The sequence below is a fragment of the Pinus tabuliformis genome, chromosome Q, assembly GCF_031772625.1.
Source record: "Pinus tabuliformis cultivar Carrire ecotype Pingquan chromosome Q, CPIR1, whole genome shotgun sequence".
NCBI classification, from domain to species: Eukaryota; Viridiplantae; Streptophyta; class Pinopsida; order Pinales; family Pinaceae; genus Pinus; species Pinus tabuliformis.
The window spans coordinates 863294660-863366748 of NC_142296.1; positions in this window are offsets into that span (position 1 = coordinate 863294660).

A 72089-nucleotide genomic window follows, 5' to 3' on the forward strand; every position below is an offset into this window, starting at 1 on the left:
GTTATAGACATTTTTGTGCCTTACAGCATGAAGCATGAAATGTCAATAATCTAAGGGATCCAAAGTCCCTAAACATGTTGTTCCTACCCCTAGAGGAACAAGGTCAGCAAACCACAGCACTGAATATCAGTTCTCCACCTGAAAACACTCAAAAACAAGCTAATTCTGGATCATGTCAGCTGCTCCACTGAGCATCTGCGCTGAATGTCAACTGCTCCACTCTGTACCTGCGCTGAATGTCAACTGTAAAGAAGGCTACCTGCGCTGGGCGAGTTTGGCCAAGTGGCACAGTCATTCCTCAAGGTGTCAATGCCCAGGAAGCTTCCAAAATGACACTTGGATCAGGGAATTCGCCTAGTGATGAGTAAGAGGGTCTAGATCTCCAAGTGGAAGCAAGAACCTCCAAGTGGACTCAAGAACTGAAGAATAACTGAAGTGGGAGAGGACACTAGTCAGCTCCATGCCAAGCTCAAGCTGACTCATCCTCTCTCCAAATATCCTATATATAGATCTCTCTCATGAGGTCTAAGGGGGCTGGAATCTTGTGAATGTAAGGAAGTGCTGTTGGTTTGAGTATAGAACTATTGGGTGATTTGCTTGAAGGAGGTGAAGAGGAGATTTCTTTCTGCTGGGAGGTGATGCTGGATTAGGCCTTTTATGGTTGTATCGCTTCCTGAACTTTACTTCTTCCATTAATAAATCATTTGAGGTTCTTCTATATGCATGTGTCTCAATGGCGTATTGATGCTTGTATATTTGATTTATTCTAATCCTTGAATCAATTATGAATGTATGCTTCTTGTAGTTTCCCCTTCTTGTTATTTTGCAGGATCTTGGTGTAGCTGGGCCAGTGAAAGAGCAAGGAGCTGGGAGCAAGCAGCAAAGAGAGAATATTGGATCAATCATTAGCGTAAGACATCGGTTAGTGGATCTCTTCCTCCTCTCTCTTACATCTCATAAAGAAGTAATCTCGAATAGCTTTGCTTTGATTGTTGCTGAGGTAATATCACCCTTAGAGTGGGATAGGGTCATTCCGTATTGGATACTATTCCCAACAACAAATTGGCGACTCCACTGGGGAACGTATCTTGTTGGTTGTTTGTGTTTTTGCTATTCATTTCATAAACACAGGGAGTACCGAATCGAACTGCATTTGGATCTTTCAAATGCAAAGTAGAGGGCAGCTACTCTAGCTCAGTTTCTGGGCATGTTTATGATTTGAAGAGCTGATTCACAAGGACTCTACATAGCTCTTAGTGATAGCTTTTCATCCTCCTTTTCATCCCTTAGTGTGTACTTGACTGATAGCTTCTGATTTGGCCAAAAACTGTGAATTTTTTAGCAATCCGTGACCCGGAAACTGAGAAAAACGAAAGTTTGAATCTTCAGTGCAGGCACTGTGAAGGTAGTCTGCATTTCAGCGCAGTTCCCGAAGGGGCTACCTGCGCTGAAGGTCAAACTGCCAGTGTACTACCTGTGCTGAACCAGTTTTGCCTAGTGCTACTGGGGTTCCCTCCTGTTTATTACCCTGTTTTCACCCTTGTTTTTGCAGCCTGTTACCAGTCAATGTACCTATCTGAAACCAACTTTCCTTGCCACTATTCCGCCTCGGTTGTATAAAGAAACTGTGTTTGTTCTTTGTGTATTTCTTGTATCATTTACAGTTTCCCATAACGAAAGTGAACTAGTCTTGTTGTGGCCTCTTAGATCTAGACCTGTGATAAAGTGTCGTTTTGATCTTAAGAGTTAGTTTGTTTGTTGTTCATAGCTGATTGAGCTTTTGCTTTCGTCATATGGTTTGAATTTATATATTTCTAGTGTCGAAACAAGTAAATCTTAAGGTGTCTTTTGATTTTTGACAAGCTTGTTTGCTTTCACTTGAAATTGAATTCAAAGTTATACAACAGCTTTCTTTTTGTATTGCACCAACATTAAGAAAGAGAAAAGAAATACTTGCATTGTGCATGTGCATTATGACAGTTTGCATGTTGATTTAGGAAAAAGTGCATTAGTGTGTGCTCTATGATCTGTGTGAAAAGATGATGTCTTTCTTTTCCCTCAGTAGTTAAGATTTTCAAAGTTGAAAGATTGAAAAGCTTGCTTATCATCTTAGACTGCATTTAGGAGTGTTACTATACATCTCGTGGTGATCCATAAAGGCAAACTGCTAAACAAGATCAACCTTAAAATAAATTGAATTTACATAACAACGCATTGAAACATAACGCAAACACATAGAGGTCTAAGCTAGAGACGTGTTCCGGCGTCGTTAAACGTGATATCTTAGCGTTGAGTGGTTGGGTGATTCCTCCACAGTGAAGCGATAAGTATCAATACGGACTTGTGCTCCCACGTACCGTCGCGTATATATTGGGAGACCCCTATAGGAACAAAGCCTTTATCCATAGGAAGCCGTGTCGGCCGCCCTACTGATCGCAATGCAGTGAACACAGCATTCACGAAGATCGACCACTCGTACCGTAAAACGTATTCTGTGGTTTTGCGAAAAGTTTGGCACACCCTCTGCCTAGAACTCCAGAGCAGTTTCTTTTGGCCTTTTTCAAACTCTATAACTGAAAAAGTCCATCCGAGCATTTGTCACTTCGGGCTCGTTAAAACATCGAAGGAGACTAGAGTCATCTTTAGCTTTTTCTCGACTCTTAAAAAGTGAAAAAGCAAGTTGTGTCTAAAGCGTCGTTATAAAATTTATTTTAAACGGAACATAATCACCTCCTATTCCTGCGTTGATCTGTAGGTTGAGAACATGGAACGCCCCAACCAAGGAATTCCACATGATGGAAATCCTAGTCCTTTCTCCTCTTGGGGAGAAGTTGGTGCGCCCCACATGGCCACATTGTCGCTTCCAGGACTGACAATTGGCCTACCAATTTGGTTATTCTCAACCAATGTAGTTCAGAACACCATGGTTCCTGAACAGTCGAGTCAACAGTTAGATCAGTCTAGAGCTGCCCACCAGCCTTCTACTTCCTATAACTCTTCCTCCAATCCTTCATCTTCACAAGGTAGAGCCGGCAAAAGCCAAGCTCCCATGGAGAAGAAGGAGAAGAAGAAGAGAGAGAAGAAGAAGAAGGAGCCTAAGGCGATTAGGGGCAAGCAAAAGACATCTGACAAAAATCCACACACAGCACAGACCGGGCCTAAATCGCCATGTGTCATATGTAAAGGAGACCACTTCCATAGAGATTGTCCCTGTATTCCCCGAATACTAAGGGAATGGTCCCCTCGTTTGCACAATTCGGGAGCATCAACCTCTGATAGCCATGTTGAATGCTTACCGTCAACCAGCGAAAGTGAAGGTTCAAGACAAAGGGGGGGAGCAAGATCCCCCTGCAGACTGTGTGAAGGCGATCACGCCATCCACCGTTGTCCCTTCTTAGACGAAGCGAAGAGAGTTTTGGAAGATCGCCCGGTTTCACCGTTGAGACTTCCTTCTGGATACAAAAAACTCGTGCCAAGTCCTTCGTTGGTTGAAAATACAGCTGGCCTGCTCAAGTGGTCAGCTGAAGCGTCAGTCATTGAAAATGAACCTACTGAATCCAGACTAGACGAAAGTCTAAAGGTCGATACAGCAGTTGACCCGGTTCTTCCTTCAGAGGTTTCATCCTCAAATGACACCGTCACTGAAGATTCATCTTCAAATGACACCCTCACTGAAGAGAATAAGGATGACACCATCCAGATTCTTTTCATCAACACAGATTCTGATGAGCATCAGGGCAATGCGCCCATTCCTTTATCGCAGGAAGGAACATCGTCAGGGTCATATCCGGCCGTGTATTCGGTCCCACCACCAAGCAACCTGGTTGTGTCCTTTGATTGGAACCAACTAGGCAGACCCCGGTTGCCAGCCAGTATACCATTCAGAATCATAGTCCAAATTTATAGAATGGTGATGGCTGGAACTATCATTGATGAAGGGGCATCTGTGAGTATCCTTTCCTCTATTGCTTGGAAAGCACTGGGTTCCCTGGCGCTTTTGCCTGAGATAAGAAATCTCTCAGGTTTTGATAAAGGAACCAGTCGACCATTAGGGATCCTCCCCAATGTGCCAGTTACATTGAAAGGGAAGACCGTTCAAATGAACGTGATGGTCGTTCAAGGACCCTTGGATTATAACCTACTCCTTGGACGAGACTATATATATTGCATGGGAGCTATAGTCTCCTCACTCTTTAGAGTAATGTGTTTTCCACACGAAGGAAGAATGGTCAAGCTCGTAGACCAACTTTCATTTCCGGGATCACGCATCGCAAATAGTCATATACCAACCCTCAATGGTCTATTCACTCAAGAAATGTCTCCACCCCCAGTCCTCCTTCCCGATGAGTGCGAGTGATTCGGAAAGATGGGACTGGAACCCAGGGGGCATGCATCCTGGTCTGCTTTGGGCAGAGGAAACCTTGGGTATAAGGTAGAATTTCCGCGAAAGAATATGACTAGTCCGTACCCCGTCCGTGGATGGAAGAGGGGTTGTTCTAGAACAGGATTCTTTTGTTAAGGTTACTTGTTTGACAAAGGTCATTCACCATTGTCTACTTCGGTAGACAGTGCCGAGGAAATGTTTTCGTTTGATGGTGTTAACAAAACAATCTTTGGGTAACCAGAAAGAGGCAAGCCTCACCCTTTAAAACAAATGTTTTATCGGATAAGTAGGGGCAGCCTTGAAATTGTACTTTATACCTGGGGGCATGCAACCTTTTGGAGTGCAAGCAAGGGGCGACTATTTATTTTTTAAATTTTTAGGTCCTCCCTTTAAACCTGTAGGTCTAACCCTTTAAACTCGTAGGATTGGCCATTTCCGAACTTGCATAAAGAAAGGATGAGAGGGAGCAAAGCTTAGTGAAGATGAAGCTCTATAAAAAATAGAGATCTCACAGGAGACATTCTTATCTTATGACTGGTATATCGAGCAGTTTTACCACGGAATTTATGCTCGTTAAAAAATAGAAAAGCGAGATCCGAGCAGTTTTAGCACATAGTTCATGCTCGTTAAAAAATAAACATAAGATCGAGCAGTTTTACCACGGAATTTATGCTCGTTAAAAAATAGAAAAGCATGAGCAAGAGTTTCCTCCAGAGTTTAAGCTCATTAAAAAATGAACCTATTCCGGTAAATAACCATTGTGATCGTAAATTTATTAGCCATAAAAAGCCTTGGTCGTGTTTGCACCTGCCACCTCCATTCCATTTGGCCGATCGTTCACCCCCATATGATTGTTTACCCATTTTGAGGAACAGCTGCGAAGAGTGATTTCACCTAGTCATCCTTGTGACACTGCCGTGATTAGAAAATTCCAACCTGTACCTGGAATCTGCTGCTATCCCTGTTTATCACTCGTTCCTCAAAAGACGAGTCTTCTTTGAGCTCTTTTCAACTGACTCGTAAAATATGAAAAGTTTGCCGAGTTTTGGCCTTCCAGCTCCTTAAAGTGACCGGAAGAGCTATCCCTCCTCTAGATTTTAATCTTTTTGGACCTGAGCGATTATTACACAAAAAGGTCGAGCGCTTGTTTTATTCGGCTCGTTAAAATTATCGAAAACTCATCCCTTCTGTATTGTTTTATACTTTTTCGGACTTAAGGGATTAGATGACGAAAAAGGAATTTTGGAGTTAACTTTCTGTACCTTTTCAGACTCTCTAAAAATGAAAAGGATCGAGTTTTCCTTGTCGTTAGACTCGTTAAAATGATTAAATAGCGACAAACTTGTCTTTAGACGAGAATGAGTTTCCCTATCGCTAGGCTCGTTAAAACATAGCGATGGGCTTGCCCGAAGGGCAGGTTATAGAACAAGCATATGTTATCCTCCTCAAGCTTGACAAAAATAAAGAGGTACTAGTCAGAAATGACTGGGGAAAAATTGGGAGAACCTCAAAGCTTTAATGGTAGCAAGTCGCTCTTGAACATGACACTTTTCCTCCGTATCACATCGGGTTGGGTTGTTTCATTCACCGGTCTCATCACCATGGTCTTCGCCAAACCATCCACATTTGGGGTAATGCTACCGATCCATCGCATCAGTGTCGTTATATGTTCAAGAGATGTTGTTCAGAAAGAGTCAACCGTGTCCCATCCACTGCCATACATTATCCTTCATCCACCCATGATCGCCACCCTGAATCATATTTCACAGATTGTTTTCACCTCCACTAAAATCATTAGCTCCGTTCCGTGTCACTGATGTGGGATTCATTAAGGCCCTCCTTTGACGGATCGCTTCTTGTCGACTTCAGCTCATTATCCAAGAAGTTGATCTAGGAACACCCCCCTCAGTACTTTGAAGCTTGCATGCCTCAATGGCAAGTTTCTCACTTCCGGCGACAGGTATACATCAATGACCTTCGACCAGAAGATTTTGCGTGGTGTTCGACGCCAAGTCCTATATTCACACCACGTGAATTGTACTGCAGTACCTTGAGGGTCATTATCATTATCGGTGATTCCTCTCGCGCTTGTTAACGGTTTACATCATTGACCGGTAATCAAGCGATGTATTTCCATGTTCGACTTCAGCGCAATTCTCACATGGATCGACTTGTACTTAGAGTGAAGATCGAACGAGTTTGAAGACCCCGGATCTAGTTTCATCCATCCGGGCTGCGATATATATTCAGGAAACATAAAGACATTTGACATGTACATCATTGCAGCAGATGATCATCCTACTCAAAGGATGATAATTTCAGCAGAGAATTATCAGTCTACCATCAGACGATCGTCTGTTCTATGTACTAAAATGAATTTATAAAGCTGAGCATGGGAATGCCCGCCTCAGCTAGACCATGAAAGCAGAATGAAAAATAATGTATTGTATTGTATTTTATTACAGGTCACCTCTCAGCGATTGAATGAACTTCGGATCCTCCTGATAAAGCATTTCACCCAATAAACGACCTCATACTTTAGGGGGCAACTGTTATAGACATTTTTGTGCCTTACAGCATGAAGCATGAAATGTCAATAATCTAAGGGATCCAAAGTCCCTAAACATATTGTTCCTACCCCTAGAGGAACAAGGTCAGCAAACCACAGCACTGAATATTAGTTCTCCACCTGAAAACACTCAAAAACAAGCTAATTCTGGATCATGTCAGCTGCTCCACTGAGCATCTACGCTGAATGTCAACTGCTCCACTCTGTACCTGCGCTGAATGTCAACTGTAAAGAAGGCTACCTGCGCTGGGCGAGTTTGGCCAAGTGGCACAGTCATTCCTCAAGGTGTCAATGCCCAGGAAGCTTCCAAAATGACACTTGGATCAGGGAATTCGCCTAGTGCTGAGTAAGAGGGTCTAGATCTCCAAGTGGAAGCAAGAACCTCCAAGTGGACTCAAGAACTGAAGAATAACTGAAGTGGGAGAGGACACTAGTCAGCTCCATGCCAAGCTCAAGCTGACTCATCCTCTCTCCAAATATCCTATATATAGATCTCTCTCATGAGGTCTAAGGGGGTTGGAATCTTGTGAATGTAAGGAAGTGTTGTTGGTTTGAGTATAGAACTATTGGGTGATTTGCTTGAAGGAGGTGAAGAGGAGATTTCTTTCTGCTGGGAGGTGATGCTGGATTGGGCCTTTTATGGTTGTATCGCTTCCTGAACTTTACTTCTTCCATTAATAAAGCATTTGAGGTTCTTCTATATGCATGTGTCTCAATGGCGTATTGATGCTTGTATATTTGATTTATTCTAATCCTTGAATCAATTATGAATGTATGCTTCTTGTAGTTTCCCCTTCTTGTTATTTTGCAGGATCTTGGTGTAGCTGGGCCAGTGAAAGAGCAAGGAGCTGGGAGCAAGCAGCAAAGAGAGAAGATTGGATCAATCATTAGCGAAAGACATCGGTTAGTGGATCTCTTCCTCCTCTCTCTTACATCTCATAAAGAAGTAATCTCGAATAGCTTTGCTTTGATTGTTGCTAAGGTACTATCACCCTTAGAGTGGGATAGGGTCATTCCGTATTGGATACTTTTCCCAACAACACCTCGGCGGGGGGTGGGGTTAGACTTTGGTTTAGTGGGTTTTTTGTGGGTTTTTCATGGTTTGAGGGTTGGGGTCATAATTTAATCAAATATTTTTAAACTAAGCCCGAACCTGTGAGCGCGAGAGGTTAAAAATGATGAAATTTTAAGGGTAAAGGGGTGAGAAAAATATTATTAACTTAACCAGATGTCAAGTTAATCCTAGGGTTAGGACGCGGAAGGCTAATGCTGAGTCCCAGATGAACTCTGCATTTCCCAAACTGATATTTATAGGGCTAAATTGTCAGGGGATGGGAATATGTACATAGGGAAGTTATTAACATAGTTTTAGTAGGGGAAGGGGAGAGAGATAGGGAGCTACATAGTAAACTTAGCAGTTAATATGAGGTGATAAGAAAGCGCTAAGTATGTAAATTCTTAGGCTATAAGGGGGGAAAATGATTCATAGAGTAAGTATGAACATTTCTTGAGTAAAGCAGATCTTTACCAAGGCAAATGAAATGAAAAAAATGATGAAACTAAGAGGTATCAAGCAAATCTTGACCTCTTCAGGAAATTAGTGAGTGATTTGGGGAATGAGAAGAAAGGGGAGTTAGCCATGCCTCGCTTGAGCTCCTCCAAATGAAAACTGCCTTGTACTTGTGATCTGAAGTACAATATCACTTTGAAACACAAAATTGATCACAAATCAACATTCTGCAACCTCAAAAACTACCTACCCAGCCTACTTACCTAGCATTTTTTCTCCTTTTTGGTTTGGGTGCACTTAGGCTTGCAGACCCTGCTTATCCTTTTTTCTTTTGACTGCCCTCCTATCTAAATCTACACTTATTTCTTCCAAGGGCCCAGATTAAGAAATTGGGCTCCTTTGATTCTTTACCTATCTACAAATCTGCCAAGATTAAACTGTTTGGACAGATATTCATTCTCTATATTCTAAAACGAGAAATTGAAACCTAGGGAAACCAAGATTAGGCTGTTTGGACTTCCCTTTAACAAAAGATTCTTCAAAAATGGTTAACTCATCAAAATTTGGAATACAGCAGTGGAATTTAGACTGGCACACTTTCATGGTCTCTTTTTTTGACCTCTTTCTCGAAATATGGAGCATTGCAGCATGCAAAGTATGACATATTTGGCATGTAAAAAGGTCGATCATGAAATATGAACACTTGTTGCAACAGGAGGCTAACAGGTAGATATTTTTTTAAAACACCTAAGGGAAACATCTTTCCTCCATTTGACTTCCTGAATAGTTGGTGGGTATAGGTCGATTGGCCTTTGGAGACCTTATTTCAGCTAGTAGCATTGGTTTTATTCCCTTGATCACTCTTCCTCAATCACTTAAATATTTCTTGGGGTGATTGGCTACAAGAAAGATTACAGTGCTAGCCAATCTAAGGTTGGGTGGAGACTTAGAGTCCCATTCTCAGTTGTCAAGTCCCTCATTATAGGATAATTGCTTATTTTCTCTATGTGCAAGTGAATTTTATATGTATTCCTATTGTGTTATTTAAATTCCATTATGAATTTGTGGAATGTGATTTCATATAGGAATACATAATTTTGATGTCATGTGTATTCTTGAGTAATGCATGGGTTAATGCTGAGGAATGTAAATTCCTATAATTTTGATCTCTAGTGCAATCCCTGAGGAATGGTTTAATTCTTGTATCTAAAATGTTTTGAGTAATAGGCCTGAGCATGTAATGTTAAAGCTCAAGAGAAATTAGATATATATATATATATATATATATATATATATATATATATATATATATATATATATATATATATACACACACACACACACAGAGAGGGAATAATGTCTCTCCTGAGCTTGCATTCGATACAAGTTGTTTCCCCGGAGATTTACCATACTCAGTTTGGCTTGTTTGAATATATATATATATATATATATATATATATACACACACACACACATAGAGAGGGAAGAATGTCTCTCCTGAGCTTGCATTCGATACAAGTTGTTTCCCCGGAGATTTACCATACTCAGTTTGGCTTGCTTGAATACCTATCTCTCTATGTGTGTGTGTGTGTGTGTTTATATATCCTTGCACATGTTGGGTTGAGTGTAAGTAAAATCTCAAGAGAGATAGGTCACGATGGCCGAGTCGAGGAGGCCTGACTCATGTATTTCTATACCTATATTCAAAGCTCAAGAAGTAGTAGGCCTGGGATACATGTCAAAACCCTCGGTGAAGTCCCCTTTTTAACTATATATATATATATATATATATATATATATATATATATATATATATATATATATATATATATATATATATATATATATATATCCTTGTTGAGTTGAAAGACTGAGAGATGAAATTCCTTACGTTATGAAATGATAATATTCCCGTCAGTGGCATTGTCCTGGGGAGGGGAAGCATGTTGACGAGGTATCCCCCCCCCGCCTCCCCTTCTCCATGCCTCATAGGGGTTACCCCTCTTCATTCCATCATTCTAATCCAAATGATTCTCCATCATTGATCTGAGGGTGCTTAACCAAGGTATTGAACCATGATTGAGGACCCCGTACCTCATGATGTCATGGGGGGAGGGGGGGTCCTCATTGGATATTCACTGCCAATTTCCCTATCGTATGAGGGTCATTGATCAGTCAAGGGGGTCTATGTTTTAATCTGGGTTGTTGATGCCTTCAGCCATAGGATTCATTGAATGGAGGCTCAAAGCCCTGGGGGGAACTTGATAGTAGGTAGGCATTGGCATTGGTGAAGAGGATTCATGTGATTAGGGGTTGTGTCCATCACATTAAAATCTCAGTCCCCGATGTTTTAAAATGGAGACTTCTTGCACCCAAAAAAAACCCCCGAGGAATTTACATCTCAGGGTAATTACGTCACAGGACGAGAAAGGTGGCCACAGTTGACTGAAATGCATTTGGGTGCAAAGGAAAGAGTCAGGTGGGATCCAACCTATGTGGCCTTTGCCGTAGACCGAGGTTAGTGTGGTGCCACGATGACATGCCACGTGGTAGTTTGATTTAGTCTTTTGTAGGGGCAAAGTGGGCTAAAAATAGGTGACACATGGCACACTCGAAGGTGGCCATGTGGATAGGATGACATCATCCTGATGCTAACATCATCCTAGTGGTTTCAAGAGGGGAATAGTGATAAAGGGTCATAGAATTTATGTCTTGGGGAACATAAAATTTCTCAGAAACTAATGAATAAGGGGGTTCTATCCCAGGAGATTTGGAAGAGTGTTTTCATAATGATGCCAAATTGGGATGACGTCACCCCAGCATTTTTTGAAGGAGCACAAAAATAAAACCCCAAAGATTTTACATCCCAGGGAACAGCGAATTTTTTTTTATGATTAACAGAAAAATTTATGTTCCGCCTTAACATGTTTATAACGGGTTTCGCATTTGGAAAGGGGTGGGGTTAGGTGGCATTCCAAAGGGCATGATATGATGTCACCATTTAGGTCAGGTTATGACATGGACCGACCAAAGAAATGACATGTCAGTGAAAGGAATGTCACATGGGGACCACACGAGTGCCACATGGCATGGCATGGTGATGTGGCAAGAGGTCATTGGAAAGACCTTTGAATGGACATATCTCTCAATACATAAGTTAGATTGAGGAAAAAAATTGTATCATAGGAAAACTCTCAATAGGATGAATGCAATGGCAATTCTTGTTTTGGGTTTCAAAGAGTTTGAAAATTGACAAATTTTTTAGACCCCATTTCCATGACAAGGCTATGGAGGTTGGTTCAATGATAGTAATTCCTCTTTGTACCCTTAGTATGGGCTATGGGTGGATGGGGGTATGTTACACAGTGGTATCAAAAAAAAGTTTAAATGCTAGGCATTTCGGAATAAATATTGGGGCTTTGTTGTGGAGTAATGTTAGTGCAAACTGTTCAATGCCTAGACCTCTAGAAATGAAGTGGAGCTCTAGTTCTTAGTATAATATCTTAATGTGAATATCATTGTGTTCTACTTACAAAATTTAATTGTGGATGACATGTTAATGGAAATGATGTTGTAATTATTTGATAAATTTAATGGAATTTCATGTGTTTTCTATTAGGCATCTTGAAGGTCTGGACAACCTATTGTTGTGACCTAGGATGTGTGCCATTCCTTTAATGGTTGCAAGACTTCCTACATGAATTTGTTTATGGTTTTTTGTAATGTACCAACATTATTAATTAAATGGTGTGCCTTCACATACTCGAAATGTGCATGTAAATTTTCATATGATAAGAGGGATTTGGGGAAATCTCAGTGTTACATGTATCTACATAGTATTGCTTGATTATGTGGAATGTTATGTGCACGCATATATATATATATATATATATATATATATATATATATATATATATATATATATATATATATATATATATATATATATATATATATATATATATATATATATATATATATAGATAGATAGATAGATATCTGACCAGGATGGGGAATGTCATGGTTTGTGTGTTATATGGAAAGAAGCCTAAGTGGATTGGAGGCATGATAATTTTTTAGTCTATTAGACAGTGATGTGTTTTGATGGTTTCTTGCTTGTGCAAGTGGGTGTTGGGTGTAGCACCACGTTTGATGGTTGTATGTTGATTGCAAACTGTATTGCATACATGTACCTGGTGATTTCAAAATTGTGGAAATACAAAAATGATAGATATTGAAGTGTTAGAGTGTTTGCTAACTAGCCTTTTGAGATTGTAGATGTCATGATGGCTTGCCTTGGAAAAGAGGTTGAATGTGATGACTGTGTTTATCCTTGGTAAAGAGGTCGATCTTAATATAATGAACAAAGTTCGTATATGCAGTGGAGTAATATTCAAAACACTTGGAAGACATAAACATCCATAGTAAGACAAGTAATTGTATATTGAATACTATAAAAAGTTGAAGAGATTACAATTGAGTACCTATATATATACCTAGGCAAGTACCCTTTCATGGGTGGTCACGTCCTTAGAGACATGCCTCTTAATTATTAACTACTAGTTAATTGATTATTATTTATGTTTATTATTACTTACATTTTATTATTTTTAATATTCATAACATTGCCTTCCTCTTCAAAAACCTTTGTCCTCAAAGCTTACTGATAAAAGGGCTCGATCTCTTTTCCTATTTCAAATATCTTCTTGTCTCAATACTTTCATCTTCATTGATACAAGACGATATGATCCTATGTGTGATAAAAATAATTCCCAAATTGAGAATGGATCTAACCATCCTAGATTAAACTTTTGTGGAATCTTACGATCACTAGAAATTGTAATGAATTATTATCATAGGAATGGATTCTGCAAACTTCAATATTCCTTGGAACACAAATATGTTGTTTCCATTCTGAATGGTTCAAATATGTCGATTGACTTAGTTGTCTTCTCTTGTGATTTGGATGTCGATAAAGAGTTATTCTAGTTAGACTTCCCCTTATCTTATGTGTGGTAGTTTCCTTATTTACTTCAGGTATTGTTGTTGTTGAGTTGGCTATTTAATCAACACTTAGAATTTCCAGTGTTTTAACTGTAATTTCTGAATATGTTTTAACTTATATTAGTTTCTCATCTTCTTCAGTTGTGATATTGACTAGATCGGTATTTGTTCCTTTATCTTCAACTTGGGTTGTTACGACTGGAGACTTCAATACTTCTTCTTAAGTTTTTCTAACTTGTTATTTAGTGATTTCTTGTCATTTTTAAGCTTCTTTATTTGCATAATAAGGTTTTGTTTATGATTCCTTAAACATAAAATATCTTCACCTTCTGGATTGTTGACTTTATTCTTAGTATCCTTCTTATCTTTTAAACTTTGGATTTGTTCTAATAATGTTTGATTAAAGTTTTCAAAATATAATTTTTCCTCTTCTTATTCTGGTAAGTGCTTATTGCATTCCTTCTTTATGGCCTTAGATTTCTTGACTTTGTTCGAGTAGTTTTTCATTATGATATTTGAAGTGTGAAATTTATTTTTCTTTACTGGAGATGATTTCTTCAAGCTCTTTCTGCTTCCTTGGTATAGTTTTTTTATTATCTTAAAACATCAATTCTGAAATATCCTTGAAGTCTTCTGATGAAGGCTTTATCGGTTTTGATTTCATTGTCATGTCCTGGAAGGTGATCATCTTGTTTTTATAACAAAACATCAAAATATTTTTTTCTAACATGAACGTACCCAATTCGTATAACCAAGGTTGACCAAAAACTATGTCAATCTTTGGGTTAAACATAATTACGACACGAAATTGAGAGATGCATTCATAACGGTCAATTATTACTTGAAAATCATTAATTTCATATTGTTTGTTTCCAAAAATATCTTTTATTTCTCATATGCTTGAGTCTAGAATTAATAGTGGATTCACCAAATTAACATTGATGTAATTTTTCTCATCACTTATGTTGATAATTATAGTAATTTCCTTCCCTTGGGTATTCCCTTTTAATGTAATTATTCTAAAATCTGCAATTAGAAGACTTTTATAGGAAAATTTTCCTCCCTTTATTTTTGTATTATAATCGAATCTTTTTTTTTTCAATAATTGATTCCATATTGCCTTTTTTGAGATGATATTAAGGTTTTTAAAGTAACCATTTTCAAATCTCTATGATAAATTATTATCATTTTCTTGACTTCTTTCTTTTCGTCTTTTATGATATTTTGAAAATATAAGAATATATTCTCTTTTTGATTCCTTTCTTTCTTTTATTTTCAACTGTTGATACTTAAATTAACTCAATTTTAAAAATAAAATAGAAAATACTCTAGTGGTAATGTAATTTTTTTCCTCTTACTTTAAACAATTAATTTTTAGAGTATATATTATATTTCCTTGTCTGGAATTGGAACTTGCATTTTAATAGGAGAATTGTATTTTGTTTCCTTTTTCTTTTTTTGAATCTCGACATATATCATCTTATATAATATAATAGTTTATGTTATATGTTAAAATTGTTTTTAATATAATCTTATGGCTAACCAAACTAAGCCAACCATATGGAATGGTCACGAATCTCTACTACACCTTGTATTAACTCCACAAATATTTCTTTTTAATTGTCAACCATTCAGAACCTAGTGACATCAATAGCAGTTTTACAATTTTGTATGAAATAGACTGTATGAGTGGACAACAAATTTTGTATCGAAAATTGGATGTCTGCAGATTTTTTTTGTGATACAAGGTAGTGGCGGAACACAGGTGTTGCAAGGGCGTGGACAATGATAGTCGTTGGATGGAAACAGAGGCGTTGACATGTTATAGTCAGTGTGGATGATCATAGCTGCCGCAACTGTTTGACGGCAGGTAAGGCAACGCAGGGGTAGGAATGGTGTTGGGAGTTTGGTTGGGAGAACACAAGCAACAGATGGTTGGGGGAGGGTGCACAAACACAGGGCGATGATGACTATAGAGACGGTTGTAGGGTGGGCATGACAGAGGTAATAGAGTCTGACAAAGACGTCGCAGGGTCGGTCGGGTAAGCCTGTGTCCACGATTTTACGCGGGACAAGTAATATATTTTATATATGATTTTATTTTTTTAAATATTTTTTTTGTTAAAGTGTTTTTTAGAATCTTTTATTTTTTTAATTTTATTATTTTTGGAAAAACAATTAAATAAGTTTTTCCTTTATTTTTTTTAATTCTCTCCTTTTTTGACTATTGTTTTTAATATATATATATATATATATATTCTTTTTTCCAAAAAAAAAATTAAACATCTTTTTTTTCTTTTTCTAATTTTTTTTTCCCTTTTTTAGCTAAGGGCCAATTAGCAAAAATGGAGAAAAACAACTTGTGTAGTGAAACACTTCAGTTGCGATGAAAACAAGGTTAGCGAAGGATTGATAGCCAAAGGCCGGATCAGAATAGTTCTCGTGCAGTGATCAAACAGCCAGAGGATCGAACAAATCTGATACCAATGTAACAAACAATGTTCGTACATGCAACAGAGTAATATTCAAAACACTTAGAAGATGTAAATATCCATAGTAGGACAAGTAATTGTATATTGAATATTATAAAGAATTAATGAGATTACAACTAAGGGTCATGTATATATACCTAGGAAGGTACCCTTTCATGAGCGGTATGTCCTTAGAGACACGTCTCTTCATTATTAACTACTTGTTAATTAATTATTATTTATGTTTATTATTATTTACATTTTTTTAATATAAATTATGTTCATAACACTTAATGGTTATTGTTAGGCTTATAAATAAGGCTAATATTAAAAAAATGATAATGATAGCTCATAAAGGAGGCGAAATTTTAAAATTTTAAAAGGGTTGATTTTTCTTTAAATTTTGTAATGGTGGTCTCAATAAAGAGCCTAGTTTTAATTAATGTTGATGGTTTTATTAAAAAGACTAATTTCAAAAAAAATGTGGTGGCATGATGGTAAACATGTTTCTATATACATATATGTATTTCTGATTTTTGAAACCATGTTGGTGTATATGTTTAAATTGTAATCTCATCTGAGAAATGTGATTGATAAGAACTTTGAGATGTGTATAAATGTAAATCCACCTGCTTCGCATAACATGGCATGGTACCAGCTGGTATTTATTTTTCATTGATGATGCTAAAAATGAAATATCTATGGCAGAGCATGGAAAGACCAGTACAACAAGAGAAACGTAGCTTGTGAGAGCTCTCAGGCACTTAACCAGTAGTGTATAATGTTGGAAGAGAAAGGAGGAGGAGGGGGCATTACATCAAGGGCCTCTGATAAGCATTAAATGATCCCTCCTTAGAGAAACTAGAGGGTCATTACAACTTCAAAAGGCTGTCATGAAACTTTAGAGAGGGTTCGAGCTGCTTTTTTACACATGGCACACATAAAACACTGGAAATCATGGGAATTGGTTAATATGGAAGCATTGGATATTTATTATGTTTTGTGCCTTGTTGTTGGATTCTTATATTTATTTTTATTTTTTATTATTTTGATTGTTGACTAAATGCATGGCCATGATACCTTTTAGTTGATTTATGTTGTTGCCATGGTTTTCATTGTTTCCTTCATTCCATTTTCATCTTTCCTTTTGTATTTCATGCTTTGGAGACTTGGAAAATTTTGTTGGATGTGGTAGGAAGCCACAGAGTTCTGGAAGAGGGTTGAGGGAAACCAATAGAGTTATGTGACTAGGGTAAGGCCCTATGTATAAACAAAGAATAGTGAAAGGTGAGAAGGATTGGAGTTGGGAAGATGGGCCAGAAAAAGGCCATTATTGTTGTATGTTGGAACATCACTCTTTAATGTGATAGTAAGGTATAAAGGTAAAAGAGAGGAATTGGATAAATAATTCCTTTGACAATTATTGTTGAAATTATATACATGCTTTGTATGAATAAATGGAATTCTCTAAACCATGATTCTATTTGACATATGTGTTGGCTCACTACGATGTCTTTTTACAGGCAATCTTAACCCCTACATTAGTTATCAACCCGAGGTAAGTCTTTCTATTTCAAGAGTGTCAACACAGTATGTGCAGTGAAGTTAGAGGTTATCTAATGATGAATTGTTGCAATCATTAAAGTCCAATTCTTCAATCCAATTCACACAACTTTGCAAAGAAACTATCTATGAAAGGAATGCTCACAACACCCTATGTAATTTTATACAACTTGTTCCGAAACCAATTGGAACTTGAATGCAAATGAGAATTACATGGAGAATTACTCAAATAAGCTTGAGACTAATCACACTTTAACCAAGTAAAGCAACTATGATTATCAAATGACACTAACAACTCAAATCATTTCCATTATTAAATAGCAATAACAATCGGCAATTGAACAAAAATCAGTAGGTGAACAGCAACAACTATAAAATATTCCTAAATGATAAGCATTCTATCTTGAAATCCATAGAAGTTACTCAGTCTTGCCTCTCAAGATATATGATAAAATTTATTCAATCTGAACAGCAATCAACCACGCATTCACTCATTCTAATCAAAATGCTTACTTAAGTCTATCTCGCAGTTTCAGTATAAAGCTAAGTGAACAGCGGTGTAAATCAATATCACTAATCTTCAAGATAAACAAAAGAAATCAAATACAAAGACTGAATGTAAACTATAACACAAAGGAGCAGTGCATCTTCTTGTGACTGGGCCCACAGTCACTAGAATCATTTTCTTAATAAAAACTCAGAATACAGAGATGTATCAAGCGCAACCTTCTTTCATTAACTTCAAAGTAATAGCTGACAGAATCACTGAATTAATAGCGTTTTTACTCCAAAGAGAATAATTACATATTAAAAGTCTGAACTCTCATCTAGCTGCCTTTCGGCCTAATATAACATAAAAGGGAAACTTGGACAACAGTGGATCCTCATGATCAAGAGATCTTGAAGATTTCGCAATATAAAATCTGATTGTATGATCAAACAGTAGTACTCAAACTGATCTTCGCTTCCTTGTCTGCCCTAGACGTTGTGGCTTTTCCCCTTTATGGCCTTGTGCTATCCTGCGAACTGAACAACTTTTTCCCAATCGCATCTCTGCATACAAAGATAGCAAAGAAGCATTTTTTCGTACTAAATTCACTTATTTTATCACCAACTAGTTTCTTCCAACTTTGACTGATATTTTCCTCATTTTATTCTATAAACAGAAATAATATATAAGGATGAACAATAAATGAAGAATTAAGTGAAGAGAAATCATACCTTTTTCTTGTCCCAACATACTCCCCAGCTTACCTTGCTGCACGTCCTCATGCAAAAGTATAGTTTAGATGCAACTGGGTGAGCGAATAAGTAGAGTATACTTATTCCCTGTAATTCCTAAAACCATTCTTTTGCTCGAGGACAACAAAATCCTGGGTTGCCTTATGATATTTTAAGTTATAATCACTACGGTATTGATCCGAAGGGTACCATATGATTGGGGTTCTATAGCATCATCCTATCCAGTATGGTCCCAATGTTAAAATCATATTACTATATTTGAAAAAACAGGAAGAGGTAGCTTGGAAGTTACGGTATCCGAATGGCTCCTGGCCCCTCATTGTGTTACTATAAACTTCCCATCTTTGCTTGGATGCAACCAAGGCTTCTTCGTTAATATCCTGGAAGCATTCCTTTCTGGCCTGAACTATATCAGTATGGATTGGCCCCAAATTTCCTACAACACTATTTTTATTCATAAACTACTTATGCCATACAGATAGGAGCAGTGGTTGTGTAGGTTCTCCTTTGACCCATAGGTCAATGCCTTATTCACGCATTTTGAATGTGTTGTAAGCCTTGGCCCATTTTATCTAATTATCAGCGAAGGAAAAGAATGCCTGAAATTGAATGTCTCTATGAAAGGAGCAAGGTGGCTATCCCTGCCATCCTATAGAACAAAATTATGCATATAGAGCTCATAAAGGAGGCATTGAATCTTCTCATTGTGTTCTCTGAAACACTTCATAAATTCAGGAGTGGTTTTAATTTCTATTGATTTACCCACCTTAACGGCCTTAAATTTTAACAAGAGATATCTTCCCATAAGAAATAAAGCATCATTAGTAGAGGTAGCTCGACAAGATAGAGTGTTTGAATAGAGAGAACAGACAGTCTCCATTTGTTCTCTAGCTTTCTGCAATTGAACCTTTAAATTTTCAACCTTCTTTTACTCAACCTGGTATTTAGCAAAAGTCTCATCCTCTGTCCTCGTAAGTGTGTCAAATTTCTTCTTTAGCCCTTGGTGTTCGTGAAAATGGATCACTTTCTCCTTGTGCAGAGCTAGCTCTTGATGAACTGTTAAAAGCTCATTCTCTAATTTTTTAATAACAACTTCTCTAACCAAGGGGGTATAAAGAGGTGTTTCATCTATTAGGACTTCTGCATCTTGGGTCTCCTCAGGGTCACTCTGCATAGCAACTTCAACTGTTTCTGGAATTATATCTTGAATATTTTCTTCAATCTCATTCTGGACAGTAGTGTCCGTAGTGGGGTAGGCCATTTGAGTTCCCTCTGAAAAGATACATGGTTCCTCTATTTGTATTACAGTGTCTTCTCTAGTAGCAGTCTCAGTCTGGATTTCTCTTTGGAAACCCTTAAGAAACTTTGTCTGAGTCTATGCATCCTTCGCAAAGAATCGTTCTCTTTGTGTCCTTACATTCTCCATTTCTGCTTTCAATTTCCTTGTCCTAGTTGCTTCTTTTAACCAGCATTTCAACTGCATAATTACTTGCTTTTATTTTCTGTATTTTCTTAGCACCTTTTTAAGTTTAACTTTGTAGGGCTCTTCTACTCTAGGGCTCCCATGCGAGGCTACATTACCTTCTGCGACTTGCACAGGCTGCATTATGTTAACATCAGGAATGTTTTCAATTGGAGTTGTGTCTGCTGGTGGGATTTCTCCTTCCAACTCATAATTATTATTCATTTCGTGTTCAGGAGATCCCAATGCAATGGTATCTCCTGAACAACCATCATTCTCGTGGTCTTCTTCTTGGCAGGCCTCATCCATGGGGGACTTTGGAAAGGGAATATCACTTGGTTGAATTGCATCCTCCAAGTTTTCACCTTCAGGGTTTCTTTCTACTGGGGTTTCTTCATGCTTCTCGGCTTCGAGGGGTGTTTCCATATCAGGAATTAACTCTCTCTACTCCTCCATGGGATCAATGCATGGCTAGGTTTGTTCATGACCGGAATTTTCAGTAGGGACTGACCGATCAGGAGTACAGTTTTGTCTTTCAGTGTTCCCTGGTTGTTCCCTGCCCTCGGTAAACATTTCCATGCTTCCCAAAACCCTTGCCACTTCCTCCTCATAGTCTTGCAAAGGAGGGTCTTGAGGACTAAGAGGAGGTGTGCGGGATGGTCCATCTTCTTCTGCTTAGATTGGAATGCATCATTGGGATTTTACTCTCACCAAGCATCTACTGTTAGCTAATTCTAGGGGTGTAGTGGGGCTCTTTCATTTTAATATTTTCTTTGGGCCTAGGGTTCTTGGCCCTTGCTGCTTTGTTTCCTCATTTTCCGAGGGTGGAGCCAAGGTAGGATTTATGATACTATCCCATGTTAATTGTTGTTGTGCCAATCTATTTGTGATGATTAACTTAATTAACCCATGATGGTTGACTACACTATGTGGGTCCTTGGTTGTCCTTACCCGTCGAGCAACATCGTGTAACAGGGAATTTAAATAAAATGGTAAATTAACTGAAATTCTTTGCTTTAAAATGGCTAGGAGTTTCAGTTTTTGAGGCTTTACCATGTCATGCCAGCCATCGCAAGTGATATATCTTTGGATGATGACCGCCAGCTCTTGCCATGGTTGTTGCAACACTGAAGGATGAATTCCTTTCCCCGTTCGTACCAGCAGCTCGCTGGAGTCCTGGAAGGCTTCAATTTCACTGTATAAAAGGATGCATTTTTCTGCCCATTTCTCCCCTTCCGACGGAAGTTGAGTAACTTCGGTCATGACTTATTCTGAAACTGTGATGCTTATGCCTTTGACCATTGTACTACCGTTCTGTAGATTTTGCAGAAACTCCAGCGTTAGCTCTTCATCGAATCCCTGCAATCTGTTTAAGTACTATAACCAGCCAGCGCATTTAAGGATTTCACAAGCTTGATCCGACACCATCAGTACTGAAGGCTCACTCCAAATTTCTCTTCCGCCCATAGTTGTTGCAATTGGGTCTGGTTCTTCTGAAGACAATTGTGGTTTACCCTTGTAATGCAACACAGCAGGATGTATATCATAGCAATTATAAAGAAAATGACTCTACTTGGATAAGAATTATCATTTTTAGTTAAGTCGTCCATCCTGTCAGCCATACTTAACGCAAAATCATATGTTCGCATGCCCGCCATAATGGTTTCCATTCTTCGACCAATCAAAATTTTCTGCTAATTATTACATATCCCTGCACATCATGCAAATCGTACTCTAGGTGTAATCCGAATGATTATCACACATTTATTTATAACTGGAATATGTGTTATCCATACATAGACCATCCCCCCCTCTGATGAGAGAAGGGCGTCCACATCCTTTTATCACGCAGAAAATAGGCAAATAACCAATGCGAAATAAATGCCAACAACCAATATAAAAAGAACAACACACAAATCAATAAAGCATTTAAGCGACATGTGTCGTCAGACATGAATTGACCAAAAATAAAAACGACAATATCAAGTCATTATGTCAAATATTTTACCGTAAGCGGAATTAATCATATCAGCATAATCAGCGGTTTATATTTAATGGTTGTACTTTAATAAGCGGACATATGGAATATGATAAATATAAATAAAAATCACCATGCTATGCGGCTTGTAAAAGTGCTCCCAAATGGAATTTTTCATTCATAAATAGGGTCATGGGTGATAAGAGGTTGATGTCATATGGAAATATAAGATAATACTTCAATACCACAACAGAGCCACTACTGCCAGCAAGCATTCATAGCCTCAACAGTGTTTCTTTTTAACCCTCCCAAATGCGCTAGAGTCCTTTTTAGATTTTGATTTTTTTCTTCTGTCACAAAGAGACCACTATGATGGCTTGGTGACCAGAAAACCATAGTGCCACTCACCAGGGTGAAAGAGAGATGATTAGGCTGGCTCATGATGAGACCCCCTATTCTTCTGACAAATTATTTATCAAGAAGATCATTACCTTGGTGTGGTAGCCAAATTGGAATGTCACCTATTACATTCTTATGACCGTGGTAGGTTGGCTCATGATGAAACCCCCTATCCTCTTTGGACAATGTTGTAAGAATTTTTCTATTTTTTTTTTTTTTTGCAATTTTTCTTGTAAAAAGGGAGGCTCATTTGCTCCTTAAGAGTTAGGGATGGTGTAACAAGTAAGAAGATTCCAATGGAAGTATTATACTCTTATCCCTTAACATTATATCGATGAGTTTTATCCTTTTGAAAGTAGAAACATAAGCCAACATGGATTAAAGGTAATGAATCATTTCCTGATGTGTCCCAAGAGAAAATATGTTCAGACAGCCATTCTAAAGATACGCCATATTATCTTGATAAATAAAGATAACCAAAAAAATGATTTTAGAAGTTATAATGACATTGTTATTACCATATGTCTTTAGAAGAGGCACGAATGCACATGGCGCTTATTTGCAATATAAAAGAAGAAAATCATGGTATAATGATTAATAAAAAAATTTATAAAAAAATGAACATTTAGCTTGCGATTCATCTAAAAAAGATAAAAATAAATGAAAATAAATAAGGAGAAATGTGTTGTTCAATTAATTGAATGATAGTCATTCAATAGTTTGAACAACAAAAACAAATAAGAAGAACAATGATGTTCAATCAAGTGAATGACAATTGTTTAATAACTTGAATAGTGAAAACTAATGAACGGAAAATGTGTTGTTCAATAAATTGAACGGCAGTCGTGAGAATACAAAGAAAAACGTGTTGTTCAATCAATTGAATGGCAGTCGTCCAATTGTTTGAACAGTGAAAACAAAATAAGAAAAATAGTTTTGTTCAACCAAGTGAACCACAAGCATCCGCTTGTTTGAACAATGAGAACAACAAAAAATCGTGTTGTTCAATCAATTGAACAGAAAACATCCAATTGTTTAAACAATGAAAATAATAAAAAAATGTGATGTTCAATCAATTGAACAGAAAACGTCCAATTGTTTGAACAAAAAAAAAATCAAAAATGTGTTGTTCAATCAATTGAACGGAAAACGTTCAATTGTTTGAACAATGAAAGCAATCAAAAATGTGTTGTTCAATCAATTGAATGGCAAACAACCAATTGTTTGAACAACAAAAAAAATAAAAAATGTGTTGCTCAATCAATTAAACGAAAAACGTTCAATTGTTTGAACAACAAAAACAATAAAAAATGTGATGTTCAATCAATTGAACGACAGACATTCAATTATTTGAACAACAAAATACATCAAAGAAAAATTGCATTGTTCGATCAATTGAACGGCGAGTTATAGAAAAAATAAATATTTTGTTTAATCAATTGATCAATAGGCGTTCAATTGTTTGAACATCAAAAACAAAAAAAAAAATCCATATTTACATGGTAATGCCTACAAAGGTATGTACATTATTTACAATTTTTCAAGCAATTTCAATTTTTTAAAGAAAAAGTTGTTGGGTTATCATTCCTTGCAGCTAGAATTTGCATGGAGGGGTCCTCGCATACCTGCTTGCAGAAATATTCTTTGGTAAGTGATTGATGATAGAAGTGCAGTCGATGCCCCTTTAACTTAAAGGAATGGCCGAATCCATCTATGGTAGTCAAGTTAAGAGTACCATCGTTATGCACTTCTTGAATCGCATAAGGGTTGAGACATCTTATTTGCAACTTGCCTGGGAAGTCCTGGAACCTGGAATCGTACAGAAGTGCCCAAGGCCCTTTTTGAAACGGTTTCTTCTTGATAAAGTTGTCATGCCATTTTTCCTTTTCCTATTGCATTATTGCATTTCGTTGCAAAGCAAGTAATTGAGCTTCATCTAGTTCGTTAATCTGCTAAAGACGCTTGGTTTGAGCTTTTGTTAAATCCAGGCCCACTTTTTGGGTTGTCCTTAGAGTCTTTATTTCAAATTCGATTGGAAAAATTGGTTCTTTACCAAACACAAGCTGGTAGGGAGAGTATCCACTAGTATTCCTCCAATTCGTATGATAGGCCCACAAGGCCTCTGACAGTCTAGTAGTCCAATCTCGTCGATGCATTGAGACTGTTTTGGTCAGAATTGCTTCTATAACCTTGTTGGTGCTTTCTACCTGTACGTTCGCTTGTGGGTCATACGGAGAAGTGATCATGTGCGTGAGATGATGGTTTATTAGGGTGGCAGCAATCTTATTACCTGTGAATTGATTTCCCCCATCTATGACCACTTATCGTGGTAATCCATACCACACAAATAGCCCAAAAAGGAAGTTTATCATTGCTTCCTCTGTGGCTCTTGGTAAATCCACTGTTTCCACCCATTTTGTCACATAATCTATGGCTACCAGTATGTAGGCCTTCTGATTGGAAAGCGAATGGAATGGACCTATGAAGTCGAATGCCCAATGCTTGAAAGGTTCTATGATGAATCGTGGCTACAGAGGCATTTCATCAGATTGACCAGGTCAGACTATCCTTTGGCAACGGTCGTAGGCCTGGGCATATTTTTTAGCATCCTTAAAAATAGTGGGCCAGTAATAGCCCATTTGTAATACCTTATGTACTGTCCTTCGGTCTACAAAATTTCCCCTACAAGGTTCGTCATGGCAAGCCTTCAGGATTTCATGGATCTCTTCCTCATGGATACATCTGCATATACACATGTCTGCCCCTGTATGAAAAGGATATCCACCTATCCAAGAGAACTAGGGGCTACGCTGAACAATCAATTTTCTTTCCCATGTTGTTAAATGTTTAGGTGGCTTCCCTACTGCCAAATAATTTTCCACATCTACGTACCATGGTGTCTTAACCGCCACAGCAAATAGGTGCTCATCCGGGAATTGGTCATCTACCACTAGTGGATCATTAACCTTCGGAATTTGAGATAGAAAATTAGCAACGGGATTCTCCTTTCCTGGATGATCTTTAATGGTAATGTTGAACTCTTGCAAAAGAAATAACCATCATGTTACTCGACCATTTGTGATAGGTTTATTAGCTAGATATCTAATGGCAGAGTGATCAGTGTACACAAAGACTTGGTAGCTAGTTATATAGTGTCTATATTTGTTTATTGCATAAATAACTGCTAAGAATTATTTTTCTATCACTGTGTAATTGAGTTCTGCAGGGGTGATATTTTTGCTAATGTAATATATAGCATAAGGTTTCTTGTCCTCCTCTTGGCCGAGGACAGCGCCTATGGCTACATCTGATGCATCCATGGAAATATGAAAAGGAAACTCCCAACTTGGTCCATGTAAAAATGGTGCTATTGAGACTAGTTTCTTTAGTCCTACAAAAGCTATGTCAAACTTGTCAAACCAACTAAAATCAATGTTTCCAGTTAGAGCGTATAAGGGTGTCGTAATCTGTGAAAAAATATTGATAATTTTGTGATAATAACCTGCATATCCCAGGAAACTATGTACCTCTGTTTGGGTGCAGGGGGTAGGAGTAAAAGAATTACCTATATTTTTGTTGGGTCTACCTGTATTCCTACTGTAGAGATGTAATGCCCTAGGATCACACCCTTGGTCATCATCATGTGACACTTGACATTTCTTAAACATAACTTGGTAGCGATGCATCATTCTAAGACTTTTTCTAGCGTTCGCAATGACTGATCAAAATCATTCCCATGTGGAGTAAAATCGTCCATATATACCTCTAGTCCTTCATTTATTAGATCAGCAAAGATGCTTAGTATAGCTCTCTAAAACGTGGCCGGGGCATTACACAAGCCAAATGGTAATACTTTGTCTGTGAATGTGCCCCAAGGACAGGTGAAGGTCATTTTTTCCTGGTATTCAAGGGAAATTTGAATTTATTGTACCCACTGAATTTTTCCAAAAAGGAGAAGAATTGCTTCCCTTCCAACGTATCGAGAACCTGATCAATGAATGGGAGGGAAAAATGGTCTTTTGTGTTGCCTTATTTAGCTCTTGATAGTCTACACAAATATGCCATTTCCCATTTTTCTTGGGGACAACCACCAAAGGGGAGACCCATTTATTGTGTGAGATAGGATAAATAAAGTTTACATCCAGTAGCTTCTGTAATTCCTCTTTCCGATATCCTTGAGGTGAGGGTTCAACCTCCATTGAGGCTGTCGAATGGGTCGTGCATCCTTCTGATGCAGGAGCATCTGGACTTAGCCAGCGATGTGAAGCTTTGTTCACATGTTGTGGCTAAATGAGTGAATTTCACTGACCTGAGTGGTCAAAATTCAGTTTTAGCCGAGAGGGTTGGATCTCTCGAAAATGTTCTGTAATTCATTATTGTAATAGTTAGGAAATTGTCTTATTTTAGACTAAGGGATAAGTTGTTAGCATAAGTGTGTAATAGAGCTTGACAATAGAGATTTGATTGTTAGAATGATTAAAATAGATATTGAGTTGTTAGTACAATTGGAATAGGATTCGACTCATAAAGAGAAGAAAATGTAATGGAGAGGGATTAGCTGAGATGATTGAGGATTGAGTGAGAGGAGAGAGTTGAGTGATAGATAGGTTTTGAGGTTGGAACAGAGGTTTGTAAAATTGTTGTAATTGGGCGAGAGGGCCAAGACTCTTTAATTATCATTATATTGAATAAATTGATTCAGTGTGTGATTGTGTGTCAATTCTGGTGAAGACTCTCATTTAATTCCGTGAATCTCCATTCTAAAACTCATCCAAATATTTTCTCTGTTTTTCGTATTTTAATTATAATCTCAATGTTTATGTGTTAATCGCGGTCATTATTATTAATAATGGGGGTAGAAGAGGTCAGAAAGGATTGATCGTGGTTGAAGTCCTGTACCCCATTCTAGCCATCGATCTAAGTTTCAACTGCTTATGTCATAGTCAACGGCAGGGTTAGGCTTGTTTGTAACCTATGCGTTAGTTGAAGAACCACTAGCCGAAGGATTTGATGGGCTATGTTATCCAATGGATATCGGGGTTTAAAATGATCGGAGTTTAAGTCTAAATCCGGACCCAAATCTTTATAGATCAAGGTTTATAAACCATATCGGATCCGTGAGGTGGGTAGGTGTCGCGCAAGTTCCCTGTGCGATATCGATGTCAACCGTTGGATGACTACTGATTGTTGACCATTGGATTATATCGTATCGCATTATTCAAGAGTGAATGAACCTTGGCCAGGAGAAATTGTGATTTGCAATGTCACTATCGACTGTTAGATCTAGAGAGAGAAGATCAATGACACAGAGTGAAGCGTCTGTCTTCTAAACGGAAATTCAATGTGGGACCAACTATTGTTCAATTAATGTTCATTGGTTGTTCAATTGATATTTAGTTTTTGTTCAATTGATCTCCTACATCATTTTTGGTATCAGAGCACAGAGATTGAGTTTGACTACAGTAAACATGCTGCCAAGGAGAGGAGCTGGCATAGGTCGAGGAAGACCTGAAGCAAATGAAGTTCCGCTAGAGGATATTCGTAGTCTGCGTACAAGGGTGGACACAATGGAGATTGCATAGAGGAGAACACCTGATGAAGGAGTTGACAGTGCTGCAGAAGAATCTTCTAAGGAAGAAGAAGAGGAGGAAAATGAAACTACTAAAGTTATCAAGATGTTGGCTAAAGTAGGTGGAAATTCCAATGTATGAAGGGAGTCCCAATTCAGAAGAGTTAATGGATTGGATTAGTTCACTAGACAAATATTTTGACTATGAAGAGGTTGATGATAGAAATAAGGTGAAATTTGTAGTTACCAGATTGAAGGGTCTTGTAGCTATTTGGTGGGATGAACTACAAACATCCAGAACAAGAAAAGGAAAGTCCAAGATTGAGCAATGGAACAAATGGTGAGTAAAATAAAAGATAAATTTATGCCAAAAGATTATCAGTTAAATCTTTTCAAACAGTTACAGAACGTCTGTCAAAGAATACACAGAAGAGTTTTATAGATTGAGTATTAGATCAGGACATGCAGAGGATGATATGGAGAAGGTAGCCAGATATATCAATGGCTTAAGATATGAAATACAGGATGAGATCAGCTTGTTGATTCTGAAGACCATTGAAAATGCCTATCAAGCAGTTTGAAGGCAGAAGAGAGGATGTTGAGAAAAAAAATCAGAGGAATAGAGGGAAAAGTTCAGTAAGAGGTAGAGGAACTACCAAACCAAGGTTTCAGCAACATCAACATGAAGGAGGAAGTTCAAGTAGTAGAACACCATAGAGGGGATATTATTATAGAGGAATATTTGCACCCAAAGGAAGAGGTCGAGGAAGAGATATTCAGTGTTACACATGTGGAGAATGGGGAAATGTATCGTGGGATTGTCCTCATAATAGAACAACAAGTCAAAGGAATGTGAATGTGGCTGAGGCAAAGCAAGAAACACCTTGAATTATAGAAAAGGAAGAATCCCCTAAAGTAGGAGAATCCCTGTTGTTGAAAAGGGCATTGCTTAAGGCAGAGAAAGAGACTAAATAACCAGCGCAGAGGAAGAGTTTATTGAGAACTACATGCAAATCCAAAGGTAAATGTTGTAAAGTGATAATTAACAGTGGAAGTACTGATAACCTTGTTTCTACAGAGATGGTGAACAAGCTAGGATTAGTGAAGACAGTACACCCTACTCCTTATAGAGTGTTATGGTTGTAGAAAGGACATCAAATTATTGTGACAGAACAACGCAAGGTAGAGATACACATTGGTACATATAAGGATGTGATATTGTGTGATCTAATGTCAATGGATGTATGCCATGTATTGCTGGGAAGACCATGGCAATTTGATCAGAAATCCATCCATGATGGGAGGAAAAATACTTCTACTCTGGAGAAGAATGGAAATAAACATACACTGCTACCATTGAAGGATGACGCTGACAAAGGAGAACCTAGAAGTAGTGTTATGCTAATGGGTGGAAAGGAGTTGTTACAAGAGATTGGGAAAGGTGAAGAAATGCATTTTGTTGTCGTAGGGAGACCTAAGGTAAAAAAAAAATTTATCAAGTAAGAGTATGACCTTCTATTAAACTAGCTAATAATACATAATTTACGTGAATCTTCACCCGCTCTATGAGAGCTCAACAGACAGCCAGCAGGGCACATAGAAACTGAACCATGCACCCAAAACCAAGACAAGCCTAAACAAGAAAACCTGAGGAGATTCAGCCAAAAAATTAGGGCAAAAAGCAAGCAATAGACCATCTGGTAGTATTAACGTGCATGAAATGAAACCTTGAACTTCTTGGAAGATGAGTCCACAGAACTGAGGCCCACAAAAAAGCCACAAATGACCCGCCGAGGGTCCACAAGAAATCCCACAACAAACCATACTTAAAACTTTCTTACAGACTCGACAAAAACTTTAGGCATAGCACTCTAAACATTTTCAGGTCTGAAACACCAAACCAACTAACATGAACAAATCACCACCATTGATCACCCGACTTAGATCTGACGGTCTTTGTAGATATCGGGTGGATGAGAAGTGCGAGGGTTAACCACCTGATGAGGGAGGTTTTCTCTCACCTCTCACCGCAACGTGTCACATGAAGAGTGGAATCGGGGGCCAACCTCAAAAAGCCAGAAACCACTCGGATCCTGCCCGATATACCAGTTGTGGTTTTAAATTGATTGTCTTGTGGAAAAGCATGCATGCTCTTTCGCCAAGCGATAACCGTTAATCCAATATAGCAGGTAGTTCTTGAGCCTTCCTCCTAGATTCTCTATCAAACACCATCTAAGCAATATGAAAATGGATGACCAAACCTATGGGACTTCCCGAGTCAGTCCTTTCACCATCCAACCGACAGATATCAGAGCTTTGGAATGCAGCCAAAACCAAAAAAGGAATACGGTTTAGGGTTCTCCAACCTCCCACCTGTCTCCTAAATCCCTTTGATCCATCCTGTTAATCCATAGTTCCATATATTTGTTCGCCTAACAGAGACAGTCCTCCCAGAGTTTACCTATAGGTAACAAATCCAAGGAATACCGAGAATCCCTGTCCTTGTTGGTGACTCCTTCGTTCGCCAAATGATCCGCTAACATGTTAGCTTTCCTTTTCACATGGACAAATCTGACAGTTTTTAGGGTTTGCAGGTGGGAGTGGATACGGGGAAAGACCTGCAAAAGCTTCCAATGCTTTGACACTTTATCTGGATAAGTTCCATTGCATATTTTCTTGGCCTATCTAATAATCAATTCCGAATCTACTTCAATTATAACATTATGTGAATTTGAATCCACCAAGATTTCCAAGCATTGCTCTAATGCCATGAGCTTAGTCATGTTATTAGTGGCCTTCCCCAAATGGCCATGGAAGATTTTCTTTATTTTCCCGTGATCATCTCTTATGGCACCCCCAAATCCATTTAATCCTGGGTTGCCCTTAGATGCTCCATCTATATTAACTTTTAAGAAACCATAAGGAGGAGGCTTCCAAATGTTAACATCTATATTTATTTGGCTCACTCCCTTTATTATTCCCTGAGGGCTTATGGACTAGACACCCAAATGAAGTATAATACTCTCCTCTTGGGGCAAAGGAGGATCCTTAGGAAGTGTCCTCAACAAGCTTCTTATTGTGTCTTTGAGCTGCCTTAGAATTTGATCAATTATGTGTTGGGGTTTGATTGTTTTGTTTTTGAAGATCTGATTGTTGCGCCCTTTCCAAACATTCCATATGACAAATCCTGGAACCAGAATCTGGGCTTTATTAATAATATCATTCCCTGAGAAGTTCTTCCACTAGTTCTTCAAAGTGTTGGATATGCTAAGACTATCCCTATCAGTTTGTCTAAAGATTGAGGCCAACCAGTCCCACACCTTGGATTTGAAAGGACAGAGGTTAAGAAGGTGTTCCATCATCTCCTCATGTGAGCCACAGAGGTAAAATTTGGAAGGACCAATTAAGCTTTTCTTTAGGAGATTCTCCCAAGTTAAGATCTTCCTTTGATGTACTAGCTAGATGAATAACTTTATTTTCATCCAGTGGGGGCTTTGCCATAGTTTCTTCCAGACTTGATCTGGATTCAAATAGTTAAATCTTGTAACTTTTTGTTTAGCCTCTTTGAGGTTAAATTTACCTTTGGTGTTCTTTCCCCATCTTAATTGGTCAAGTGAGGAGGAAACCAGAATCCTTCTATGCTCTAGATCCTGGATGAGAACGTTTTCCTGGGCCTTCAGAGGACTCTCATCACTGTGTCCTAGATCCTTCCAATTCCTCCATTTTCCATTATACCTTCCCTAGTCCCAGAAGTCCTTTACCAAAAAAATACATTTGCTATCTATGTCACTCTCGAGAGTTGCTAATTCATCCCTATTAAGGTTTGGTTCCTGTTGCCAGTTGTCCTCCCAAAATCAAGCAAGGTCCCCTGCTCGAATTTCCCAGAAATAGTGTTGTTGAACAATATTTTTATTTTCCCAGGCAAGGTTCTGTTAGAGTCGGTATTTTCATCCCTCCGTCAGAGATAAAATCCTCTTGTTGCATTTCATATTAGGTGTCCCACCCAGTCATTTGCATTCCGTTAGGCGCATAGATCATCTGATGGTAGTGGCATTCCTACAGTTTCCCTCATGTTATCTACCTGCTGGCTCATGTTTTCTCATTAAAAAAAAGCATATACAGTCTTCTTTTTATCTTGAAAATTGCAAAGGTTGTCTTTAGGGTTTCATGGTCAATTAGGTCTAGGGTTTCGTTAGGGTTTCATCAAAAAAGTGTCAAAATGTCCAATAATTACCAGCAGGCCATGAGGAGGTTTCAACATCAATAAATTTCATCACCAAGTGTTCGAAAATGTGTTTTTCCTCAAAACTCTGTTTTGACGAAAAAACAAAGTATTTAGCTTTTATTGACAAAAATCATGAAAATTTTGTTTTCCTTATTGCAAATTCCTTCATCTGCACCCTGGTATCTTTCCTTAGCCCCAAAAGCTTCAACACTTGCAAGACAAGCAAAGCTCAGGTCATTTAGTTCATTACAAAACTCAAATGAAGTGAAAAATGTGCAAAAACAGAGTTTGAAGATAAAGTCATTTGCAAAACATTATGAAAGTGGGTTTTGGAAAAATAAATTTAAAAGCTCCATGTGTAAATCATTCCTCCAAGTGTTTGAAGTTCATTTGTACTCCAAGAGCAAAGAGAAGCAAGAAAAAACGATTTTGGTGAGTGAGTAAAAAGTTTGGGTGAAAATCGACCGGCACGGCGCACTAGGCAGGAGGCGTGGCACACTCACCGAGCGCGGTGCATTGGACCTCAGGATCCTGTGTAATTTTGCAAGGGTGCAGCACATACGGAGGGTGCGGCGCATTGGGCTGGATGTATGGCGCATACAGCCAGGGGGCCCGAAAATCACCAGAACGACCTACAATTACCAAAAACACATGAATTTACCTTGTTCCAAGTAGGTAGAGCTCCACCTTTGTTGATTATCTGAGTTTGATGTTTATGTTATGGTGTGTGTTACAAGGTGAGTGTTTAAAAAACAATCAAACCCTACCATTTGAAATTCCTCAAACAAAGTTGTTGCCTAGGGTTTTGATGACTGTTTTGCCACCAAGTTCACTGCCTTATCCCATTTTTTCCATTGATTCCCTTATTCCCTAAGTTCCCCTAACCCATAAATTCACTACTCCCTTATTCCAAGTTCCCTTTCCCAAATTTCCAAATGTAAAACCCCAAACCCTAATCCTATACAAAAACTCCCATAACATCCCATATTTCCATAACTAAATCTATCCCAACAGTCCCAAAATTCCCACCATTTTTCCCTCCCCTTATACTCCCTCATTTCACTATTTTCCCTTGGTGGAAAAGGTCAAACACATCACCAAAAAACAATCCAAGACAGTTTGACATATCAACACCTATTTCTCCAGGACAATTATCTACCAGTAGCTATGGCACCTGATCCTTCATATAATTATGAAGAGGAGACCCAAAGTGACTCGCCCACAGGGGGGCATGCACCCAGGAGGCCTCATATAGGTGGAAAACATATCAGAGAAGAACCAACCACTCTTTCTGAATTACAGGCCTACCCACTTGCCGTCTTTTGTTTCCAGCATCAATCATGTTATGAATCTTGTGAGAAGGTTGCTAATATTCAGTTTCATCATGAGTTGGCTCGTTTATTTGTGCTACATTTACATGGTGATCAAGCCACTCTTGCTTGTGTCACTTTCACATTAACACCAGAATCCATTTCACTAGCAACCGGCATACCAACATTGGAGAGAAATGGAACAAGAGGCAGAAAATTGACGGGCAACATTATAAACCATACATCAAACCCAATTTTTTGAGACAACTCAAGAGAGTGTTTCCTGTACGATACCTCAAGGATGAATATGCTCCTTTAATGAAACTCATCATGAAGTATTTCAGCTGTGAGGGTCGGTTCTCCCGCTTGTATGCTTATCACATTAGGCTGCTGATGCATTTTACCCAGGTATGGATGATGAACATTGCTTACTTCATATGCCGAAACATAGAGAATATGACCACTGTTGTGAAGCACAAGACCCCTCAGCAGCAGTTCAACAGTATTTATCATTTTGCTCTCATCAAAATTGTGGTCGTTCATCAGATTGGATTACAGGGAATCACTTGGGATGACTTCATATCTCATGAGTTTTTCAGAGCTCAACAGGGGCCTTTAGAGGTTGGCCATGAGATAGGTGGACCTTCTTATCAGCATGAGGGCCATGAGACCGCTAGTGTATCGGTGTTCATCACCTATCAAAGGGGCACTAGACGGTTGTTTGCAGCAAGAAAGCGAGTGTTATCTCCACCCGGGGTGGAAGGGGCCTCGTTTCCATCATCAGCACAACAGGTTCAGGACTGAGGCAAGAGGCCACTATAGGAGGAAGGACCATCAGGTGAGTGGGAGACTGATTTCATCCTCATTGAGGGTGATGATACCGATATGGGCTCGCAAAGTGCAAATCTTAGAGAGATCATTAAGGAGCAGCAGGCGAACATTGATGCCTTGTCTACCAACTTGGATAGAGCCCAATGGACTATACAGTACTTGGAGCAAAGGAATAAGTAGCTTGAGGATCAGCAGGTGGTTATGGAGTTGCAAAGCATTCGGCAAAACCACCAAACTGCCCGAAGGAGGAGGGTGGAGTTTACTTCACTGGAGCAAGAGATCAATGCCGATAGGGAGTCATGGCTCGAAAGAGTCAATATCGACTTGGAGAGGAAGCTGGAGAAGGCAATCAATGAGAAGAATATGCTTAGAAACTTGTCATATCATTACTTGTCCCGGAACTTGGTGTGCGAAGCGAGAATCAGGAATTTGAAAGCAAAGTTGAAGAGAGCATCAAGGAGGCAAAAGGAGCATGATCGACTTTAGATATTGGCTGAGGCTTACTTGGCCCAACATAGCTCTTGATAGAGAAGACTCAGCCCAAATTTCAAAAAAATTGGAGCAATTTTTGCATTTTGGAAATTTTTTGGCACAAAAACAAGATTTTCTACCCTATGCGTCGCGCCACGTGGCGCTCCCTTTCTCTAGGAGCCTCCAAATCACAAAAACTCAAAATTTTTGGACTTGGCATGAAAAATTACATTTGCCTACCTATGGCCAAGAAATTTGGGCAGGTTTTGAGCCCTCAAAAAGGTCAAAAACACTCAAAAAATGACTTCACTGCCCTTATTTTGACACACAGGAAGCAGTGTTGGGAGAATGGACTTTTGGAGGGGAAAATGGAGGCCAAATTGAAAAATTCCACTTGGGTTGGGAAGTAGACAGGTAGACTGTTCCAACAAGCACACTTGGAGCTCATTTGGACACTGGGAAGGCCTCCAAACATTGGTCCAAATAGGCGTGATGCATAGAGAATTAGGCGTGGCGCATAGAGGAAAAATTGCCAGTTTGACCAAGTTTTGCTCTGTTTTTTGCCCAGTTTTGCCTAGTTTGACTTTATTACTTTCCTAATAGAAAATTTGTGATGTAATTTGATGGATCATGATGTAAATATGTCAAATTTTCAATTATGGAGGTATATTCATCCATGAAAAGGTAGTTTGCAACTGAATGAATCAGTTCCCTAGTTTATAGAGGCAAGTTGTTCCACTGCCTAATTTGTAGTTCTTAGTTTAGAATTAGTTGGAACAGCTCCTAAAATCATGAGCTCGACCCCTAGAGGCTAGGATGAGTTTTTTTTTTCCTATATCTTATGTTTTTTCAATCATTAGCATGGTTGGACTCTTGAGAAAGCATTGAGCTTCATTGTACACTCATATTTTCATTTTGGCTAAGGAATTGAGACCAGGATTTGTAGCATTCTTTGGGATTCATGTGGCAATTTGGCTTGGTACAATGATTTTCTTTGTATTTGTGAATTTTCTTATGTGTTATGTATGCAATTCTCTATCTTATTTCTTCTGAACTAAACAAACAAGAGTGCAAGTAGAATTCATTGAAAGTGTAGTGCTCTACTTGAAGTTTGCTTTAGTTATTTGATGTTTTCAGCTGTTTGGAGAGGATTCATGATTGCTATTGCCATATTCAACACCTCACCTATCTATTCCTTCCATCTCATTCAATTTTAAGTGCCAAAAACAATTTCCTACCTTACCCCATTGAGATATTTGCAAGACTGAGCCTCAATCCCTGCACCCAAAATCTACCTTTCCATCTGAGCCAACAAAAACATCATTTTATTCAATCAAACTTTTTCACATATATACCTAGCCTAAGATCAGTATTTCTATCAGTCATCTCAAGCCCTCATCGATCATAATTTGCTGAGATTGACCCAGAGAGAGCCCTCTCTTGACCTGGTAGGGCTAGCTACCAGGCTGAGCGTGGTTTGATGTTAGCCCTGGATCCTACCTTTTCAGCCTGAGGTAAATCTAGGCACTAACATAGTGGCGACTCCATTGGGGAAGAAATTGTTTGTTTGTTAGTGTTCTTAATTTCATGAACTACAGACGGAGCCTAAAGTTATGCCAGGTAGCCTTCGAAACGCTTTTGCTTTGCATTAGCGAAAGTAGATAACCACTGCTTCAGTCAATCTCCGATCTAGTCTTATAAATGGAAACATCTAACTTGCAAATTTCCTCAGTAAAATGTAATCAATTTCAGATCTAATTGTTGATGGTGGACAACGACCAGACACCGCAAGGCTGAAATCATTCACCCGGCCACTCCAGTGTCGAAGAATCCCAAGGTTTCGAATTTTTATGGCAGCTCTACTCTTCAAGAATCAGTAGCCTGAAGAATTTCTTGGTCAATTCATTTTTATCTAAATGGATTTGCTTGCTCGAAGGTATGCTCTCATGAGCCGAGATCACATTCCAGGTTTTCCAAATAAAATTCCTAAAGTATATTGGCAAAGGAATTTTCCTATGTTTAAAGATGATAATAGGAATGATGTTGCTTTACATCTGGTTAGATTTCACATACATATTCACAAGTTGAAGGTTGATTTTCGTGAAGATTTCTTGATGAAGATATTCATGGCCACTCTAGAAGGTGAAGCCCGATCTTGGTATGAAATTTTGCCGCCTACTTGTATTTATTGTTTGAAATATTTTCATACCATGTTCTTTGAAAGATATAAAGAATCTTATCCATCATTAAATTTAGTTCAGAACTGTTGCAAACATGTTTATAGTTTTATTGAACATCTTGAGAAAGTTTATGAAGATGATGACTTCATGGATGATGAGATCATGGAAGCCTTGTATGAAAATCCATTTCAGCAACATAAAGAGAGTGATATTAATCAAGATGATCAGGAAGATTTGCAGCAGGATCAAGATCTTAGTACAGTGGAAATTGTTGAAAGAGAAGGTTTTATTTCAGACCTGTCCATAGAAGAAGACAATATGCAGGGAAGTCAAGTTTCAATTTCAGAATGTGATAAAGTCAAGTGAGCTATTTCAGATCTAGATTCAGATCGTGATGATCAATAGTACCTTGGTCTGAATTCCATTAAGGAGAGATCTGCAGTTGAGATTATCTGGAAAGAAGAAGATAGAGTTATTGACCCAAGTGTTCTCATTTTGTTAGAACAAAGCCTTCATGAGGAGGTAATCCAGTCAGTTCATGAAAAACAAGATGAGATATTCATTAAAGTAAGCGAAAATCCTCTTTTGATAACTCAGTGGTAAATGATAAGTTGATTGTCGTGTCATATGAAGATGATCAACAATGTTTTCAAATTTTAGGAGATCAGGGAAATGAGGACTGCCAATCAGGTTTTTCATGTTTTGAAATGTTATTTCAAGAAGACAATAATTGCTTCAGAAAAAGAAAACAAAAAGTATTATCTCCTTTGTCTGAAGGTGAGATAGATCTACTCCTAAAAGGTCAGTTTCCATCCTAAGCTAATGCAGATCTACAGTGTGCACATGGTCAAGAAGGTGATGGTGGAACTTCTTCCTCTTTTGAAAATGATGACAGTCTTGTAATTAGCCTTATAGATCAGCAAACAGATAATATTTTCTTTCATGAAGATGATAAGGCTGTCATGTTTGATAATCTTGAAGATTGTTTTCTGTTTAAGAATGACCTAGACCATGAAGTTGAGGAATATGAGCTTGAGAGAGACAATATGCCAGAATTTCTCATGGTCAAGGAATTTACAGCTAACACTCAGATGGCAGAAGCTTATACCTCTCTGTGCCTTCCTATCACTCAACAACCAGTTGTTCTTTCAGATCAGAATGAAGGGAGTACTTGTATTTTTGTTGCTGGATCTCAAGACAAGCTAGTGCTTTAGGATTTTGAAGATCCCTTCAGCATTCTTTTGCAAGAATTAGAGAAGATAAATGTTGCCTGGTTCGTTATCATAAACCTTGGTTTCAATGGTTATTGTGATTTTCCTACATGTACATCATTCTGCATGCTCGGGAAAAGTGAGAGCAGAATTTCAGTATGTAGCCATCTGCTGGATTGGTTACATTGGAAGGCTCACTTCACATGATTGTAAATATTTCATTAGTAGGCAGGTGGTTGTCATCATGATTTGAAGCCCTCAAATCTCGATGGTCTACTGCCATTTGAAAACTTTGTAAATACTTGTTTCAGTTAAGTCATTCTTGAGTCATTTTTTGTTTTCGTCAGTTTTGAGTGTCTAGTTTCAGTTGCTGAATGTCTAGTTTCAGTTGCTGAATGTCTAGTTTCAACTTTTGAGTGTCTTGTTTCAGTTTGAGTTAGTCTTACTCATTTCAGTTATGAGTCTTGAGTCTTGTGTTTTGTTGTCAAGATATTAATTTTATTTTGCTGAAATTATTGACTCCATAGCCCAATGGACAAAGGCACTGCCTACTTTCCCAGAGATCTATAGTTCTTGGCACCTCCAAGGAGCTACCATCCCCATTGGAGCCAATGTTAGAGTCGGTATTTTCATCCCTCCATCAAAGATCAAATCCTCTTGTTGCATTTCATAGTAGGTGTCCCGGCCAATCATTTGCATTCCATTAGGCGCATAGATCATCAGACTATAGTGGCATTCCTACAGTTTCCCTCATGTTATCTACGTACTGGCTCATGTTTGCTCATTAAAAAAAAAGCATATACAGTCTTCTTTTTATCTTGAAAATTGAAAAGGTTGTCTTTAGGGTTTCATGGTCAATTAGGTCTAGGGTTTCATTAGGGTTTTGTCAAAAAATGTGTCAAAATGTCCAATAATTACCAGCAGGCCATGAGGAGGTTTCAACATCAATAAATTTCATCAACAAGTGTTTGAAAATGTGTTTTTCCTCAAAACTCTGTTTTGAGGAAAAAACATAGTATTTAGCTTTTATTTTACAAAAATCATGAAAATTTTGTTTTCCTTATTGCAAATTCCTTCATCTGCACTCTGGTTTCTTTCCTTAGCCCCAGAAGCTTCAACACCTACAAGACAAGCAAAGCTCAGGTCATTTAGTTCATTACAAAACTCAAATGAAGTGAAAAAAAGTGCAAAAAAATGAGTTTGAAGACAAAGTCATTTGCAAAACATTATGAAAGTGGGTTTTCGAAAAATAATTTAAAATATCCATGAATAAATCATTCCTCCAAGTGTTTGAAGTTCATTTGTATTCCAAGAGTAAAGAGAAGCAAGAAAAAACGATTTTGGTGAGTGAGTGACAAGTTTGGGTGAAAATCAACCAGCGCGGCGCACTGGGCAGGAGGCGCGGTGCATTGGGCCTCAGGATCCTATGTAATTTTGCAAGGGCGTGGCGTGTTGTAGGGAAAAGTATCCGACTCGGATGACCCTATCCCACTCTAAGGGTGATAGTTCCTTAGCAACAACTGTAAAACAAACTACTTAAGGTTTACTTCTTTATGAAAGCAAAAGAGAATGGAGAAAGCACTAACCGTTGCCTTGCGCTTAATGTCGAATCCAAACTCTTCTCTTTGACCGCTTGCTCCTAGCTCTTTGTCCTTCTGCTCACCCAGCTACGATGAGATCCTGCAAAATAACAAAGAAGGAAACTACAAGAGGCATGCAATCATAACTGGTTCATGGATTAGTGTAAACCAAACATGCAATCATCACAATATATAATTGAAACAAGAGCACATAGAAGAACCTCAATAGCTTTTATTAATGAAGAAATAAAGGTTCTGAGAGTATTACAACCATTGAAGGCTCCAACCCAGCAACACCTCCCAGCAGAAAGAATTGCTCTTCTTCACCTCTCTCAAACAATCACCCAATAACTCAATAGTGAAACCAACAGCATATCATTACTTTGCACAAAATTCCAGCCTCCTGAGCTCATAGGAGAGAGCTCAATATATAGATGAATTGAGAAAGGATGAGTCAGCTTGCAACTGATGTGTAGCTGCCTTGTGTCCTCTCTCTCTTCAGTTAATCTTTAGTTGATCTTCAGTTCTTGAGTCCACTTGGAGAACTTTGCTTCCACTTGGAGAAACAGAGCCTCTGACTCATCACAAGGCGAAATACCTGATCCAAGTGTCATTTTTGGAAGATTCCAAAGCAATGACTCACTGTGCCACTTGTCCCTTTTTGCTCAGCGCAGGTGGCCTTTGTCCCACTTGCTTTGCAACGCAGGTACACCATGGAGTAACTGAGTTTCAGCGCAGAAACCTAGTGGAGCACCTTCTTTGATTTCAGGATTGCTTGTTTTTTAGTGTTTTCAGGTGGAGAACTGATCTGAGAGCTGTTGGTTTGCTGACCTTGTTCCTCTAGGGGTAGGAACATCATGTTTAGGGAACTTTGGATCCCTTGGATTATTGACAATTCATGCTTGTTGCTGTAAGGCACAAAATTGTCTATAACAGATGCCCCCTAAAGTATGAGGTCATTTATCGGGTGAAATGCTTTATTGAGAGGATCCGAAGTTCATTCAATCTGCTGAGAAGTGTCCTGTAATAAGATACAATACAATGCATTATTTTTCATGCATTTTTCATGATCTAGCTGAGGCAGGCATTCCCATGCTCAGCTTTATAAATACATTTTGGTACATAGAACAGGCGATCGTCTGATTGTAGACTGATAATTCTCTGCTGAAATTATCATCCTTTGAGAAGGATGATCATCTGCTGTAATGGTGTACATATCAAATGTCTTTATGTCCTGAATATATATCGCAGCCCGGATGGATGAAACTAGATCCGGGGTCTTCAATCTCTTCCGATCTTCACTCGATGTACAAGTCGATCCATGTGAGAATTTCTTGAAGTCGAACATGGAAAGACATCGCTTGATTACCGGTCAATGATGTAAACCGTTAACAAGCGCGAGAGGAGTCGCCGATAAGGATGATGACCCTCAAGGTACGGCAGTACAATCCACATGGTGGGAATAAAAGACTTGGCGTCGACCACCATGCAAAATCTTCTGGTCGAAGGTCATTGATGTATACCTGTCGCCGGAAGTGAGAAACTTGCCATTGAGGCATGCAAGCTTCAAAGTACTGAGGGGGGTGTTCCTAGATCAACTCCTTGGATAATGAGCTGATGTCGACAAGGAGCGATCCGTCAAAGGAGGGCCTTAATGAATCCCACATCAGTGACACGGAACGGAGCTAGTGATTGTGATGAGGTGAAAACAAACTGTGATGTATGATTCAGGGTGGCGGTCATGAAGTGGATGAAGGATAATGTATGGCAGTGGGTGGAACACGGTTGACTCTTTACAGAACCACATCTCTTGAACATATAACGACACTGATGTGATGGATTGGTAGCATTACCCCAATTGTGGATGGTGTGGCGAAGACCATGGTTATGAGACCGGTGAATGAAACAACCCAACCCGATGTGATACGGAGGACAAAGTGTCATGTTCAAGAGCGACTTGCTACCATTAATGCTGTGAGGTTCTCCCAATTTTTCCCCAGTCATTGCTGACCAGTACCTCTTTATTTTTGTCAAGCTTGAGGAGGATAACATATGCTTGTTCTATAACCTGCCCTTCGGGCAAGCCCATCGCTATGTTTTAACGAGCCTAGCGATAGGGAAACTCGTTCTCATCTAAAGACAAGTTTGTCGCTATTTAATGAATTTAACGAGTCTAACGACAAGGATAACTCGGTCCTTTTCATTTTTAGAGAGTCTGAAAAGGTACGAAAAGTTAACTCCAAAATTCCTTTTTCGTCTTCTAATCCCTTAAGTCCAAAAAAGTATAAAACAATACAGAAGGGATGAATTTTCGATTTCTTTAACGAGCCGAACAAAACAAGCGCTCGATCTTTTTGTGTAATAATCCCTCAGGTCCAAAAAGATTAAAATCTAGAGGAGGGATAGCTCTTCTTGTCCTTTAACGAGCTGGAAGGCCAAAACTCGGCAAACTTTTCATATTTTACGAGTCAGTGAAAAGAGCTCAAAGAAGACTCATCTTTTGAGGAACGAGTGATGAACAGGGATAGCAGCAGATTCCAGGTACAGGTTGGAATTCTCCAATCACGGCAGTGTCACAAGGATGGCTAAGTGAAATCACTCTTCGCAGTTGTTCCTCAAAATGGGTAAACAAACATATGGAGGTGAACGATTGGCCAAAATGAACGGATGGAGGTGATGGCATATAAACACGACCAAGGGCTTTTAATATGGCTTTCAAAGGTTACATTTCTCGAGGTTGTTTACCGGTTCATTTTTTCTGGATGAGCTTGAACTATAGGGAAAGATTGCTCACAACTTGTGTTTATTTTTTAACGAGCATGAACTTTGTACAAAACTGCTCGATTCTTGCGTTTATTTTTTAACGAGCATGAACATTGCTAAAACTGCTCAATCTTGATGCCCCCAGCATAAAAATGCGGACGAGGCATATGTCCTCTAATTCTTAAGGGGACATTTCATTTTTTAATGAGGTTGACATCGTAAAGAACTATCCTCTTTACTCTTTATTTCATTTTTTAAACGAGGTTGACTTGAGATAGGAACTATCCTCGAAACTTTTAGATCCATTAAAAATAGAAGGCTTCATATCCCGTTGCACCCATCTCCGCAAGATTACTCGGCGGTGGTGGGGCAAAAGTGCCCATTAAAGAAGGGCCTTTTAGGAAAATTACTCCGATATATTGGAGAGGATGATTGCCTCCATGGATCGGTGGAATGCTTCTTGTGTTGGATGGCGGCCCAACTGTCAAAGTTGTTGTCGAACTGCTTGGTCGACCTTTTCTTTCGCTATTCAACGGCTGTGGATTCCCATGGCTTTTGTTTAATGTTGAAATTAAAGCATCATCTTGGCGCTTAAAACTTGACAACATCATAACTTGTGATGGGGAAGCATTTCCACTGTCAACCAGATTCTGGCTTGGGTCGGGAAATGGATCAGTCAATACGGCTGGAGTGTGCGGATTCTTTACGAATCTCTTAAACTCAGCTTTGTATGGGCAATCTGCCGTCCGATGATCGTCGTCACATATGTGACACGGAAACCGTTTCCTATTCCCAGGAGGGTTCGAAGAATTTTTCTTAGGGGATGACCCACCTTGTTTATTCTTCCTCCCTTTGTTTTGCTTCTTCTTGCTTCCTGGTTGATTGGTTTCTTTGCCTTTATCTGTCGATACGGCATTTACTTCCGAAGCAAGAACTTCTCCATGCGCATTTTGATTCGAATCCTTACGGGCCTTCTTTTGATTGGTCCTTTTCGGATTCGTGTTTGCCGTGCCAATCACGCCATCACCGGCATGAGAGTCACTGTTTGATTTAGGAGGAGGAGGGATTGAAAACTCTGGTCTAGGGGCGTCTGGTATTTTGTCATAGAGCGTGCCGGACTGAGTATATACTAAATCCAAGTATTGTGCTCGAGCGATAACTTGCTCTTCTGTTACGACTCCTCCCTTTGCTACATCTTCCGTTATAGCCGGAAGTAATGACTTTATAAACCACTCAGCTAAAAGCTGATCAGGAACGTATGTTTTAACCATTCTTCGTCGACGTCGCCACTCATGTATATGATCTGATATATGAGTTGCGGTTGTCTGTTTGAAGTTAGTCAATATCTCTGTTCCCGTTTCATACCTTATTGGTAATTGAAAGTGGGTCAAGAATGTCGTGGCAAGGGAGCCAAAATTGTCGAACGAAGCTCTAGGCAATTCTATATACCATTTTGCCGCTGGACCTATCAATGTCCTCTGAAAGAGGCGAAGCCTTATCGAATCATCATTCAAAGTGTTCGACGAACACCATAGATGAAATGTCATCACATGATTCGACGGGTCTTCACCTGGATTTCCATTGAATTTAGGAATGTCGGATGGAAGTTTGTGCGGAATCACTGGCCACCATGGGGCGTAAGCAATTGGATCATTGGTCAACCGATGTAAATCAGGCAACTCTAAATTCGCCACGAATGGTAACTGTTGATTCAAGTTAGGTGAAGCGTAACCAGGATACGATGGAATCGCCTGAACAGTTGGTCTTTGCATACCAGCATAATGGAGTTGATGTTGGTATGATTGATACGGTTGATGGACTTGACCACTATAAAGTGGTTGATTTTGACCATTTTGATTATATGGTTGTCCCGTATTCGCAAAGATTTGTTGTTCAGAACCCTGGTACACTTGTTGGAATTGCGGCTGTTGGTATTGCACTATCCACGGTTGTGACACCATGGGTTGTTGTGCTATACTAACCATTGGACCAAGATGTGGGGTAGTTGTACCCGACTGTACTTGTGTTGCCCCACCAGTAGGCGATTGTGGTTGGGTTGCAGGGTCAAGGGGCTGTTGCATGAGAACCTGAGAAATCTGAGGTTGACACACAACAGGTATTGTTTGAACTTGCGACACGGTCACAATAGCCGGTGTAGTTGGGATGTTTGTCACAGGTACACACTGTTGCATAGAATATACAACTCTTGGTGGCTGGGATAGCATAGGTACCCAACTACTTGTTGCAATTCCACCATAACTTGAATAAGGTTGAGAACTCCCGTATGGGTACCCTCCCGGAGGGGGTAATGAAAGGGTATACTGCCCCCCATACGGTAGCAACCCAGAACTCAAGGCAATTGATTGTCCTGGAGGACTGGATGGCCTAATTAGATTCCCAAAAGGGTCAATTTGATGAGTCTCACCATGAGAGTTACCAGACATTACTCCGGAACAAACAAGAACAAACCATACTGTCGAGATAGTCTCTTGGTGGACTCCTTCTAGCGATTGAGAGCTAGTTGGGACAGATGGTATGCCGGCGAACATTGTTGGATTTGCAGCAGGTAATTCTGCCATCGCCGTGTCATTTGACACAGTCCTAGATGTCGACGGTTGTTCAGACATTTTGAGTCTATCCAATTGATTGCCTAGTGATTCTACAGGAACTTCCACTGGTGATGGACAAACTTCTGTTGTAGCAGGAAATAGAGTGACCCCTACTCCAAAATGAGTTGGAGTGGATACTTGCAGTTCCTCTATAATTTCCTCTATCGCAATCAGACCAGGTGGAAGAGGAAGACCGTCAGGTCCGTAAAAGATTTTCGGTGCCGAAGAAGGGGTTGTATCGACAGCGACAGATGTTTGAGGAACAAAACTCTCTGGACCGGTTACAGATGGAACTGGTTCAGTTATACAAGTATTTGCCCCCAGACTAGGATCAGTATTACTGTCCTTCTGCGGCGGTTGAACTTCTTCTATAGAGGCAGGGTTTCCGGAAATGTTTGGAGTAACCAGAATCTCAGATGTTGTTGGAACACTTGTTCTAACTTTTAAAGGAGATTTTGAACTGGTTTGACGAGCTCGCTTTGTCCGGATTGTTTTCGATTCCGGAGACAAAGACGATTGACTCGCAAGCCTCCGAGAACGACGGATATTCAATTGACTTTCTTCCACGATTGCGGATTACTCGATCAACTAAAATGTAAAGGGGAAAATTTGTGTTTCCGATTTGAATGAATTTTATTAGACTCTTTTAAACATAACTTTGCTTTTTCATGTTTTAAGAGTCGAGAAAAAGCTAAAGATGACTCTAGTCTCCTTCGACGTATTAACGAGCCCGAAGTGACAAATGCTCGGTTGGACTTTTTCAGTTATAGAGTTTGAAAAAGGCCAAAAGAAACTGCTTTGGAGATCTAGGCAGAGGGTGTGCCAAACCTTTCGCGAAACCACAGAATACGTTTTACGGTACGGGTGGTCGATCTTCGTGAATGTTGTGTTCACTGCATCGCGATCAGTAGGGCGGCCGACACGACTTCCTATGGATAAAGGATAATTGCCTATAGGGGTCTCCCAATATATACGCGACGGTACGTGGGAGCACAAGTCCGTATTAGTGCCACCGACTCTCAGGAGGAATCACCCACCTTCGTAGAGATCGACAGTCACTATGTTTAACGACGCCGGAACACGTCTCTACCTAGACCTCTAGATGTTTGCGTTATGTTTCAAATGCGTTGTTAGGTTCATTCAGTATATTTTAAGTTGATCTTTTTAAAGTTTGCCTTTCAAGGTTCACCACGAGATGTATATGACAAATTCCTAAATGCAGCCTAAGATGAGAAGCAAGCTTTTTCAAATCTTTTTGACTGATGAAAATCTTAACTACTGAGGGAGAAGAAAGGCAAATTCTTTTCACACAGTTCATACAGCACAAACTAATGCACTTTCTCCTAAATCATCATGCAAACGTTTTCAAATGCAAAATGCACAATGCATGTATTTTCTTTTCCCTTTCTTAATGTGGATGGATTACAAAAAGAAAGTGGTCATATAACTTTGATTTCGATTTAAAGCGACAGTAAACAAGTTTGTCCAAAATCAAAAGACACCTTAAGATTCACTTGCTTAATCACTGGAAATACATGAAATCAAACCATACTAACGAAAGTAAAATGACTAATCAGCTATGGACAGCAAACAAGCTAACTCTTTAGACCAGCAAAATGCCTAACACAGGTTCAGATCTAAAAGGCCAAAAGCATGACTAGTTTACTTTTCGTTATGGGAAATTGTAAATGAGTAAGAAATACAAAGAACAAGTACAATTTCATTATATAACAGAGGCAGAATGATGGCAAGTAATATTGGTTTCAAAACAGGTACAAGACTGACACCTAGCAGCAAAACTAAGTGAAAACAGGCAAGAGAAAGGAGGAAACCCCAAATGCACTAGGCAAATTTGGGCCAACGCAGGCTCTGCACAGCCAAACTGGCTCTCAGCGCAGGTAGCCCCTTCGGGACCTGCGTTGCAAAGCAGGTAGCCTGTGTACTACCTGCTTTGGAAAACGAGAATTGCGTTTTCACAGTTTCCGGGTCATAATTTTCTCAAAAATGCACGGTTTTTGCTCAAATCAGAAGCAATCAGTCAAGCACACTCAAAGGGATGATTAATAAGGTGCAAGGCTATCACTAAGAGCTTACAAGGATCCTTGTAGATCAGCTCTTCAAATCATGAATTTGCTCAGAAAATGAGCAAGAGTAGCTGCCCTCTACTTCACTTTTGATATAGTCAAAAGCTTTTCGATTTGGTACTCTTTTGTTCAGGAAATGAATAGCAAAATACTACAAACACAATCAAACGGATACGATCCCCAGTGGAGTCGCCAGTTTGTTGTAGGGAAAAGTATCCGACTCGGATGACCCTATCCCACTCTAAGGGTGATAGTTCCTTAGCAACAACTGTAAAACAAACTACTTAAGGTTTACTTCTTTATGAAAGCAAAAGAGAATGGAGAAAGCACTAACCGTTGCCTTGCGCTTAATGTCGAATCCAAACTCTTCACTTTGACCGCTTGCTCCTAGCTCTTTGTCCTTCTGCTCGCCCAGCTACGATGAGATCCTGCAAAATAACAAAGAAGGAAACTACAAGAGGCATGCAATCATAACTGGTTCATGGATTAGTGTAAACCAAACATGCAATCATCACAATATATAATTGAAACAAGAGCACATAGAAGAACCTCAATAGCTTTTATTAATGAAGAAATAAAGGTTCTGAGAGTATTACAACCATTGAAGGCTCCAACCCAGCAACACCTCCCAGCAGAAAGAATTGCTCTTCTTCACCTCTCTCAAACAATCACCCAATAACTCAATAGTGAAACCAACAGCATATCATTACTTTGCACAAAATTCCATCCTCCTGAGCTCATAGGAGAGAGCTCAATATATAGATGAATTGAGAAAGGATGAGTCAGCTTGCAACTGATGTGTAGCTGCCTTGTGTCCTCTCTCTCTTCAGTTAATCTTTAGTTGATCTTCAGTTCTTGAGTCCACTTGGAGAACTTTGCTTCCACTTGGAGAAACAGAGCCTCTGACTCATCACAAGGCGAAATACCTGATCCAAGTGTCATTTTTGGAAGATTCCAAAGCAATGACTCACTGTGCCACTTGTCCCTTTTCGCTCAGTGCAGGTGGCCTTTGTCCCACTTGCTTTGCAACGCAGGTACACCATGGAGTAACTGCGTTTCAGCGCAGAAACCTAGTGGAGCACCTGCTTTGATTTCAGGATTGCTTGTTTTTGAGTGTTTTCAGGTGGAGAACTGATCTGAGAGCTGTTGGTTTGCTGACCTTGTTCCTCTAGGGGTAGGAACATCATGTTTAGGGAACTTTGGATCCCTTGGATTATTGACAATTCATGCTTGTTGCTGTAAGGCACAAAATTGTCTATAACATGGCGCATACGAAGGGCATGGCGCATTGGGCTAGATGCGTGGCGCATACAGCCAGAGGGCCCAAAAATCGCCAGAATGACCTCCAATTGCCAAAAACACATGAATTTACCTTGTTCCAAGTAGGTAGAGCTCCACCTCTGTTGATTATCCGAGTTTGGTGTTTATGTTATGGTGTGTGTTACATGGTGAGTGTTTAAAAAACAATCAAACCCTACCATTTGAAATTCCTCAAACAAAGTTGTTGCCTAGGGTTTTGATGACTGTTTTGCCACCAAGTTCACTCCCTTATCCCATTTTTTCCATTGATTCCCTTATTCCCTAAGTTCCCCTACCCCCTAAATTCACTAATCCCCTATTCCAAGTTCCCTTTCCCAAATTTCCAAATGTAAAACCCCAAACCCTAATCCTATACAAAAACTCCCATAACATCCCATATTTCCCTAACTAAATCTATCCCAACAGTCCCAAAATTCCCACTATTTTTCCCTCCCCTTATACTCCCTCATTTCATTGTTTTCCCTTGGTGGCAGAGGTCAAACACATCACCAAAAAATAGTCCAAGACAGTTTGACATATCAACACCTATTTCTCCAAGACAGTTATCTACCAGCAGCTATGGCATCTGATCCTTCATATGATTATGAAGAGGAGACCCAAAGTGACTCACCCACAGAGGGACATGCACCCAGGAGGCCTCATAGAGGTGGCAAACATATCAGAGAAGAACCAACCACTCTTGCTGAATTACAGGCCTACCCACTTGCCGTCTTTGTTTCCAGCATCAATCATGTTATGAATTTTGTGAGAAGGTTGCTAATATTTAGTTTCATCATGAGTTGGCTCGCTTATTTGTGTTGCATTTACATGGTGATCAAGCCACTCTTGTTGGTGTCACTTTCACATTAACACCAAAATCCATTTCACTAGCAACCGACATACCCAACATTGGAGAGCAATGGAACAAGAGGTAGAAAACTGACCAGCAGCATTATGAACCATACATCAAACCCAGTTTTTTGAGACAGCTCAAGAGAGTGTTTCCTTTTTGGTGCCTCAAGGATGAATATGCTCCTTTAATGAAACTCATCATGAAGTATTTTAGCTATGAGGGCCGGTTCTCCCGCTTGTATGCTTATCACATCAAGCTGTTGATGCATTTTACCCGGGTACGGATGATGAACATTCCTTACTTCATATGTCGAAACATAGAGAAGATGACCACTGTTGTGCAGCACAAGACCCCTCAACAGTAGTTCAACAGTATTTATCATTTTGCTCTCATCAAAATTGTGGTCGTTCGTCAGCTTGGATTACAGGGCATCACTTGGGATGACTTCATCTCTCATGAGTTTTTCAAAGCTCAACAGGGACCTTTAGAAGCTAGGCATGAGACAGGTGGACCTTCTTATCAGCATGAGGGCCATGAGACCGCTAGTGTACTGGTGTTCATCACCTATGAGAGGGGCACTAGAGGGTTGTTTGTAGTAGAAAAGCGAGTGTTATCTCCACCCATGGTGGAACGGGCCTCGCTTCCATCATCTACATAGTAGGTTCAAGACTGAGGCAAGAGGCCACTAATAGGAGGAAGGACCATCAGGTGAGTGGGAGACTAATTTCATCCTCATTGAGGGTGATGATACCGATATGGGCTCGCAAAGCGTAAATCTTAGAGAGATCATTAAGGAGCAGCAAGCGAACATTGATGCCTTGTCTACCAACTTGGATAGAGCCCAATGGACTATACAGTACTTGGAGCAGAGGAATAAGTAGCTTGAGGATCAGCGAGTGGTTATGGAGTTGCAAAGCATTCGGCAAAACCGCCAAACTGCCCGAAGGAGGAGGGTGGAGTTTACTTCATTAGAGCAAGAGATCAATGCCGATAGGGAGTCATGGCTCGAAAGAGTCAATATCCACTTGGAGAGGAAGCTGGAGAAGGCAATCAGTGAGAAGAATATGCTTAGAAACTTGTCATATCATTACTTGTCCCAGAACTTGGTGTGCGAAGCGAGAATCAGGAATTTGAAAGCAAAGTTGAAGAGAGCATCAAGGAGGCAAAAGGAGCATGATCGACTTCAGATATTTGCTGAGGCTTCCTTGGCCCAACATAGCTCTTGATAGAGAAGACTCAGCCCAAATTTCAAAAAATATGGAGCAATTTTTGCATTTTGGAAATTTTTTGGGACAAAAACAAGATTTTCCGCTCTATGCGCCGCACCACGTGGTGCTCTCTTTTTCTAGGAGCCTCCAGATCACAAAAACATAGAATTTTTAGACTTGGCATGAAAACTTACACTTTCCTACCTATGGCCAAGAAATTTGGGCAGGTTTTGAGCCCTCAAAAAGGTCAAAAACACTCAAAAAATGACCTCACTACCCCTATTTTGACACACAGGAAGTAGTGTTGGGAGAATGGACTTTTGGAGGGGAAAATGGAGGCCAAATTGAAAATTTCACTTGGGTTGGAAAGTAGACAGGCAAACCTTTCCAACGCATAAACCTAAGGCTCATTTGGACACCGGGAAGGCCTCCAAAAGTGGGTCCAAACAGGTGCGATGCATAGAGAATCAGGCGCGTCGCATAGAGGAAAAATTGCCAGTTTGACCAAGTTTTGCTCTGTTTTTCGCCCAACTTTACCTAGTTTGACTTTTTTACTTTCCTAATAGAAAATTTTTGATGTAATTTGATGAAAAATGATGGATCATGATGTAAACATGTCAAATTTTCACTTATGGAGGTAGATTCATCCATGAAAAGGTAGTTTGCAACTGAATGAATCAGTTCCCTAGTTTATAGAGGCAAGCTGTTCCACTACCTAATTTGTAGTTCTCAGTTTATAATTAGTTGGAAAGCTCCTAAAATCATGAGCTCGACCCCTAGAGGCTAGGATGAGTTTTTGTTTGCCTATATCTTATGTTTTTTCAGTCATTAGCATGGTTGGACTCTTGAGAAAGCATTGAGCTTCATTGTACACTCATATTTTCATTTTGGCTAAGGAATTGAGACCAAGATTTGCAGCACTCTTTGGGATTCATGTGGAAATTTGGCCTGATACAATGATTCTCTTTGTATTTTTGAATTTTCTTATATGTTATGTATGCCATTCTCTATCTTATTTCTTCTAAACGAAACAAACAAGAGTGCAAGTAGACTTCATTGAAAGTGTAGTGCTCTACTTGAAGTTTGCTTTAGTTATTTGATGTTTTCAGCTGTTTGGAGAGGATTCATGATTGCTCTTGCCCTCTTCAACACCTCACCTGTCTATTCCTTCCATCTAATTCAATTTTAAGTGCCAAAAACAATTGGCTACCTTGCCCCATTGAGATCTTTGCAAGACTGAGCCTCAATCCTCGCACCCAAAATCTACCTTTCCATCTGAGCCAACAAAAACATCATTTTATTCAATCAAACTTTTTCACATATATACCTAGCCTAAGATTAGTATATCTATCAGTCATCTCAAGCCCTCATCGATCATAATTTGCTAATATTGACTCGGAGAGAGCCCTCTCCTGACCTGGTAGGGCTAGCTACCAGGCTGAGCGTGGTTTGATGTTGGCCCTAGATCCTACCTTTTCAGCCTGAGGTAAATCTAGGCACTAACAGGTTCCAAATATGGGAGCCCCTGATTTTCCCTGACATTCTAATGTGATCCTTCTCCTGCCAATACTTGGCATATTTTTGTTTCCAAATTTTAGCCCAGGGAGCAGTCGACTCCTTGATCCATCTCCACCAAAGCTTAGCTTCTGAAACTCTGCTGAGGGTCTTAGGATCATGAATCCCCAAGCTGCCATGGCTTTTGGGCTTGCAAAGATTTTCCTAGGCTACTAAAGCCCAATTCTTTATCTTTCCCCTATGCCCCACAGAAAGTCCCTTTGTATGCTCTTTATCTACTACTTAATGCCTTGAGGAGTAGGAAGAGCTGAAAACATGAAAATGGGAATGGCCTGCAAGACCGCCTGTGTGAGCACAAGGTGCCCTGCCAAATTTAGTGACCTACATGTCCATTTTCTGACCTTTTCCTGAAGTTTATTTAATATTGGCTCCCACACTTTCTTGCTTAGAGGTTTGTCAGTAAGAGGAATGCCAAGATATTTGGAAGGTAGTTGTTCCCTTTGAAACCCAAGAATTCTGGTAATGTTTCTCTGAATAGCAATATTAGTGTTAAAGAAAAATACTTTGGACTTGTTGAGGCTTACCTCTGTGCCTGCTGCCATAGCAAAGTCATTTAAGATATCTTTGATTGCTCTGGCTTCCCTGACTGTGGGTATGCCCTGCAACATTGTATCATCCACAAATTGTTGATGAGTGTTTTCCATTCCATCTATGGTTAGTTTGATACCTTGGATTCGTCCTTCAACATTTTCCATTTTGATCACTCTACCTAGCCCTTCCATCATGAGGATGAAGAGGAACAGCGAGAGCGGATCTCCCTGTCTAAGTCCTCTAGAGGGTGTGAAGGTTCTTGATGGAGCTCCATTAAGCAGTATGGAAAAAATGATTGTGGTGACTAGTGCCATAACCCATCTTATCCAATTTTGGTCAAAGCCATAGGCTTTTAGAATTGCTCTTATGTAAGACCAGCTTAGCTTGTCATAGGCTTTCGCTAGGTCCAACTCAATGACCATACTAGCTTGTTTGTTGCTTTTGAGAGAGTGTACCACCTCATGAGCTTAGATGATATTGTTGAGGATTTGTCTTCCTTCCACATAGCCTGTTTGCTCCTCCGAGATGAGAGAAGGTAGAAGGGGCTTGAATCTATTGGCTATCACTTTGGAAATATTTTTATACACCACATTACACAAGGCTATGGGTCGAAAACTATCCAGAGTCATGGAATTTTCATGTTTTGGGATCAGAGCTATGAAGGAAGCATTAAGAGACTTCATAACCTTTTTGGATTTTCTTGAGTCTTCCACAACCTCGAGGATATCTTGTTTGACTATTTCCTAGCAGGATTTGAAGAAGTCTACATTGAATCCATCCGGGCCTGGTGCTTTTCCTTTCTGCATTTCATTAATCACTTCACTGACCTCCTCTTCTGAAACTAGCATGTTAAGATTGTGGTTGTCCTCTCTGGTAACCAGCTGAGGGATATACTAAGTGAAATGGTCAATGAACCTGGATCTATCCTCCAGTGGTTCCTTTGCAATATTGAAGAAGTGTTGCACAAGGACCGATTCCATATCCTTGTGAGAGACAAGCTCAATCCCTTGAGAATCTTTGATCTTTGTGATTCTGTTGTGTGCCCTGTGAGCCATAGTGGATTTATGAAAGAACTTTGTATTTCTTTCTCCCTCTCTAATCCATTGTATCCTTGATTTCTACCTCCAGAAAATTTCCTCTTGTAAGCATCGATCTTCCAATTCTTCCTGCAAAGAGTTAGTTAGTTTTTGCCGCTCTTCGATGAAGCCATCTGTAATGTTGATCTGATTTATCTCGTGGAGCTTCTACTCAGTTTCTCTTTCATCTTTGAAGATATCGCAAAATTCCTTCTTGTTCCAAGCTTTAAGTCTGGATTTGATATGTTTAAGTTTCTATTGGATCATGAACATTTTAGTGCCTTGAATGTTCAACTCCTCTCTCCACCATTTATCAATGTTACTAGTGAATTTAGGGTGTGATAGCCAGGCATTTTCAAACCTGAAAGGTGTGTTTCTCGGTGTGCCCATAAAGGTGGCTTCTAGCTATACAGACCAGTGATCTGATCCTCCAAAGGGCAGAATGGAAGTTGTCATGTTAGGGCCTGTGAGAAGGAGGTCCTCTGAAATAATAAATCTATCAAGTTTGGATGCAACTTGAGAAGCCCCTCCCCTCTTTTTGTTCCACGTGAAGGTTTCATTTATTGTTTCAATGTCCACTAGTCCCATGTTCATAATGAAGTTCTGGAAGGCCATGGAGTCTCTACCTAGTTGCCTGATACCTCCTTTTTTTCTCTAAAAGAGATCTTATCATATTGAAATCCCCTGCAACGATCCAGGGCATATTGGGATGTCTTGCTCTTAGTTCCTCCAGGGAGGTGAGAAGCTTGAGTTTGTCTGCTTGCTTTTGAGGTCCATAAACATTTGTGATCATGTATATCTCGTTATCACCTATAGGTTGACATACCAAGGAAAGATAGTTCCTGGATGCTTCATCATCCAGGATTCCAAATTTTTGTGGATCCCATAGTGTGAGAATCCCCCCGCCAAGTTATTTTCCTTAACCTCTAGATACTCATACTTGATTAACCACTTATTATGAATTTCTCTTATCTTATCCATCGAACATTTTGTCTCCTGAATAAAAACCATATCTGGTTTTTCTTCTTTCATTCTATTACTGAGATTTCTTTGTTTCCTTCTATTTCTTGTGCCTCTAATATTCCAGTTTGTGAGCTTCATTAAGAAAGGTTAGTAAAGGAATAATTGGTGAGATCTTTCATCTTACCTGAGTTGATCAATAGTTTTCCACATTCATTCAGTGGCTCATTCTGTCTTTTTCTTCCTCTTTTCCTACTTGAGTTCTTTGGAGATTGTGCCTGTGAATTCTCCATCATTTTGACCCCACTTGGTTCCTGGCTTTCATGATTTCTTTTGACTCCAGCTCCCTTCGATTGTGACCTCCATAGAAAGAGTTGTTGTACTCTGTCATAATCCTCTTTTGGTAGGGAGTCACTCGTATGATCTTTCCTCGTTCCATAAATTTCTCTAGATCTAGATTTTCCCTATCTAAAATCTCCTATAGTTCATGGTCCTCCTTTCCTGCTTCACTTGGAGTCATCTCATGGTCCCTACTGATCTCCATAAATCTTGGTAGATCATCCTTTTGCTGGTCGTTTACTGTGATTATCTCCATGTCAGCTTCCTTATCCTGCTCCTTGGTTATGTTCTCCATGTTCTAGACTGTATCCTTGTTCCCCTCTTCTTCCTCTAGGATCTTGAAACAGTTTTGTCATGTATTTCTATCCTCATTTATCTTCTTGTGTGGAAGTTTACCCCCTTTCCCTTTGCCCCCAGCCTTGGTGAAACCCTTGTGATCTCTATCCACAGTACTTTTCCCATTACCTTCCCTATTGATTGTTGGGCAGTCTCTGAATAGATGCCCATGCTCATGGCATTTGTGGCACCTAAATGGGATGTGCTAATATCCACCATATGCACCCATTCTTCATCATACACTTCTAAAATTATCGCTTCCAGAAGGGCTCCAGATAAGTCCATTTCCACACATATTCGGGCAAAGGAGGTATATTTTACTTCCAAAGTTGCCTCTGAGATCTCTAGAAAATTCCCCATCTTGTTACCTATTGTTTTCAAAGATTCTGGTAGCCAATAATCCATAGGAAGTGAGTATAGTATGATCCAAACTAGTACTGATGTGAATGTTTCACGTTTTGGGACAAAGTTCATCATCCATGGCTGCATGTAGAGTCCCGCCGTAGCATAGAAATATGGCCCCCATTCGAACACTCTATCTTTGTCCTCTAGGCTTGTGAACACCACTGTGAAGAAGCACTTAGAACCAAAATTTAGATGTATTTCCCCCTTTGGCTTTCAATGGCTCCTTATCCAGACGTGTAACGCCCTCTCTGTCAGCCATAACCCCACGAACTTGCATATGATCGCATGTTCTATCATATGATCCGTATGTGCTTGTATCGTTGGATCGCTCAATATGACCCAGGGAATAATGCTCGACTTGGGTTTGCAAACCCCATTTGTCCTTACAGAAGTCGGTTTTTCAGTACTGCCTCCATTCTCTTTTTCTTTACTTGTTTCCTATTGATCCCCTTCCTGATCCTGAAGTCCGTTTCTTCCAAATGTTACCTTGCTTCTTACCTCTGATACCTTCTCCAGAGATTTTTTGAAATTCTTCTTTCCCGTGTCCTTACTTCCCTTTGTAACTACCTGATTGTAGGAGGCAACAGCACTCCCCCTTGCGCGTACTACTATGGTACCCTAAGTCAAAACCCTAGCGCCAACTCTAACACTAGCTCAAGTTGCAGTCCAATATTCGGCCTCTTTCAAATTCGACCTAAGGTAATTTTAACTTCCACAAACTTAGATGATTTACCTGAAGAAATAAAAACTATGTTAAATGATTTTGCTAATATTATTGTGGATGAGTTTCCAAATGCATTTCCACCAATCAGGAGTATTAGTCATCATATTGATCTAATACCAGGAGCAAGTTTTCCAAACAAAGTACCGTACATATTAACTCCTCAAGGGAATGCAGAAGTTGGAAGACAAGTGCAAGAACTGATGGATAAGGGACTAATCGGAGATAGTCTTAGTCTGTGTGTTGTACCAACAGTACTCAGTCCAAATAAAGGAGGTGAATGGTGTATGTGTACATATTCTAGAGCCATAAACAAGATCACTATTAGGTATAGATTTACTTTGCCACGCATGGATGATTTGATGGATTGTTTGAGTGGGTCAAAGTATTTTACTAAAATAGATCTGAAGAGTGGATATCATCAAATAAGAATTAGAGAAGGACATGAATAGAAGACTGCGTTTAAAAGAAACAATGGGTTGTATGAGTGGTTAGTGATGCCTTTTGGACTCACTAATGCACCTAGCATGTTCATGAGATTGATGAATGAAGTCTTGAAGGAATATGCAGGCAAGTTTGTTATTGTTTATCTTGATGATATTCTAATTTTTAGTAGAAGTAAAGAAGAACATCTAGAGCATCTTAAATTGGTTTTAAGAACTCTGCAGGAATAGAAACTACTAATAAATCTGAAGAAATGTAGTTTCATGAAAGAAGAATTCATTTACTTGGGATTTGTAGTTTCTAAAGAAGGGTTGAAAATGGATCCAGAGAAATTCCAAGAAATTTGGCACTGGCCTATTCCAAGGAATATATTTTAGGTAAGAAGTTTTCATGGTCTTGCAAGTTTTTAGAGGAAAATTATCAGAGGGTTTAGTCAAATTTGTGCACCAATTCTTGAAACAATCACAGATACTAATTAGTCGTTCAAGTGGACAAAAGCAACATACAGAAATTTTAAGTTGTTGAAGAGGAAAATCATAAATAAACCGATTTTAGCTTTACCCGGTTTTGGAAAAGTATTTCAAGTTGAAATTGATGCTAGTGGAGTCGCAATTGGAGAAATTTTGAGTTAAGAACAAAGACCAATAGCCTACTTCAATGAGAAATTAAATGAAGCGAAGAAGAAGTATTCTTCTTATGATAAATAATTTTATGCTATTGTACAAGCCTTAAAAAAATGGAGACATTATTTTCTACCAATGAAATTTATATTTTATTCTGACAATCATGCATTATAGTTCATAAACAACCAACCAAAATTGAACCAAAAACATGACAAGTGGGTAGAGTTTTTGCAGAGCTTTACTTTTGTGATAAATCACACAAGTGGTAAGTTGAATAAAGTCATTGATGCTTTAAGCAGAGTAAACTTCATGGTGCAAGAATTAAAAGTTGGTGTTGTAGGATTTGAAGAAATGGTTGAAATGTATAAAGACAATGCATATTTCAAAGATATTTACACAGCAGTAAGACTACAAGAAGATGTCAAAGGAAGATTGCAGGAAAGCAGTGGCAAATAAAAATAGATAGTAGCTATGAAAAGAAGAGAGAAAGAATTCCAAGTGGGATATTTAGTGATGGTGTATTTGAGAAAAGAAAGATTTCCTGGTAAGACTTACAATAAACTAAAAAATGAAAAATATAGGACCATGTAGAATTGTAAGAAAATTTTCAACTAATGGTTATGAAATTGAATTTCCAGAAGGGATTGGAATATCACCTATCTTCAATGTTGCAGATTTGTATCCATACAAAGAGACAGCGACAGAGCTATAGGAGGAAACTACAGAAGATGAATTTCAAACTTTGAACTAGGAAGAACAAATGCCAAAGGAAGTTAAGAGAGAGGTGAAAGATATTTTGGAGAAAAGAGTATCCAAAAGAACCAGACGACAGGTTTATTTTCAATATCTAGTCAAATGGAAAGGGAAGCCAGTGGAGGATGCTAGTTGGTTGAAAACAACAGAGTTGCAAAAGTATGGTGTAAACCCTAAAATTCTGAGGGATGATTCTTTTCTTCCCCGAGAGTCTGATGTAGGAGCATCTGGACTTAGCCAAAAATGTGAAGGTTTGTTCACATGTTGTGGCTAAATGAGTGAATTTCACTAACCTGAGTGGTCAAAATCCAGTTTTATTCGAGAGGATTGGATCTCTCGAAAATGATCTGTATTCATTATTGTAATAGTTAGGAAATTGTCTTATTTTAGGCTAAGGGATAAGTTGTTAGCATAAGTGCGTAATAGAGCTTGAAAATAGATATTTTCTTCTTAGAATGATTAAAATAGAGATCAGTTGTTAGTATAGTTGGAATAAGATTCGACTCATAAAGAGAACAAAATGTAATGGAGAGGGATTAGCTAAGATGATTGAGGATTGAGTGAGAGGTGAGAGTTGAGTGATAGATAGGTTTTGAGGTCGGAACAGAGGTCTGTAAAATTGTTGTAATTGAGCGAGATGGCCAAGACTCTATAATTATCGTTATATTGAAGAAATTGATTCATTGTGTGATTGTGTGTCAATTCTGGTAAAGACTCTCATTTACTTCTGTGAATCTGCATTCTGAAACTCATCTGGGTATTTTCTATGTTTTTCGTATTTTAATTACAATCTCAGTGTTTATGTGTTGATCGCAGTCATTAATATTAATAACGGGGGTAGAAGAGCTTAGAAAGGCTTGATCGTGGTTGAAGGCATGTACTCCATCCTAACCATCGATCTATGTTTCAACTGCTTACGTCATATTCAATGGTGGGGTTAGGCCTGTTTGTAACCTGTGCGTTAGTTGAAGAGCCGCTAGCCGGAGGATTTGATGGACTCTGTTATCCAATGGATATCACGTTTTAAAGTGATTGGAGTTTAAGTCTAAACCCGGACCCAAATTTTTATAGATCAAGGTTTATAAGCCATATCAGCTCCGTGAGGTGGGTAAGTGTCGAGCAAGTTCCCTGTGCAATATCGTTGTCAACCGTTGGATGACTGCTGATTGTTGACTATTGGATTATATTTCATCACATCATTTAGGAGTGAATGAAACTTGGCCGAGAGACATTGCGATTTGTGATGTCACTACCGACCGTTAGATCTAGAGAGAGAAGATCAACGACACAGAGTGAAGTGCTTGTCTTCTAAAGGGAAAGTCAACGCAGGACCGGCTGCTATTCAATTGTTGTTCAATTGTTGTTCAGTTTTTGTTGATTTTTTGTTGAATTTTTGTTCAGTTTTTGTTCAATTGACCTCCTGCATCACCTTCTATGTATAAATGTGGTGTGTACATAACTGTGGATCTATCCCTTTCATCTCAGGATAATCCTAGGCAAAATCCCCTTTATTTTTCTACAATACCTAGATAATATTTTTCTGTTGTTCACTCTCGAGATTAGCATTGATATTTAGAACTTTTCCTAGTTCGATCTCAACTGCTTTGTTGTTCTGAACAACAATTGTTTGAATATGATGGTCGTCTGTGTCCTTCAAGGGATCTTCCATGGCTTCATTATCAAGAATTTCTTTAAGCCTCTAACACTCCACGTTGGTTAGCTAATTTATAAAATTGTTGATAATGTCATATTCATTTGATTTTTAAATTCTATCACTTTTTCCACTGTGAGTGGTGAACGGATGCTCTCTTCTAGGTACATTGGTGGTTGCTTACATATTTTTAGAATGGGAAAACTTGGCCTGGAAGGAGGGTATAACACCATATTTTTTACAGCATCTCCTTTTGTGATAGTCATGTTGCCTTCTCGGCAGCCAATATATGCATTACTGGTTGCCATCCAAGGTCGTCACAGAATCAAAGGATGCCCATCCAACCTACTCCTTGGGTTTATAACCAGGAAGTCTACTAGATATTCCCATGAGTCAATAGAAAACGTAATGTCTTGTAAAGTCCCTTCTGGTCTTACCACCGATAGATCTGTTAGTGTCGGTCTTGAAAACCCTCCATCAGTGATCAAAGCTCTTTGCATTTGCATTAGTAGGTGTCTCATCAATGTCAAAGCTTGCATCCCGTTAGGCATGCCATAACCCTGATGGAGGAGCTGGTCTATTCATACCCCTCTTGGCTTTGCTGGATCAGGTCATATCAGTCATTGAGTTTTTCAAGCTTCTCTTGTTTGGTCTTAGGGTCAAAGGTCCAAGGTCTAGGGTTTTGGTCATTTGTCTTAGCAATATCATGTCTTTGAAAGTCCTTGAGAGTCCTTGAGTGACCAGCAAGCTAGAGGGAGGATGGTAAACATGTTTCTTTGATATTCTCATTATGTACAGTTCATTTTTTAGACTTGGATTTAAAAACTCTGTTTTTAAAGCCAAAGTCATGATAAATTTTGTAAAAAAGAATAAATTTCCAAAAAGTCTTCAAAAAGGCAGCAACAACCCTGGTCCCCTTGCCACAGTCCCTCAGATGATCTACCTGCAAAAAGAATCAAGTCAAAGCACTCAAAAAGTCAACTTCAGGATAAAGGAAACTAAAAATCAGTGTTTTAAAGAAAAGTGTCAAAATAGACTTTATAAAGTGGGTTTATGGATAAATTTTTTCAAATAAAGATTATAAAAGGTCATATTCCCTCCTTTCACTCTCATTGTGCATTTCAAAGCTTGCAAGAGAGGTCGTGAGAGAGTGATAGGTGAAAGAGGCAAAAACACGGCGTTTTCGGGCAGTTAACAGGTGCGCGACCCGTTCAAGGAGGTGCGCGACCCTTCCAGGGCACTCCAGCAGTTCAAAATTTCAACGGGCGCGACCCGTTGGGCGGTGCGCGACCCGTTGGGGAGCCTGCGCGACCCGTTCATCTGTTTGCAATCAAACTTCAAACAAACTTCTTCATCTCCCTTCAAATCTTCTCAATCGGTCGAGGTAGGCTCTTATGCATGGTTTTCAAGATTGTGTGGTGAATGTAAGGTTGTATGCTATGATTTTAACCTCACATTATGCGAATGAAAGGACATAAATGGCTGCTTGTTAATGTTTGTAAAATGCTAGGGTTTTGTGACTGTTTCAAGTGATTTTGTCCCATTTGGTTCCCTCCCTTTTTTCCCCTTTCATTCACAGTCATGCTTTCATCTCTGTCCCATATTATTTGTACATAAAATGTAAACTTTTTCCCCCATCCCTAATCTATAAACCCTACCCCTCTCCCAAGCACACAAAACCCTAATTCCCTCTACCATACACATGCAAAAATAAAAGCAAAAAGAAAAGATACATTTGCAAATAAAGAAAAGAGTCATGTGAAAATAAATGTTGCTGTATATCTAAAGTCATGTACATAATCCCTTCATGCCCTTGACATCCCCTTGTACATGAAAACCTTCCCTCTATGTTAAAACAATGTACATGTACTCCTTATCAAAGAAAATTTGCCTTATGATACACATGAACTCCTATAAGTAAATTTGGTGTATGGTTTCCCAATGTCCCTATTGATACATGTATGCTCCTTCCATGTTTACTATCACACATGTTTTTTGTCCCATATACAAACATCTTTGCAAATGATTTCCTAAATTCAAATACATGTTCCTATAAGCATGATCATTTGTAAAATTTCCCTTGAAATTCCCTGTTATTTTCATATATTCCCATTCCTTGTTAAGAAGTTCCCTCCCCTAACATTTCCCTCATGTTTGGTTCCCCTTGAAACAACATAGATTTCAGCACTTTTGCAGGCAGAGACAGCAGTTCATTTTGTCCACTTTGCTCCAAAACCATGTCAGAAACCGAAACTTATGAGCAAAGTGATGACCATTCATCATCTACAGAGGTTGAGGAACAGAGGAGGCCTCGTAGAGGAGGTAAGGGAGGACATCATAAGCGGGAAGAGCCTACTTCTTTGGAAGAATTACAGGCTTGTCCTTTGGCAGTGAATTGCTTCCGGTACATGTCTTGCTATCAGTTTTGTGAGAGGATCTCTCAGATTCAGCATCATAGAGAGTTGGCCCGCTTGTTTGTCTTACACCTCCATGATGGACATGTCACTCTTGCAGGGGTGAACTTCATATTGACACCTGAGGTGATCTCAGAGGCTACAGGGATACCAAATGTGGGTGAGGTGTGGCCTAAGCGCAGATTACTTGATTTTGTTCACTTTGAGCCCTATGTCCGGGCATCATTTGTGAGACTGTTGACGGGTGTTTTCCCATTCAGATTTCTCCAGAGCGAGTATGCTCCCCTGTTGTTGGGAAAAGTATCCAATACGGAATGACCTTATCCCACTCTAAGGGTGATATTACCTCAGCAACAACTGAATGCAAAGCTATTCAAGATTACTTCTTTATGAGAGGAGAGAGAGAAGAGAAAAGGGATCCACTAACCGTTATCTTCCGCTAATGGTTGATCCAATCTTCCCTCTTTGCTGCTTGCTCCTAGCTCCTCGCTATTTCACCGGCCCAGCTACACAAAGATCCTGTAAAAGCACAAGAAAAGGAAACTACAAGAAGCATACATCCATAATCGATTCAGGGATTAGCATAAATCAAATATACAAGCATCAATTCACCATTGAGACACATGCATATAGAAGAACCTCAAATACTTTATTAATGGAAGAAGTAAAGTTCTGAGAGTGTTACAACCATAATAGGCCCAATCCAGCAACACCTCCCAGCAGAAAGAAATCTCCTCTTCACCTCCTTCAAACAAATCACCCAATAGTTCTATACTCAAACCAACAACACTTCCTTACTTGCACAAAATTCCAGCCTCCCTTAGACCTCATGAGAGAGCTCTATATATAGGAGATTTGGAGAAAGGATGAGTCAGCTTCAGGTTGGCATGAAGCTGACTAGTGTCCTCTCCCACTTCAGTTATACTTCAGTTCTTGAGTCCACTTGGAGTTTCTTGCTTCCACTTGGAGATCTAGATCCCCTTACTCATCACAAGGCGAATTCCCTGATCCAAGTGTCATTTTGGAAGCTTCCTGGGCATTTGACACCTTGCAGAATGACTGTGCCACTTGGCCAATCTCGCCCAGCGCAGGTAGCCTTCATTTCTTTTGACATTCAGTGCAGGTACAAAGTGGAGCAGTTGACATTCAGCGCAGATGCTCAGTGGAGCAGCTGACATGATCCAGAAATAGCTTGTTTTTGAGTGTTTTCAGGTGGAGAACTGATTTTCAGTGTTGTGGTTTGCTGACCTTGTTCCTCTAGGGGTAGGAACAACATGTTTAGGGACTTTGGATCCCTCAGATTATCGACATTTCATGCTTCATGCTGTTAGGCACAAAAATGTCTATAACAGTTGCCCCCTAAAGTATGAGGTCGTTTATCGGGTGAAATGCTTTATCAGGAGGATCCGAAGTTCATTCAATCGCTGAGAGGTGTGCTGTAATAAAATACAATACAATACATTATTTTTCATTCTGCTTTCATGATCTAGCTGAGGTGGGCATTCCCATGCTCAACTTTATAAATTCATTTTGGTACATAGAACAGACGATCGTCTGATGGTAGACTGATAATTCTCTGCTGAAATTATCATCCTTTGAGTAGGATGATCATCTGCTGCAATGATGTACATAACAAATGTCTTTATATCCTGAATATATATATCGCAGCCCGGATGGATGAAACTAGATCCGGGGTCTTCAAACTCGTTCGATCTTCACTCTACGTACAAGTCGATCCATGTGAGAATTGCGCTGAAGTCGAACATGGAAAGACATCGCTTGATTACCGGTCAATAATGTAAACCGTTAACAAGCGCGAGAGGAATCACCAATAATGACAATGACCCTCAAGGTACTGCAGTACAATTCACGTGGTGTGAATAAAGGACTTGGCGTCGAACACCACGCAAAATCTTCTGGTCGAAGGTCATTGATGTATACCTGTCGCCGGAAGTGAGAAACTTGCCATTGAGGCATGCAAGCTTCAAAGTACTGAGGGGGTTGTTCCTAGATCAACTTCTTGGATAATGAGCTGAAGTCGACAAGAAGCGATCCGTCAAAGGAGGGCCTTAAAGAATCCCACATCAGTGACGCGGAACGGAGCTAATGACTTTAGTGGAGGTGAAAACAATCTGTGAGATATGATTCAGGGTGGCGATCATGGGTGGATGAAGGATAATGTATGGCAGTGGATGGGACACGGTTGACTCTTTCTGAACACATCTCTTGAACATATAACGACACTGATGTGATGGATCGGTAGCATTACCCCAAATGTGGATGGTTTGGCGAGGACCATGGTGATGAGACCGGTGAATGAAACAACCCAACCCGATGTGATACGGAGGACAAAGTGTCATGTTCAAGAGCGACTTGCTACCATTAAAGCTTTGAGGTTCTCCCAATTTTTCCCCAGTCATTTCTGACCAGTACCTCTTTATTTTTGTCAAGCTTGAGGAGGATAACATATGCTTGTTCTATAACCTGCCCTTAGGGCAAGCCCATCGCTATGTTTTAACGAGCCTAGCGATAGGGAAACTCGTTCTCGTCTAAAGACAAGTTTGTCGCTATTTAATCATTTTAACGAGTCTAACGACAAGGAAAACTCGGTCCTTTTCATTTTTAGAGAGTCTGAAAAGGTACAGAAAGTTAACTCCAAAATTCCTTTTTCGTCATCTAATCCCTTAAGTCCGAAAAAGTATAAAACAATACAGAAGGGATGAGTTTTCGATAACTTTAACGAGCCGAATAAAACAAGCGCTTGACCTTTTTGTGTAATAATCCCTCAGGTCCAAAAAGATTAAAATCTAGAGGAGGGATAGCTCTTCCGGTCACTTTAACGAGCTGGAAGGCCAAAACTCGGCAAACTTTTCATATTTTACGAGTCAGGAGAAAAGAGCTCAAAGAAGACTCGTCTTTTGAGGAACGAGTGATAAACAGGGATAGCAGCAGATTCCAGGTACAGGTTGGAATTTTCCAATCACGGCAGTGTCACAAGGATGGCTAGGTGAAATCACTCTTCGCAGCTGTTCCTCAAAAGGGGTAAACAATCATATGGAGGTGAACGGTAGGCCAAATGGAATGGAGGTGGCGGGTGCAAACACGACCAAGGCTTTTATGGCTAATAAATTTACGATCACAATGGTTATTTACCAGTATAGGTTCATTTTTTAATGAGCTTAAACTCTTGAGGAAACTCTTGCTCACGCTTTTCTATTTTTTAACGAGCATAAATTCCACGGTAAAACTGCTCGATCTTATGTTTATTTTTTAACGAGCATGAACTATGTGTTAAAACTGCTCGGATCTCGCTTTTCTATTTTTTAACGAGCATAAATTCCGCGGTAAAACTGCTCGATATACCAGTCATAAGATAAGAAATGTCTCCTGCAAGATTCCAATTTTTATAGAGCTTGCACCTCACATAAGCTATGCTCCCTCTCATCCTTTCTTTATGCAAGTTCGGAAACGGTTAATCTCAAAAACAGATAAACAACCGCCCCTAGCTTGCACTCCAAAAGGTTTGCATGCCCCCAGGTATAAAGTATAATTTCAAGGCTGCCCCTACTTATCCGATAAAACATTTGTTTTAAAGGGTGAGGCTTGCCTCTTCCTGGTTACCCAAAGATGGTTCTATTTGCTGCCGCAAATCAATCTCTTTCTTCGGCACTGTCTACCGAAGTAGACAATGGTGAATGACCTTTGTCAGACAAGTAACCTTATCAAAAGAATTCTATTCTAGAACAACCCCTCTTCCATCCACGGACGGGGTACGGACTAGTCACATTCTTTCGCGGAAATTCTACCTTATACCCAAGGTTTCCTCTGCCCAAAGCAGACCAGGATGCATGCCCCCTGGGTTCCAGTCCCATCTTTCCGAATCACTCGCACTCATCGGGAAGGAGGACTGGGGGTGGAGACATTTCTTGGGTGAATAGACCATTCAGGGTTGGTATTTGACTATTTGCGATGCGTGATCCCGGAAATGAAAGTTGGTCTACGAGCTTGACCATTCTTCCTTCGTGTGGAAAACACATTACTCTAAAGAGTGAGGAGACTATAGCTCCCATGCAATATATATAGTCTCGTCCAAGGAGTAGGTTATAATCCAAGGGTCCTTGAACAACCATCATGTTCATTTGAACGGTCTTCCCTTTCAATGTAACAGGCACATTGGGGAGGATCCCTAACGGTCGACTGGTTCCTTTATCAAAACCCGAGAGATTTCTCATCTCAGGAAAAAGCGCCGGGGAACCCAGTGCTTTCCAAGCAATAGAGGAAAGGATACTCACAGATGCCCCTTCATCAATGATAGTTCCAGCCATTACCATTCTGTAGATTTGGACTATGATTCTGAATGGTATACTGGCTGGTAACCGGGGTCTGCCTAGTTGGTTCCAATCAAAGGATACAACCAGGTTGCTTGGTGGTGGGACCGAATATACGGCCGGATATGACCCTGATGATGTTCCTTCCTGCGATAAAGGAATGGGCGCATTGCCCTGATGCTCATCAGAATCTGTGTTGATGAAAAGAATCTGGATGGTGTCATCCTTATTCTCTTCAATGAGGGTGTCATTTGAAGATGAATCTTCAGTGACGGTGTCATTTGAGGATGAAACCTCTGAAGGAAGAACCGGGTCAACTGCCGTATCGACCTTTAGACTTTCTTCTGGTCTGGATTCAGTAGGTTCATTTTCAATGACTGACGCTTCAGCTGACCACTTGAGTGGGCCAGCTGTATTTTCAACCAACGAAGGACTTGGCACGAGTTTTTTGTATCCAGGAGGAAGTCTCAACGGTGAAACTGGGCGATCTTCCAAAACTCTCTTCGCTTCGTCTAAGAAGGGACAACGGCAGATGGCGTGATCGCCTTCACACAGTTTGCAGGGGGATCTGGCTCCCCCCTTTTGTCTTGAACCTTCACTTTCGCTGGTTGACGGTAAGCATTCAACATGGCTATCAGAGGTTGAAGCTCCCGAATTGTGCAAACAAGGTGACCAGTCCCTTAGTATACGGGGAATACAGGGACAATCTCTATGGAAGTGGTCTCCTCTACATATGACACATGGCGATTTAGGCCCGGTCTGTGTTGTGTGTGGGTTTTTGTTAGATGTCTTTTGCTTGCCCCCAGTCGCCTTAGGCTCCTTCTTCTTCTTCTCCTTCTTCTTTTTCTCCTTCTTCTCCATGGGAGCTTGGCTTTTGCTGGCTCTACCCTGCGAAGATGAAGGATTGGAGGAAGAGTTATAAGAAGTAGAAGGCTGGTGGGCAGCTCTTGACTGATCTAACTGTTGACTCGATTGTTCAGGAACCATGGTGGTCTGAACTACATTAGTTGAGAATAGCCAAATAGGCAGGCCAATTGTCAGTCCTGGAAGCGACAATGTGGCCATGTGGGGCGCACCAACTTCTCCCCAAGAGGAGAATGGACTAGGATTTCCATCATGTGGAATTCCTTGGTTGGGGCGTTCCATGTTCTCAACTTAAGATCAACGCGGGAATAGGAGGTGATTATGTTCCGTTTAAAATAAATTTTATAACGACGCTTAGACACAACTTGCTTTTTCACTTTTTAAGAGTCGAGAAAAAGCTAAAGATGACTCTAGTATCCTTCGATGTTTTAACGAGCCCGAAGTGACAAATGCTCGAATGGACTTTTTCAGTTATAGAGTTTGAAAAAGGCCAAAAGAAACTGCTCTGGAGTTCTAGGCAGAGGGTGTGCCAAACTTTTCGCAAAACCACAGAATACGTTTTACGGTACGAGTGGTCGATCTTCGTGAATGTTGTGTTCACTGCATTGCGATCAGTAGGGCGGCCGACACGATTTCCTATGGATAAAGGCTTTGATCCTATAGGGGTCTCCCAATATATACGCGACGGTACGTGGGAGCACAAGTCCGTATTGATACTTATCGCTTCACCGTGGAGGAATCACCCAACCACTCAACGCTAAGATATCACGTTTAACGACGCCGGAACACATCTCTAGCTTAGACCTCTATGTGTTTGTGTTATGTTTCAATGCGTTGTTATGTAAATTCAATTTATTTTAAGGTTGATCTTGTTTAGCAGTTTGCCTTTTATGGATCACCACGAGATGTATAGTAACACTCCTAAATGCAGTCTAAGATGATAAGCAAGCTTTTCAATCTTTCAACTTTGAAAACCTTAACTATTGAGGGAAAAGAAAGATAACACCTTTTCACACAGATCATAGAGCACACACTAATGAATTTTCCCTAAATCAACATGCAAACTGTCATAATGCACATGCACAATGCAAGTATTTCTTTTCTCTTTCTTAATGTTGGTGCAATACAAAAAGAAAGTTGTTGTATAACTTTGAATTCAATTTCAAGTGAAAGCAAACAAGCTTGTCCAAAATCAAAAGACACCTTAAGATTTACTTGTTTCGACACTAGAAATATATAAATTCAAACCATATGACGAAATCAAAAGCTCAATCAGCTATGAACAGCAAACAAACTAACTCTTAAGATCAAAACGACACTTTATCACAGGTCTAGATCTAAGAGGTCACAGCAAGACTAGTTCACTTTCGTTATGGGAAACTGTAAATGATATAAGAAATACACAAAGAACAAACACAGTTTCTTTATACAACCGAGGCGGAATAGTGGTAAGGAAAGTTGATTTCAGATAGGCACATTGACTGGTAACAAACAGCAAAAACAAGAGTGAAAACAGGGCAAGAAACAGCAGGAAACCCCAGTAGCACAAGGCAAGACTGGTCCAGCGCAGGTGGGACACTGTCTGTTTGACCTTCAGCGCAGGTAGCCCCTTCGGGAACTGCGCTGAAATGCAAACAGCCTTTGTACAGCCTGCACTGAAGAACGAAACTTTCGTTTCTCTTGGTTTCCGGGTCACAGATTGCTCAAAAATTCACAGTTTTTGCTCAAATCAGAAGCTATCAGTCAAGGACACACTAAGGGATGACAAGGAGGATGAAAAGCTATCACTAAGAGCTTATTAGAGTCCTTGTGGATCAGCTCTTCAAATCATAAACTTGCCCAAAAACTGAGCTAGAGTAGCTGCCCTCTACTTTGCATTTGAAAGATTCAAACACAGTTCGATTCGGTACTCCCTTTGTTTATGAAATGAATAGCAAAAACACAAACAACCAACAAGATACGATCCCCAGCGGAGTCGCCAATTTTTTTTTGGGAAAAGTATCCAATACGGAATGACCCTATCCCACTCTAAGGGTGATAGTACCTCAGCAACAACTGAATGCAAAGCTATTCAAGATTACTTCTTTATGAGATGAGAGAGAGAAGAGAAAAGGGATCCACTAACCGTTATCTTCCGCTAATGGTTGATCCAATCTTCCCTCTTTGCTGCTTGCTCCTAGCTCCTCGCTCTTTCACCGGCCCAGCTACACAAAGATCCTGTAAAAGCACAAGAAAAGGAAACTACAAGAAGCATACATCCATAATCGATTCAGGGATTAGCATAAATCAAATATACAAGCATCAATTCACCATTGAGACACATGCATATAGAAGAACCTCAAATACTTTATTAATGGAAGAAGTAAAGTTCTGAGAGTGTTACAACCATAATAGGCCCAATCCAGCAACACCTCCCAGCAGAAAGAAATCTCCTCTTCACCTCCTTCAAACAAATCACCCAATAGTTCTATACTCAAACCAACAGCACTTCCTTACTTGCATAAAATTCCAGCCTCCCTTAGACCTCATGAGAGAGCTCTATATATAGGAGATTTGGAGAAAGGATGAGTCAGCATGAGGTTGGCATGAAGCTGACTAGTGTCCTCTCCCACTTCAGTTATACTTCAGTTCTTGAGTCCACTTGGAGTTTCTTGCTTCCACTTGGAGATCTAGATCCTCTTACTCATCACAAGGCGAATTCCCTGATCCAAGTGTCATTTTGGAAGCTTCCTGGGCATTTGACACCTTGCAGAATGACTGTGCCACTTGGCCAATCTCGCCCAGCGCAGGTAGCCTTCATTGCTTTTGACATTCAGCGCAGGTACAGAGTGGAGCAGTTGACATTCAGTGCAGATGCTCAGTGGAGCAGCTGACATGATCCAGAAATAGCTTGTTTTTGAGTGTTTTCAGGTGGAGAACTGATTTTCAGTGCTGTGGTTTGCTGACCTTGTTCCTCTAGGGGTAGGAACAACATGTTTAGGGACTTTGGATCCCTCAGATTATCGACATTTCATGCTTCATGCTGTTAGGCACAAAAATGTCTATAACATCCCCTCATGAGACTTATCATGCATTACTTTACCTGTGAGGGCAGATTTTCACAGGTGTATTCATATCACATTCGTCTTTTGATGCATTTCACCCGAGTGAGGATGATGAACCTCCTGGTCTTCTTGTTTCATAACATTCAGAGGATGGTGCCCATGTTGCAGAGGAAGACCCCAGCTCAGCAGTACAGGAGCCTTTGCCATTATGGTTTGATTCAGCTCATAGTCTCACATCAGTTGACTCAGCAGGGCATCTCATGGGAGGAGTTCATCTCCCGTGAGTTTTTCACAATGCCACCTCAGCCACATCAGGAGGCCATTCATGAGGAAGGAGGACCATCTCAGCAGCCTGATGCTCCCGTCACCCAACATGTCAGCTCCATTCCTATGGTCACATATCAGAAAGGCCCAAGGGCCTTATTTGCAGCAGCTAGGCGAGTACTATCTCCACAGCAGGTGGAAGGGGTCTCGCCTTCATCTTCAGATCAGCGAGTGTTATCTCCACATCAGGTGGAAGGGGCCTCGCTTTCTTCACTAGCACAGGTACAACAGAGGGGCAAAGAGCCCATCATTCATGAGGATCCGGTGATTGATCTCGAGGCCAGTTCTCCTAGCCAAGAGGAAAAGGAGATCATTCAGCATCTCAGGGCCGAGAATGATGTTTTGCAGCGGAGACTCGAGGGTGCCCAATGGAACATCACTTATCTAGAGCAGCGGAACACACAGCTAGAGGAGGAGAAGGCACTTGATGAGCTTTGGAGGATTCGTAGTGACCGAGTCCTAAATCGTAGGAGGCCCGGTGATCCATTGCCTCCTGACCGGGAGTCATTGCTCATTCAGGAGAATTCCCACTTGGAGAGGATGTTGGCTAAGGCCAACCAAGAGAAAAAGCTACTAAGGAACATGAAAAATCACTATTGGGCGAGGATGCATGTTTGCAAGGCAAAGATGAAAATGTTCCAAAGGAGGTTGACCGAGGCACTAAAACGGAGAAAAAGGCCAAATCCACTCCGTATCTTGGCTGAGGCATCCCTCAAGGATCATGGCACTCACTAACATCATCTATAGCACAAATCCCAAAAATTTTGGAGAATTTTGGGTAATTTTGGTATTTTTGAGAAATTTACAGGTTTTGGCTTCTCAACCGGTCTCACCCCCGGTGAGACCCTTTGTCATCGTAGCTCCGTTTTGCAAAAACTCAAAATTTTTGGATTTTTCATGCAAAGTTACACATGCCTATGGATGGA